Source organism: Thermobia domestica, chromosome 8, assembly GCF_964235325.1.
Source record: "Thermobia domestica chromosome 8, izTheDome1.hap1.1, whole genome shotgun sequence".
Lineage (NCBI taxonomy): Eukaryota > Metazoa > Arthropoda > Insecta > Zygentoma > Lepismatidae > Thermobia > Thermobia domestica.
The window spans coordinates 285,534,902-285,606,990 of record NC_137461.1 but is presented as its reverse complement, the minus strand read 5'-3'; the positions used below and the strand labels follow the sequence as shown (position 1 = coordinate 285,606,990).

General features: G+C 35.9%; 1 protein-coding gene across 1 annotated transcript; it reads left to right on the top strand.

Annotated features, from left to right (window-relative positions):
- The first annotated feature begins 16,449 nt into the window (after positions 1-16,449).
- On the top strand, positions 16,450-58,632 carry LOC145693668 (uncharacterized). The gene is made up of 3 exons (XM_081769903.1): positions 16,450-16,691; positions 48,023-48,251; positions 54,463-58,632. Exons 1-3 carry the CDS (start codon positions 16,551-16,553, stop codon positions 54,669-54,671), a joined length of 579 nt encoding a protein of 192 aa, XP_081626029.1. The 5' UTR covers positions 16,450-16,550; the 3' UTR covers positions 54,672-58,632.
- The last annotated feature ends 13,457 nt before the right edge of the window (positions 58,633-72,089 follow it).

Sequence of the window (72,089 nt, the reverse complement as noted above, 5' to 3'; positions counted from 1 at the left end):
TGTAAATTATTTAAGGGTGTAAATGAAGAATTCTTCTAGAAGGCTCAGAAGAATTTTTGTTAAATCAGAGCCTAGAATTGAAGTTCGGACGCTGTGTGAATCTGGGGTAAAAGTGGATCTGTAAATGTAGGTAGCCCGTAGGCAGGTCACGCCGTCCCCCTGCCTATTTTTGCCCATTGTAATTTTTTTTAGAAACTGGGGAGACCCCTTACATATTTTTTGGAAGTGGGGAGACGGCGTCCCGTCACGTTCCCCCGCATTTTTACCCCTTGTGTGAATTCAATTCAATCACAATAAACTAATGTGGTCGAAAAGTGTGTAAGAAACAGCCAGACAGATCAGTGCATCGAAAAACATCAACGTTCCTTACAGATGTAATGCAACGCGCATATCTTTGGTGTACGAGATCCTGGATTCAATTTTGGATGTGAAGTACAGGAAGGAGTCATAAGTCTTGCAGTATTCTGGTTTGTTACAATACAATGAAAGCAGCTCAACATTCACTGTATAGCCCCTCGTGTTAGACTGTCTGCAGCAACCTTCTTCCCTATTACTCGATTCCACGTCTTGTTCTTACAGGCAAAGAAAGCAGTCACTGCTGTTTCAGTCTCCCGTTGGTTGGCCAAGGTAGTGGTTTCATGAAATGCGCAATGGACCGAAACAACTAGTAATACGAAGGAACAAGATCAGGACTATATTCCAGGTGTGGAACCTGTTTGATGCCACCAAGTTCCTGCATTTTTTTTGTCGCGTTTCTCGAGCCGAGTGTAGTTTTGCGTTATCATGTTGCAAACAGAGCAACCTTTTGGTTTACCAACGCGGGATGTTTTGGGTGTAGTGCAGCATACACCCGCTCCAACTATTCGGAATAAAAATTGACATTGATGGAATGATCGTTAGGATCGAACTCGAAGTGAATTACTCCTCGTAGTTCCACCACACACACACACACATTATATTTTATGCTCGAAACGGTTCTGTTCGACGACCGGTTCTGGAAGATGGTCCTTGCTCAATCACATTTGAATTTCTATAAAATACCCATTGTTCCTCTCATGGACAACAACGCATATCACGGGGATTTTGCTGCAATTGTCGACACACATCTCTCCTCTAGGCCTGAACTGGGATCAACTTATCTGGCATAATGCGACAGCTCCTGATATTTTCCAAGCATGCAAAAGAGATGTATTACAGTGGCATGCCGAGTTGGTTTCACGATTGTCGTATGCAGTGGATGGATTTTTCTCAATTTCACGTGGTATGACCGCAGAATCTGTTTCCCTGGGACAGCCAGATCTTGGCTGATGTTCGACACGTTCACAATCTACACGAATTTTTTGGAACAAACGAGTTGCTGTGCTGTAGCCCTTTAGCATAACAAATGTTTCAGGTTGCAGCCGCAACGTTAAGAGTCTTCACTACAGCGAAATTAAACTACCGCTAATTTTAGTTTTTCTGTAATATCTTCAAAACAAATAAAAATATTCGAAAAGCAGAAACGTAGTGAACTAGACAATACGATTTTGCATGTGATACCGTTATCACAACTCATCTATCTGCTTTCGATTTACAACTGTAGATAGATTTAGCATTTTTTGCGGGTTCTGTAAATAGCGGCATACGAAAAGCAGGTAGGTGAGTTGTGGTAAAGGTATCACATGCAAAATCGTATTGTCTAGTTCACTACGTTTCTGCTTTTCGAATATTTTTATTTGTTTTGAAAATATTAGGGAAAAACTCTAAAATTAGCGGTAGTTTAATTTCGCTCTAGTGAAGACCCTTAAGTCTGAATTGGAACTCACACGGTTACAGTTTACATATCAAACGTTCTTTAGCAGTCATCGTCACTGCCACTAAAAGCTGACAAAGTGGCGATGTCCGTATTAAATAATTTGCCTGTCACACTACCTCCGGGGCCAATTTTAACTTGTTCTTATAGTCTATCACGGCATAACACACGCCTACTCTTTCGGTTGTGGAAATATTTCAAGATTTATGACTCACCTTTGTACTACAGAACTTCAATTCTCATTTTAAACTATAGATGCAGTCCTATATAGCCCTGCTGTTGACAAACAACGAAAATACAAACTGTTGAATCAATCAATCAAAATTTCTAAGTAAAAGTGTGATATCCTAAGCAGAATTTCTGGGGATTTTAAAAGGAATTTCTATGAAACATTCTGAAAAGAATTTCGGAAGGGAAGTCGTCGCTGAGCCCTAAGAAGAAATCTTGCAAAAAGGCTCTGAGAAGAATTTTTGATGAAGATTGAAGAAAAGAATGAAATTGAAGTTCGGACATTAAATGAATTCGATAAACAAACTTTGTGTTAGAAGAACCTGTATAAAGATCATACCCGCTGAATATGCACACTAAAAACATGATGATGTATTGTAGAAACAAAAAAAGTGAGACGCATATGTCGAGCCTATTTAAAGAAGATAAATTGTTGAACGTACAGTTGCACAAAATACTGTTTCACATTTGACCTTCCTTGACTCCTTCCTGCGTCAGCATTCACAGAAACATTTTAATCAAAAATCCTCGCCGTCGTCATAATGATATTCCTTTCTGCAGCTTACTGAATCATTCTCGTGTTTACATCCTCAGATGCAGATGAAACAGAAACCGGATGTTATCAAAGAGTGTCCAAACTCTCCCAATGAAAAATCACTTTCGATACAAATGTCGACGTCAGACTGTTTACTACGACGCACGCTTCGTGTACGATCTACGAGGCCTATTTCCCGCCACCTGCCAAGTGTTCTAAGAATTGTTTTTAATTTTTTTCTTTTTTTTAATGGAAGCAGAAATAGTGACTTCTTTTTTGATGCAAAGGACACAGGAATATTTTGACTGGCAGTGTTTCCAACTTATATCATGATCTTTTACAGTTTATTAATAGATTTTTGTTACTTTTTCTGAACAATAAGTGGACCTTTTTTGGATTTTTGCACTAACCTATTGTTTTTACTTTTTTTGAAACGGGAAGATTGAACTGACAACGAATAATGAATTAGAAGAAGACAATATTGTGACAATAAATAAGTAAATAAAAAATAGTAATGTTCATATTTAAGGTCTGTAGTAAACATAGAAACAACAGATGGCAGGACTTCTATTCATGCAAATGTTGTCAGAAAATTCATACACTCACAAAACTATTTTTGTGAAGGATTCTATGAAGTAGCATAGGCCTACGTTGCTCGTTACTTAGCACAAATCAAATATATCGCATAAAGCTCTTCTTATAGAAGAAGTAACAACCAATACACAGGGGTGGACTGGCAAACTCTGGCACACCTGGCTTAGCTACAGAGTGGCCTCAGACCAATCAGAGGGCGAACTGGTAAACTCTGGCCTATCTGACTTAGCTACAGGGTGGTCCCAATCAAAATTTACAGTTTCAATTGCTGGTAGCAATTGTTTCCCTCAAGTTAGTTATGAATTATTTTCTTTTATTCTTGAATGCATGTTAACAGCCAGGTTCTGCGGTTGCTTAAATTGCTTTATATTAAATTAGTATAAAGTTATCAATTGATTTTAATCCTTGGTTGGTAGGTTACCTATTCTGGTTAATCTCTCAATCTTTGTGTTTCTTACTTTCAGAGGTCTTTATTTTTACTTTTTCTGCGACAGTACATATACATTGTTCGCTGATAAAAACGCTACTAAGAAGACATCGTAGGAAGTCTAAATTTGCAGGATATGTAGAACATGGAAAGATAAATCAATTGATTAGCATTACAGTGCCATGAAGCAGCAGAGGCTCTGGGTATTGCATATGATGATAGCAAGCGGTGGCCAGCAAGGGAACCATACTTCACTGATATACGAAGATTAATATGACGTACATAGGTCAAAAGATGCCTACAGTTGTCGAATACAGTAGTCCTTCTGCCTTTTGAGTGGGAATGAATAGTAGCGTATCGCGAATGTGGTTTATCTTTCGTAACATCTTGGTGCCCGTATTGGACGGAATGCAATTACAATGCAGCCCATATTGACTTGACGGCTCCATGAAGGCATTGCACAGCGAGATGCCGGATCTAAATGACGGTGGCGTACACTGACCACGAGGACAGACGATTTTGTGTGTATAGCTCTAGTGGACAGGACAGCAACATTTTGCATACTGGCGTAAGCACTGGACGATGTTGTCCAGCGCCCTACGAACAGTTCTACGCCGTCTAGTGGAGCGGGGCAGGTTTGCATAAGTCCCATTGCTGTGGCTTCCACTGACTGTACAACATTATGGGAAACTACAATGGTGTCACAAACGTCGTGCATGAAGAGACGAATGGCAAGACATCTCATTTATAGATAAGTTCCACTTCTGTCTGCAGCATCAGGATGGCCACAGCCGTATCTGGCGCAGTACTAAGCAGGGAGATGCCTGCAACTTTTATAGCCACGTCGTCGGCAACGGGTGTTATGGTGTTCAGTGCCATTGGATTCCGCACCCATTCGTGCCTCTTACGCGTTGACAGACATTTGACCAGGCAACGGTACATTGACGAGATGTTGGATTGTGATATCTTTAGTACAAGTCTTGCCATGGACTACATTTCAGCAAGATAATAAGCACTCTTATGTTCACGTACTGTCCACACTTCCTAATCGTACTTCCTATACTATTTCTACTTCCTTGTCCCGTGCATTCCCCCGATCTCGTGCCGATTGCACCGTCCGTTTGATGGTTGCACAACGCCTCTCATATCTGCTAATTCCCAATCTATAATTGATGAGCCATGGCTTGCATATCCCAGGAGGACGTCCAAGGACCCATCATCTCGATGCCTCGTCGTGCAACTGTCCCACCTTCCCATAGTGGGCCCAGAGACTACTGACCGTCCCCAGTTCTGCTTCGCTGTCGCCTCATTCTCACACATCGCATAGAGCGGTAAGTGTATTCATTTGATACCATCCTCTGCCTGTCATCTTTGGCGCTGGTACCTTGTCTCCTTTTTGGTGTTGCATTTTTATTAGCAAGCAGTGTATTTGCTGTATTTTCTTCTTAGTTGAGACAAGTTAGGATTCAAAAGGTACTTTTAAAAAAATGATCAAAAAAAGTATTACAGATATATGTATTTTCAAAATGAGCGCGTTTACATATCATAGTATTGAACTAGTGTTATTCTGCATCCAAGAAAACAATAAGTTGGTTGTGACAAAACAAAGATAACGTGCCTTGTAGTTTTTTTTTTTTTTTTTTTTTTTTTTTGTTTCAAAAGTATCGTTATCGTATAATTCAAGTTCGATTCTAAGATGTTAGCGAGTCCTCCGCGCAACCTAAAACCTGTCTGTGGAAACCCCTAACTTCCACCTATATTATCAAGGGAAAATAATAGAATTGGATTATTTTTATAAGACAAGAAAAGGCAGAGATAAAGTAGAAAATCAGATCTTTAGGCCACATCAATAATTTCTTTGATAAAGCAAGTAAAGTTTTATTAAGAAAGAGTACAAATGTCTGTCGAGGTGCTAAGATGGGGCACAGTCTGGACTGAGTGTATACCCCGTGATTGCACCCCTGATGCAGACAAAACATAAGTATTAGAAACAGCTACGGTGTCTCTTTTGGAGGAATCTTGACCCGGTGGACACCCTTTGTAGGTGCGGCCCTGGACCGAACTATTTCGTTCAATTCATTCCTCAGGATTCAAATGTGGAAACATTCGTGACAAAGAAGAGATATTTCTTGTTCAAGAAAAATGTTCAAGTAAAATACTAATACAAATGTATCAATTATAAAAAGGGATCACCGTGTCCGATCTTTAAATTGTAAATATATAAATAAATAAAGTTCTGTGCAAAATATGGGACAAGCAAAATGCAAAGTACGGGTAAATGAACTGGCAGCATTTCCGATAATCAAAGCATCATCGTCCTTTTATTTATTTATTTATTTATTTATTTATTTATTTATTTATTTATTTATTTATTAGAAAAGAAAATATCCACCTGAAAATTTTACGCAACCTGTACTACTAGATCTTGAAAGCATCTACTTAGAATTAAGGTGGATCACAATCCGGAAATCAGTACATATTTTAGGTCATTGCCTTAACTACTGCGCAATGAAACGTTACATATTATAAATATTGTACTATAAGATAGAGTTATGTTTCAGCTACAACACAAGACGCTGATTCATTTGGTTGTATCTCTTGATATCGAAAAATGTAACAAATGAAAGAAAATATTTAATTCGTTTTACAATGAGCACACAAGATGGCACTTGCTGTTAAATCTTACTAGAAGTGCTCAGTTTTACGAAATGTTTATTTGTATGTGCAAAGTATTTTAAAGTAACGATCTTATTACGAAATAGATATATTGTTTGGCCATATTTCGTGTTATGTTTCATATTTTATTTAAATATTAATTTACATTTAAGGAAATAGATTTTGAGACGAAACTTGCGCAAAACGCCAAAATGCGTTGTTGCCAAATCTGTACGTTTACTGTAGTAGTCACAATGAGAAATTTCCTGGATTCTAGCGTTGCAGTTCGAGAAGTGAAACTTAGCTGTGAATTCCGGTAAGGGTCGAAAACTAATTTCTCTAGTAAGTATCCTAGTAGAATTCCATGATTACTTCCTTTATTATCTGGCATCAGTTAACACTCGACACTATCTGGCAACGCCGTACTATTTAAGCAGTGTTTAGCATAGCACTGGGAATACCTAGTAATCCACCCTTAATGATTAAGGTAAAATATTGAAAGATAATATTTTTTTTCTAGAAACTTTCATGATAAGATTTTCATCTTTATTATGATGGCCTGCCGGATGTGCCAGTCAGCCCCTATTTTTAAGGACAGTAATAATGAGGGCAGAAATATGAATATTACACAAAAATGATGAAAAACGATTGGAAGGTTTCGAAATGTGGATGTGAAGAAGAATAGAGAGGGCTAGTTGAGTCGAGTGCAAAACGAATCAGAGGGTGTTAGAAATGGTGAGGAGAAAAGAATGATTTTAGATATTATTAAGAAGAGGAAGAGAAAGTGGTTGGAACATTAGCTAAGAAGCAACTGTATCATGAGGGACGTGCTAGAGAGTATGGTGACAGGAAAGAGAGGGAGCAGACGAAGAAGAAGATTACATCTTCTAGCATCTCAAAATAGATCACTTCTCTACTCTTATCGCTGTAATGAAACCGGATGTGGTTAAAAGTTAATGTAACTTCCGGTTTCAAGTTATATGTTCAACTTACATGTTTTTTTTTTAATGAATGTAATGTCCCAAGAATAAGACCAAACTTGGTTTCAATTCCTTTACTGAAACCGGAAGTTCTAAAAAATACGTCAATTCTGGTCAACGAACTTAAACATTTTGTTACTGAATTCTCTGTCTGTGTGTTTGTGGTGTGTGTGTGTGTGTGTATGTGTGTGTGCGTGTGTGTGTGTGTGTGTGTGTGTGTGTGTTATTTGTGAATTTTTCAATTTTGAGCATTCCATTCGATAGAGCATCAAAAACCATCTGAGAAAGTGATGGAATTTTTCGCGTCACTCTAACTTCCCGAGATTTTGGCCCAAAAAGTTCCGATTTCCGGAGATTTGTGGAGCCATATCTCGGGAATCATAAGTCATAGAGAAATTATGTTGGTGTTGATCAATAACTGGTATTGGTATTGAAAAAAAAATAATTCTTTTGAAGTGCGTTCTGGAAATGCTCTTTGAGCATTTTCAACTGGTTTTAATATTGTATTTTCATTGAGCCAAAAAACGGTAAAGAAATTGTTCTCTACTCTAGATTCAGCTTTCCATCTTCTTCCTTGAAAACGAAACTGATAAACCTCTCAGTTCTGCTTGGAATATTGGATACATTTAGCTTGCAAGTTTTCTGAAATTTCACAATGTAAAAAATAAATAAAATAAAATAAAATAAAATAAAATAAAATAAAATAAAATGGAATGTTTCCAGTTTAACGAGCCCCAATCATGCCTTTTAATCCCAACTGCATAATTCCATTCTGTATTTCGTTACGTCTGCATCACATATTTTGAATTGGTTAATAGGAAGGGCTGCGGTGTCTCAGTGGTAGAGCGTTCTTCTTCTGGTGAATGGGGTCCCGGGTTCAAACCCCGCTCCCGTCAAGTGAACTTTGTGGTGGACAAACACCGTGTGCGTGGGTTTCCTCGAGGTTCTCCCGTTTCCTCCCACTTTCTTCATTCCACCATTTTATTCATTTCTCATCATCACCGTCTCCTTTAGCCTAGCCGGCATATAACCGTGGGACGTAAAACTCAAAAATTTCATTTCATTTCATTTGAATTGGTTAATGTTCTATAGACAAAGGGAAAAGAATTCAGTAGTATATTAGTTAGATGTATATAACCTCGCAAAGTTTGGAAATCGCGCTAAACGTGACGTAAGCTGAACAATTGAGTAAGCAACAACAAGATTTTTTGAGAAGAAACGGGAGAAATGAATTCTGGTGAAATTAATCATTAAAATGGACATGTCGTTTCTAGTATTACAGTAACTACAATTTAGACATACGCAATGTAAACAAGAATTTTAGAAAGGATCAAAAAATGCATCAAACGATTGCGATCTTGGCCAATAATTAGTTTTCGATCAGTGACCACAAAATTTTTGAATGACCTGTAAATCGAGTTTTTGTATTTTCTACGGAATGGGCAGATCATACTGACTTAAGATATAGTTTGGGTTTGGCTATACTATATGTAGTTTTCCAGGTATAAGTCGTACAAGAAAATTTTTGATAGAAATATATTGGATCTTTTGATGCATTTTTGGATCAGAGACCACAAAATTTTTGAACGGCCCCTAAATCGACTAGTCGTATTTTTTTTTTTACGGAATAAACACATCATAGTGACTTAAGTGATAGTTTGGGTTTGGCTACACTATATGCAGTTCTCCAGATGTAAGGCGTACAAGAAATTTTTTGATTGAAATATATTGGATCTTTTGATCAAAAAAAAAAAAAAAAAAAAGTGCGGGAAGGGGAAAGAAAAAAAAGGAAATGAAAAAGTAAAGCAAAGAATAATTTGCTGAGCCAGATACCCAGGGAAAAGAGAACATTATCCTTTAGATAGTAGCCCCGGGCGCCCCTATTGAATATATTATTTTAGAGTAGGTTTCTATGATTCTGTATGACTTTCCCTGGCTGATGCAATATTTTTCTGTGCATCGTAAAGATCGTGTTTTATGTTATTTTAATATACTGTAAAGATAATACACACACACATACACAAACACAAGCATTATGTGTGGCGTGTGGCTTTCCAATTTAATCGTATCACCAATCAAAATACGCTTTTCTATTGCATCGCCTTTTATCCCCCACCACTCATACCCGGAACGTCAAATTCCAGCGCCAAACAAGGTTGCCACTGTAATGATATATTTATTTTTGATTCTCTCGTGTGGAGCATTTCTTGAAGTACAAAGAATCCAACAATGTTGAGAAAACATATTCAACAATGAACAGCACTGAGAAACAATGGAAGAGTTCCTAAAAAAAAAAATAAAAAATAAAACAGGTTCACAAACGAAATGTTTCAGGAAAAAATCAGTATACATCTCTATTTTTAAAAAAATAAATATTAATTTCAATATGACATAATTTGTTTAGGTAGCACTGCTTTTTTCCATGTATGTTTACAGTGGTGTACTCAGAATTTCTTTAAGAGGGGCTTCAAGCAACCAATCTTACATCCTTTCAGAACACGCATGGTTTTAGCATAGCGTTTTGAAGAGAAAGTGTGGATTCTCCCGCTCTAGTCCATATAAACTGTCAACCCTCTGTTGTCCCCAAGGCTAGTGTGGCGCTGCGATCGTTTTCAGATTTCACCAGAGCGTAGTTTCCTCCCTGACATGAATGACTTTGCCGATGCTTTGAACACTAAGATTCCTTCCTCTGGACTTTTTAAAATTTGCTCACACCATAAAACTATACAGAACATGTATTAGTCAACAACACAAAGAACACTTTCGCATCTGAAAGAACACTTGAATATCTCCGTGTCACCATTTAAAGTACATTGGAAATGGCCGAATATTTGTGGAATAATAGTTTTCCTACATATTAACATCAACATTTAATCAGGATCCACTGGAATGACATTTCGGAATTATAAGATCATTGTCATGTGATGATTACCCTTCTACCCTTGACTTTCTTCATTTGCATATGTTACAATCTTTGTACCTCTACTATGTTCCTGTAAAAAAACGTGCTTTCACAAGTTCAAACTGCGAACTTCAAATAATATTTCTCTCACGACTTTTGTTAATCAAATGAGAAAATTGGCAAAAAATCACTGAAGAAAAAATAAATAACTAAAGAAAAAGACATTACAAAATATCATTTTCAAGTTGATTTTGGTTGAAAAAGGTACAGATGCATATGACTGGATAAGTAATTCTCCACCACTTCCAAAATGCAGTACTGCAAGCAGTGGCGGCGGTTGGACGTTAAAAGTGAGGGGGCAAGACATGATCTGAATATTTGTATATAAATGTTAGTTTTCCTGGTTGTTTCTAACATTTTGTTTGACGAAAGGTTTTATAACTAATAGGATACTATATTTTCAGTTAAAATACCGTATATCGTATATAACAGTTTATTAAGTAAATTGAGAAGAACAATGCAAGTAGATACTAGCCCTTTGTACTCTTAAACAACGAAAGTGTAAGAAGAGATTTGATTCCTTGCTCATGAACATCTTAAAATTCTGTCTGGAAAATTGTGTGATCAGATTATTTAATAAATTTGCAAAACAAATAAATAGAAAGGATAATATTAATCATAGTAATGAATAATGATGCTTGTTTTGCAAAAGTTATATTGAAACTGAGGATTAATGAAAAACTTAATATTTAATTCCACACATGATATTAAATGTATGTTATTACTCTTAGAAAATGAAAGACAGTAAATACTACAAGCATATGCTACGACATTTAAAGAAATATTTGCTTTTGCAACTTCTTGAAATATGTTCGTTGCCATTAGATGCAGATTTCACTTTCTTGGAACACATCAAAACACAACAATTCTTACAATCCACACTTCAGTTATACAAAATAAACTTAAAACCTAGAATTATGTTCAATTTACTAAATTTTATTGTATATACACTCGTACATCCTTAAACACAACACTTCACTCGTATATTACACTACAAAACAATGGAAAAGGTAGAAGTTGTTTCTTATCACGCTCTTTTTAATCGATATTCCTTACTTTAGAAAGAAGAAAAGACATTTTAGGAACTGTCAATTTTTGTGCAATTAAAGAATAACTTGTGAAATAGGCCCTACATTTTTTTCATAATGTAGTTTCGATTAGCTTCAAAGCGGCTCACTAACATATCGAGCCCTTGTAAGAAGAAATGAAAGTATGCTGAAATTGTGCTCCAATAGGTTATTTTTTGGGGTTATTTTCTGTGGCGATTAAAACGCAATTACTGTAGCTTTCTTTACTCCACGGGAAGACAACCAATACGTATTCACGCAACAGCAAATATTATATGGCAGCATTTTTTCCTATTAATCAGTAACACATACAAAATCGTTACATTTCCAAATGAAACTATATACATTAATTGGTTACTTAAAAAAAGTGCGGGGGCAACTGCCCCCCTTTGCCCCCCCTAATCGCCGCCCATGACTGCAAGAGAAGGTCTCGTTTATCATTTGCCAGGTTACATACTAAAGAGTCAAAATTCACTAAATGTACATGCTGTATAAGCAAATTACGAAGAATATCTTCAAAAGAAAATAACGGCGCTGTCTTCACTAAATTAAAAGACTGGAAATTAATTTCTAATGTACCCAACTCAAGAAGTGTTTAGCGTCTTATTACAGGCAGACAAGTAGTGACCGCTAACATTGCATCTAATAAAAGCATGTAAAGTGACATATTTTTATGATACTTTGGACAGTTTGAATGAAATCAAAGTTGAGGCCATAGTGCTGGATGTAGGAAGGAACATTCATTCCATGGAACTAATTCCCAAATTGATTTTACATTATATCAAGTGCCGTTTATCTTTTCGCTCAAAGGAAATTCGGAAGGAGTTAGCGTCGTCAAAAATCGCAAAATCATCACTCAAGTTCTCAAAAATTGCTAGTGTCTAATTACTGACCCAGGGCTCAACGAAGAAATCTTGCTATAGTTATAAGTAGGCCTATATTTCCTACTTATAATAAAATATTATCTATGTTATCAATTTATTTTTATAATGAAACTTGCATAAAGCACGGAAAGCAATGGGTCCGACATTTTCGTCCGTTTTGGACAGATTTCCGTTTTATACAAATTTGAAGAGCAATATAAAGACACACCGGGACTTTGAAAAGTTTCCGTTAATGACAGATTTCCACTTTATTGAAGCTCCGGTTTATACGTTTCATTATATTTTAAAATGTAACTTGGGTTTTGTCTCAATGCCATGTATAAAATATACAATGACTTTATTAATAGATGGAAAAATATTATAACAAATTTGAGAGTTTGGAAATTTGTGGGTGCAGAAGTTCTTTTTCAGTTATTTTTTAAATTTTATGTTTATCTACAAATTACTGCTACACATGTATTAAGTATACAATTTAATACTGAAATCAATTCAGTACACACTACGTTTCTGTAGGTGAATTAACGAACTGTTAAAAAAAGAAGAAAAAATGTATGAGATTGACATTTATTTCCGTAGCGTTTCATACGAAGTGTGATCGTAAAACTACAACAGCGCCTCTCTGTGGTGAACCACTCCAACTAACTGAGTGTTTACACTTTCTCTTCAAAGCGCTATGGTTTTAGTATGCAAAATGCCATAAAATTCGGGAGTAATTTCTTCTCAATTAGCAAGAAAGCTTTCGGCCAATTGCCGCGTGCTTACCGTTTGGCTTTCAACGCTTGCCTTTTCAACGAGTGCTTTCATACGATCTGCCTTTTGTTGTACTTGCAAGCGATACTTTAGGTGCTTCGGAGAGCGTTTTCATCGCTGGCCATTCACTGGCTATTAACTCGCCGCCAGCGTAGAACGCTTGCGTCAAGCTTGAATATAACACTGAATGCAAGGTTGCCCTCATGTAACTTCGTTACTGGAATCCAGCTTGCGGCATGCTTGCACCCTTTCCAATCAAGCCGGATGCAAGCTTGCCGATTTCCAATGCAAGTGGTTTGCAAACTGTCTCTGCTACTAGGGATGTAACAAGAAAAGAAAGTTCTAATAAACATGAGTTTGAAAACAAGAGTTACAAAATGCCGAAAATGCGAAACATCACGGTGTAGAGCGTTCTGTTAAAATTGCCAAGTTACATGGAACAGACAGTTACATATATGAAGTTCGCTCCTGTTTGTTCGAATAATAAAAAGAAGCTTCCATTCTTTGTACCATATAAAGTAGACAAGCAAATGAACATTGTGACAAGATAAGTTGCATATGTTTCAGGTATTCAATACTCGCTAGTCGTGCGTTATACTGTTGAGCAAAGAAAATTTTATTTATAAGTTGGGGTAATTCATCGCCTTTTCTTTTATCAATCAACTCCTACAAATAAGATTTATGCTTTGAAGGAAACTCATATATTTCATCAAATGCGGATTAAAAAAAAAAAATAGTTTTCCTAAAACATTTTCTTAGAAAAATGAAATGAAATCTTTAAGTTTTACGTTTCACGGTCATGCCGGCTAGGCTAATGGAGACGGTGATGGTGATATATGAATGAAATAATGGAATGACGGGAGTGGGAGGACACGGGAGAACCCTGAGGAAACCAACGTACACAGTGTTTGCACTTTTTTTTCTAGAGGTGGGATTGAATTCATCTCTTACGATCCACCCCCAAGCAATATACCCTAATAGAAAGTTTCCTAGAAAGCATATGCCATATTTCATGACAAACTTGTTGTCAAGAATAGATACAGTAGTTAAATAAACAGAGTGACCACAAAGTCCAATTATCCCTTGACAAATGCTAATGTAAGGTTTTCCATTGTTTCAGATTGTGTGAACGATGGCTACTTCAGTTACAGTATTGAATAACGTGTTATTGCAAGTTGTTGGGTGCAATTGCCTGACAACCATGCTGCCGTGTCGTGACAAAACGCTGTAACTTTGGCGGAGCAGTTTTGCGAAAATGAGCCGTAAAGTTTTCATCGGAAAATGTGATCTGTATCGTGTAGAACCAGTGTAACTAGGCAATAATGGTCAACCAATCAATTTTCACCAAATTTAATCACACAACATGCATTTACGTAACATTACATGTAACCACGTGTTTCCAAAGTCAAGATACACTATTTCTACACGATACAGATCACATTTTCTGATGAAAACTTTACGGCTCATTTTCGCACAACTGCTCCGCCAAAGTTACAGCGTTTTGTCACGACACGGCAGCATGAAGCCCAGACCTCACCACTTGTGATAATGATTTATGGGGGTTCATAAAGGGCATCGTTGCACTAAACCGTTAAGATACTACTGGCGAACTAACAAGCTGTGAAGCAAGCTTTTACTCAAGTTACATCTACAATGCTCCGCAAAATGTCGCACAGAACCTGGCGGTGTATTATCTTTTGCCATGAGAATCACGGTCGACAGACTAATTCTATGGACACTTTATATGTTTCCTATCTCAATAAAACTATCTCAATTGTCGCTCATGTCATTCAGTTCTTTCCGTGTAGTTATTTACGAACATTTAGTGGTTTATGTTGCTTATTTTCAGGGATAACGGAACTTTTTGGCCACCCTGTACATTTTTAAAATTGGGATAAATTCGCGTCCTTGTCTCTGACCGATTTCAATTCCACACAAAAGGCTCTTGAATATAAAGAGAACATATAGCTACACGTTTCGTAAAAATGTAATTTAAAGGAATTTAAAATATTTTCTTAAGATATCGTGAATGAATCCCCTTTACTTTTAACTTCAGCCCGAAGTAACAACCGTAATTCACAGAAGTCTCAAAGAAAATAATCATTTTTACGAAGTTTATCGTGGAACACATCATTTAAGATTGCGTTAATTCCCATATTCCGCATGTCTAGTGAATATCACGTTAACATTTGGTTCACGTAGTTCCGGGTTCGATTTCCGGTGTGAAAGCAATAAAATTTGAGCACGTTACGTCAGGTTCAGATTGTACCTTAAACTTCAGGTCCACGTCTCAAAAAACTTCGGTGCTGGAAAGAGACGGCTAAATTGCAACAGTCAAGAACAATCAATCATAAGCACTGGGGATAACTGAGAAGTCTCAAACGAAATACACATCATAGTAAATTACAAGCAGCACTGTCACAGTGCAAACCACGTAAAGAAATTTGGTTTGTTGGAGTGTACAGCACGTAAAGAAGTTTGGATTGTTGCAATGTACACCATGTAAAGAAGTTTGATCTGTCACAGTGTACAGTACGTAAAGAAGTTTGATTTGTTGCAGTGTATACCACGTAAAGAAATTTGGTTTGTTGGGAGTACAGCACGTAAAGAAGTTTGGTTTGTTGGGAGTACAGCACGTAAAGAAGTTTGGTTTGTTGCAGTGTACACCACGTAAAGAAATTTGGTTTGTTGGAGTGTACAGCACGTAAAGAAGTTTGGTTTGTTTCAGTGTACACCGCGAAAAAATGATTTGTTGGAGTGTACAGCACGCAAAGACGTTTAGTTTGTTGCAGTGTACAATGCGAAAAAAATTGATTTGTTGGAGTGTACGACACGTAAAGAAGTTTGGTTTGTTGCAGTGTACATCACGTAAAGAAGTTTTAACGCATAAACACTCAGTAAGAAAATCTAAAAAATATTTATAGAAAAATGAAATGAAATTCGAATTAGCGTCCCACGATTATGCCCTTTACGCTAATGGAGACGGATGGTTAAGGTAAGTAAATGCTGATGGAAGAATAGGTGGAATGGGGATGAGGGAGTAAACGGAAGTACCTCGAGAAAACCCACGGACATGATGTTATCCACCACAAATTTACTTGGCCGCGGATCGAAGTAGGGACGCTACGCATCAAAGGTAAATATTCTTTCACTGAGCCAGCGTCCCCCTCCCGAAGAGCCTTGGAAATGTTGGCAAAAAGGTATTTATTATACACGGCAAAGTACGGTAATTTTGCTCTGGTTGTACGAATACCATTGTTTCACTCCCTACAAGTGCACCGTTACGCACTTTGATTTAAAAATAATAAAATATGGGAAAAGAAATTGAACAATAGTAGTAAGCAATTCTATCGGTCCGATTAGATAAAAAGTATACTTCTTGCAACCCTGCAATTGATTGACGAGCCAAAACTCCTCCCACCCTGTTTCGTTCATTTCACTGTATCGCCCGAACTGACCTAAACTTGCGTCACACAGTTCGCGCTCCAACTTTTAAAAATAAATCTCTTTGAAGATGAACGACGTGTGTAGTGATAGTTACGGAAGTGGGGAGGGAGAGTCAAGACGTTGTTGAGGGGAGGGGGAAGGGATACGTTGGGAGGCCAAGGCTTGTAAAAAGACATGAGTTGGTAGTTTTGTGATACTTGCGGCTCAGTTCGAACCTCAGAGTGACAAGATGCTGTCGAAGAGTACGGACGTCTGCGTGATCCTTCTCCTGGCTGTTTCCATCGCGACGGTGAGTTCGGCGCCCAGGACGCCGAGGCGCACCAACTTCTGTCCAACTTTGCCGCAACAAAAGGAGTTTACTATAGACCAGGTAAGGTGGTTGTTGACTTACTATTATAATTTTCAATAATATTATTTCTTCTTTCCTAGCCAGGAAAAATTAGTACGATCATAGATAAGCCTATGCACAATCTGGGTCCTCAATAGAGTATTTCTAGTGAAAAGACAATCAAAAGACTTGTCCTCAGTGGCGGCTCTTGAGGGAATTTCATCGGTAAATAATTAAATTTTACGGCTAGAATCTAAACGAAAAAAAATGCTTGCCTAATATACTAATTTATGCATAATTTTCTGAAGTGATAGCTTGTAAAGATCATAATCATTATCATCATCATAGGTATTCTGCAATTATTGGCAGGTCACTTGCCGCAACTAAGGAGTTTCTATGTTCTACGGTCTTTCGCTAAGCTCTTTGTCTTCAAGTACGATTTTTCTGTTTTAATATCGTCCATTAATTATAATCTCCTTCGCTCCCTCCCTGTCTTTCCTGCCACCATACCTTCAAGCACGTTTTTCATGATACAGTTTCTTCTTATCCAATGTCCCATCCAGTTTCTTTTCCTTTTTTAAAATAATATCTTAAAATTGTTCTTTTCTCCTCCACCATTTCTAACACCTTCTCATTAGTTTTCCGATCGACGCAGCTAGTTCTCTCCATTCTTCTCCACACTCGCATTTCGAAATCTTCAGGTCATTTTTTAACCATTTCTTGTGTAATGTCCATGTTTCTAACCCATACAGTGCAATACTTTATACGAAGCATTTTATGAGTCTTTTTTTATCAACTCTTTATTCAAGGACCCACAAAATAGACTTTTCTTCCTCCTAAAGACTTCTTTCGGCATTCCTATTCTTGCCTTTATTTCACTTTCACACTTCATATCATCACTACCCAAGTATTAAAAACTAGTCACCTGTTGAATTTTCTCCCCTTGACATCAACCGCTTCGTCCCAATCACAATGTATTTTTCCTTCCTCACATTTATTTTCATCCCATATTCTTCACAGTCCTTCCTTAAGAGTCTTCATCCCGGCGGAATTAAAATACCGCTAATTTTACAGTAATTATGTGATATCTTCAAACAGATAAAATATAATCGAAATGTGGAACAAGAGCGCTCTAGACAATATTATTTTACATGAGATACCGTTATCACGACTCATTTATCAGCTTTCGATTTCGAGCCATTTTGAAAATCGGCATTTATTTTCGAGTTTCTAAACAGCTGAAAACGGAAAGCCACTAGGTGACTTGTGATAACGGTACCTCACGCAAAATAATATTGTCTAGGGCGCTCTTGTTCCATATTTCAATTATCTTTTATCTATTTGAAGATATCACATAATTACTGTAAAATTAGCGGTATTTTAATTTCGCCGGGATGAAGACTCTTAAGTTTTCTAACATCTTATTGATTTTCTCTTTAAATACAGTAGAGATAATTTTTTTTTTTTTTTTTTTTTTTTTTACGGATGTGGCTTGCCTAAAGAACCGACATTGGTTCTCACTAAATGTCTTTGCAGTAAATTTAGTATCGATTGTCACTCACACAAATGATCAGCATGTTTATCAGAAACCGGATGTTAAGAAAAATTTTTTAGTGTTGAAAGATAATAAAAATGAATGTCATTGCTTCAATTTCAGCAAAGTTTCTTTTGTTTAGTTTTTGCCTATTTCGCACTATATTAGTTATACTCAGTGCCGTATTTTGTTCAGTTTTTGCCTATTTCGCACTATATTAGTTATACTCAGTGCCGTATTTTGTTCAGTTTTTGCCTATTTTGCATTATATTAATTATACTTAGTGCCGTATTTTGTTCAGTTTTTGCCTATTTTGCATTATATTAGTTATACTCAGTGCCGTATTTTGTTCAGTTTTTGCCTATTTCGCACTATATTAGTTATACTCAGTGCGCTTCCGGGCTTAAGCCCCCCGAAATCTTACTTACTATACTAAAGTATATGAAATATCTTGCAGAATTTTCACATTTTCAGGCAAAGTCCTCCCGAAAGCTAGCAAAGCCCCCCCCCCTGAAACAAAATCGTAAATACACCACTGGTTATACTATTGCTTAAAATGCTGAATATAGTGCTTATTATTTGTCCACTTTCTTAAAAAAAAAAAAAAAAAAAAAAAATAGGACTTCATTGGAATAACGACATAGTTCTCTTTTCCTTAAAAAATCGGTTTGTCCCCCCTTAAAAAAAATACACATAAGCAAGATCCCAGCGTGGAATAACATTTTTTTTACTCATATTCTGTATCTGTAGGAAAAATAAAAGAGCAAGGTTATTGTGCCTATATCTGGTGTGAAGGGTCCCTGGTTCGATCCTATAGAATGTCCTATTTAGCCTGGTGGAATGAAAATGTGTGAGAAACAGGAGAACTATTTGTAAACCCAACGGACACAATGCTATCCAGCACCAACTTACGTGTGCTGCTGGGATCGAACGAGAGTTTCTCGTACCAGAGTTGAACGCTGTACAAGTAACTGAGTCACGGTGGCTCTGTTAAATAAGGGAATGAGACACGGGCGTCTCTGGCAAGGGGACGAGGGGGACGCGTCCCCCCAATATTTTGAAGTACAAAATATTCAATAGTTTATTTTAATTTAATTCATTTACTAACGACAGAATAACATAAATAATAATAATTATATTTATTTGTCATATAATATTCAGGCTGTGAAACAATTATAACAGAGTTCTTGATATACCTCAGAAGGTCTCTGAAGGTAAGCAGAAAGGAAATTGAATCGAACATAATAAACAGGTTACGCTAGATAGTAACATTTAAATTACTTTCTTTGATGTTTCCCCAAAATTTTACATGCCAGAGACGCGAGTGGAATGAGGCACTGCTAACAAACAAACAATCGATCCTGACGTTAGGTTGTTGACAAGTTTATTTTTACTTGGTTAACTCTTATTTGTTTCTTTTTTCTTTATCAAATACGGATTGCATATAAATTTCCGTCACATTACTGGAAGCTTTTTTTCTTTTCTTTTCTTTTCTTTCTTTTTTTTTTTTTTTTTTTTTTTGTAATGCTTTTAAGCTGAATTTTTGCAGACACATGAGTCACTAAGACTTAAAACAATACAGACACACACTGTTTATAAATGTCAGAAGACAACATTTAATCATCATTGACAAAATGTTGCTATTTAATGCAAACTTTATTGTGCAGTATTTCTGATTTTTTTTTTTGTTTTTGTTTGTTTGTTTGTTTTACGCCTCACGTTTATGCCGGCTACGCTAAAGGAGACGGTGATGATGAGAAATGAATGAAATGGTGGCATGAAGAAAATGAGAGGAAACGGGAGAACCCCAAAGAAACCCACGCACATGGTGTTTGTCTATCACAAAATTCACTTAGCGGGAACAGCGTTTGAACCCGGGACCCCATACACCAGAGGTGAACGCTGCACCACTGAGCCACGGCGGTCGCCCCTATTTCTGATAGTATTACAGTGCTGAAGGTGTCATTCATTTTTTAAACTGTGGGATTTCTCGGGATTCTCTCGCTTTTTCCCATTTTCTTATCCCATAAAATGAAATAAAAATGACATGAAATCTGTCAGTTTTGCGTCCAACGGTCATGCCGGTAAGCTAAAGCAGGCAATAATGATGAGAAATGAATGAAATGGTGGAATTAAGACAGTGGGAGGAAACGGGAGAACCCCAGGAAAACCCACGCACACGGTGTTTGTCCACCACAAATCTCACTTGGCGCGAGCTGGGATCGAACCAGGAATCCCACAGACCAAAGGTGAACACTCTACCACTGAGGCACCGCGGACCTCCTTATCCCATCAAGATGTCATTAATTATCTAATCTGGGTTTTTTCCCCAATTTCTTATCAGAGTTTCAACCTATGCTGTGTATATGAAGTGTCGGAAACCCTATAGAACGGCTATTCTTATCCATCTGTTTTTCTGCTTGCCGGCAGGTAGCACACATAAACGGTAATAGATTTTTGCAAACGATTCAATGTTTCAAGAATAGGTTTCCTGTCCTCCTGTAATCCTCTATTCAAACCGAAAATGGTTGAAATTAGCCAATTCCGGTTTCAACTTTTTTGAGTGACGGTAACACAAAAATAGTAGTAGACAGCAACAAATTATTTTGCAATAGGTTTAGCGTCCCAAGAGAGCATATCGTGATCACCTGCAACACTCTGCTAAAACCGGAAGTGGTTGAAATTCACTACTACTTCGGGTTCCAATACTGATTTTCATAGAGCAAAAACGGTAAATGATGTCGAGGAGCTGTTTCTTGTCATTAATTCAGAGATAAATTCCATCTTCTCCGTCGATATTCTATTCAATCCAAAGGTGGTAGAAATCAACCATTTCCGGTTTCAATGTTCGTCGCTATAGAACGGAAACAGTAATAGAAACAAACACTTTTTTAATCGTTTCAGCGTCTCAAGAGAACATAACATCACCACCTACATTACTGTACAACACTGGAAATGGTTCAAATTTACTAGTACTTCCGGTTTGAGTATTGATTTCCATAGACCAAAAATGGTGAAAGATATTAAGAAATGTTTGTTTGCAATCGATTCACCATCCCTAGAGTAGGTCCCAAATCTTTCACAATCCCCGGAAGTGTAAACGACCGTGGTTGCTCAGTGGTAGAGCATTCATCTCTGTTGCATGGGATCCTTGGTTCGATCCGAGCTCACACCAAGTGAACTTTATGGTGGACAAACATCGTGTACGTGGGTTTTCTCGAGGTCCTCCCGTTTCCTCCCCCTTTCTTCATTCCACCATTTCTTTCATTTCTCATCACCGTCTGCTTTATTCTAGCCGGCATAATCGTGGGACGTTAAACTTAAAGATTTCATTTCATTTCAAATCGGAAGTGGTATAAATCAATCGTTTCATATTTTAACCTTGATCACCAGAGAAGAAGCAGATTTCAGCAATCGATTCACATTATTAAGAAGCTCGTGGAGGAAAACCAATGTCAACCATTACACTGAACGCTTCCTTTGCTTTTACTTGATGAGTTTTTGAACTCCATCCTATACACTGAAATAGTATTTTGTTCTCATTTTTGATAATTCTGTAAAAAGGTTTTAATTTGCATAATTATTTAGTTTTGAATAAAGTAGAAATCTTGAAAAGGAATATTTTTTAAAAAAATGTGAAACATGTAGCATTTTGAAATATGCTAAAGTGTAAATGCTTATTGTAAGTTCCGTTTTATTCATAATTTCACGTTTTATTCCTGTCATGGCTTGTGCTTCCTTGCTCGCTCTTCATCGCTTCCACCAGGGGTGTACCCTCAGGTTAGGAACCATTGCTCTAGGTTTTATATACGCTGTCATACCTCAAATATGCGAAGTTCTAACCTCACCAATATTTTTTTATGTTTAGTCAAAAAATATCTGTTAACATGAAATTTGTTTGCTTTTAACCTGAAAAGAATTCTAACCCCAGCACATGGGATATGGACACCACCGTTACCGGTGAAGATGGTAACGGATTGAATCCAGTAAAGGACTCGGATGAGATAATTGCAATAAGAAGAGCTACTTATCCTTGCATTGTAGGCAACTAACATTTCGTTGCTACTGGGCAGGTTGCATAGAAGCTAGTGTGTTATAGATTTTAAACGGGATATGAATAAACACCGTTACACGTGAATACATTAACGGATTGACTCTATTAAGGAACTCGCTGGAGATAATAGCAATAAGAAAAGCTACTTATCCTTGTATTATAGGCAACCAACATTTCTTTGCTACTGTGCAGATTGCATAGAAGCTACTGTGTTATAGATTTTAAACGGGATATGAATAGCCACCGTTACAACGTGAATACATTAACGGATTGACTCTATTAAGGAACTCGCTGGAGATAATAGCAATAAGAAAAGCTACTTATCTTTGTATTATAGGCAACCAACATTTCTTTGCTACTGTGCAGATTGCATAGAAGCTAGTGTGTTATAGATTTTAAACGGGATATGAATAGCCACCGTTACAACGTGAACACATTAACGGATTGACTCTATTAAGGAACACGCTGGAGATAATAACAATAAGAAAATCTACTTATCCTTATATTATAGGCAACCAACATTTCTTTGCTACTGTACAGGTTGCATAGAAGGTAGGGTGTGTTGAACGGAATATGAATAGCCACTTTTACCAGTGAAAGTGTTAACGGATTGATTCCATTAACGACCTCAGTCAAGATAATTGCAAAAAGAAAATGTGTATATACCTTTATTATAGGCAACCAACATTTTGTTCCTACTGGGCAGGTTGCATAAAAGCTAGGGTGTGTTATAAATTTTAAACGGCATATGGTTAGTCACCGTTACTCGTGATGTTAACTTATTGACTCCATTAATGAACTCATTAGAAATAATCGCTCTAGCTGTCTATGGCAATAAATAATTAAATAAATGATTTTAACTCAAGGGTTACCATATGGAGAGCTAACGAAAGGTATGTTTATAAATATAACAATATTATAAATGCAACATGCTTGTTCCTAATAAATACACTGCCTAAATGATTCTTGGGTATATCGTAAAATGAGCTGATTGACAAACGAGCTATAGTTATCTTTTGTGACACATATAACGGATACTATTTGTCATAATCCTTTATCGTACAGTGTAGTAAATAAACTTTTCAGTAATTAGAAAATATATAAATATTTACTTGTACTCTTAAACGTCACAGACAAAACTGAATGGCTTTTATGGACGTTTTCTCTGTCTTTATCATCTTGTGGGTCACTTGCGGTTTCAGGAAACTGTGTCAGGTCAAAAGGTTAAGATATACGTACATTTTGAGATCTTAGTCGCTCAAATTGTGTTTTAAGGCAGTTGAATGAATACCGTCCACACCATGTTTTCTTTCTTTTTTATATCCAGTAAATTTTATAATTATATTATTAAGACATAACCTTAATAGATAGTTCTTTTCAGTCCGAATTTTGATTATGAGTATTAAACATTAGAGCCTATAAATTTTGAAATATGTGAGTTTCAACGCAAGAATAGATTTTCTGTTCTGAGATATACGGAGAAAATTCGATTAGACGTGACACATGGCACGAACGTTGGAACTATTTGTGCCACACGTGATACAATGTCCTTTATTTAGGCCTACTGTTAAAAGCAACGTGAGTTGTGGGCTATTCGGAATAACGGATTGAACTTACGATTCAGAAATGAAAACTATCAGAACACATACACTTTGCGTTAACACTAATTGATCTTTAACTGAAGAGAGTAGTGCGTAACAGCATTATCCCTACTTCTTTAATTCTAAAAGCTGCTACATCCAGTAGGTTGAAGATTAGGTACCTTACCACAGATCAAAAATGTAATTTTTTAACATCATCATTATAGGTATTCTGCCATTATTGGTAGGTCACTTGCCGCAGCTGACATGGTCCATGCTTCCATGCTCCACGGTCTTCCGCTAACCTCTTCGTCTTCATGTATGATTTTTTTGTTTTGATATTGTCCATTTATTATAGTCTTCTTTGCCCCCTCCCTTTCTTTCCTGCCACCATATCCTCTACCATTTCCCACATGATACACTTTCTTCCTAGCCAATGTCCCAGCCAGTTTCTCTTCCTCTTTTTAATAATATCTAAAATTGTTCTTTCTTCACTCACCATTTCTAAGACCCTCTCTCCGCTCGACCTGTCTAGTTCTCACCATTCTTCTCCACACTCACATTTCAAAAGCTTCCAGTCCTTTCTCATCATTTTTGTGTAATGTCCATGTTTCTGACCCATACAGTACAATACTCCACATGAAGCATTTCTTACGAGTCTTTTTCTCAACTGTATTCAAGGTCCAACAAAATAGACTTTTCTTGCTCCTAAAGACTTGCTCACCATTCATATCATTGCTTTTATTTCATGTTCACACTTGATATCATTACTAATAATACTATCCAGGTATCGAAAACTAGTCACTTGTTTTATTTTCTCCCCTCCTATTTCTATATTTGACACAGGACACTTCATTCTAATCACTATGGCTTTTGTCTTTCTTACATTTACTTTCACTCCATATTCTTCAGACCCCTTCCTCAAGTTTTCTAACATCTTACTGATTTCTTTTTCAAACTTCGCAACGAGCGCCATATCATCTCCAAAGCGTACCAAATGCCGACCTCATTAAATATGTAGGGTCTTTTATCACTTCCAGATATGTATTCAATAATGTTAGCGAGAGATAACATCCCTGTGGAACTCTCCTTCCAATTGCACACGACTGAATAAGAATATTCTATTTCATGTGTCTCCTGAGAGTTCCTAATAGAGATGTTGAGAAACAGTCTTGAATCTGGTTTATGTCAAAGCTAAAATTTCATCTGTTACTCGTGGGTGGTATTACAATACAGTTAGAGGAAGTATAACTCTTCCTACTTTTTTACTAAAAAGTAGGAAAAGTAGGACAACTTGAATCTCTGAAAATGTGTATATCATTAACATCATTGTTGTTCACGAGGCGATACAGAATTTTCATTACAAGATACGATGCGATATAGAATATTCATGACAAGATACAAGGCGATACAGAATTTTTATGACAAGATACAAGGCTATACAGAATATTCATGACAAGATACAAGGCGGTACAGAATTTTCATTACAAGATACGAGGCGATAAAGAATTTTCATTACAAGATACGAGGCGATAAAGAATTTTCATTACAAGATACGAGGCGATAAAGAATTTTCATTACAAGATACAAGGCGATACAGAATTGTTATGACAAGATACAAGGCTATACAGAATTTTAATTACAAGATACGAGGCGATATAGAATATTCATGACAAGATACGAGGCGATACAGAATTTTCATGACAAGATACGAGGCGATACAGAATTTTCATGACAAGATGCGAGACGATGCAGAGGTCTTACAATAGAAACAAGCTTTTCGAGACAAGATAGCAATTTTACGACTTCTTGAACAACACAGACTCAAATCTCGTCTCGAGGACAACATTAGTTAGCATTTTCACATTTGATGAGATATCCGGATTCGATTTCCAGTAGGAGTTCCTATACGTAGTTTCATCCTATTTTGATATTTTCTGAACCGAATACTTCAAGCAAGAATCGAACCTGTAACCAAGCACACCGAAAGCATAAGTGTTTGCCAATTTTCTCTGTGGCTTTCATTATTGTTGTCCAGGAGACGACATATATATATATATCTCGTCTCAGAAACTGGACGAAAAGAATATTTTCAAATTCGAAACGAATCGAGTCTCATGGACAACACTAGTTCACTCAAGCCGTAGATATCAAACACTGTTTTAGTGTGACTTGGTTTATAGTATAAAAATTATAGATTGATAAAGGGATTGTACGAACATAATGAAAAACATTTATCAACGTTAAAAGAAGCACAAGTCACTATATAATATATTCCAACTATTATAAATATGGTGTAAATGTTGTTGTATTGCAAAATACGTGGGCCTGTGACATGGAAGGATTCTGATTACTTCTAGATGACATTAAGAGTCTTTATCCCGGCGAAATTAAAATACCGCTAATTTTACAGTAATTATGTGATATCTTCAAATAGATAAAAAGATAATCGAAATGTGGAACAAGAGCGCCCTAGACAATATTATTTTACATGAGAAACACGACTCACTTATCTGCTTTCGATTTCGAGCCATTTTGAGCTCGAGCATTTATTTTCGCGTTTCTAAACAGCTGAAAACGGAAAGCCACTAGGTGACTTGTGATAACGGTACCTCACGCAAAATAATATTGTCTAGTGCGCTCTTGTTCCATATTTCAATTATCTTTTATCTATTTGAAGATATCACATAATTACTGTAAAATTGGCGGTACCGTATTTTAATTTTGCCGGGATGAAGACTCTTAAGAAAAAAAACACCAGGAAAAATTTTGCACGTAATTTTACAAAATGAGACTAGAAATAATTCTTTAAAATTAGACTTCTACAAAATTCACGAAAAGAGATACAAAAAAAACTTATTTATCGTCTCGTCTAGTCTCGTGAGGAACGATAACTTTCATATTTTTACATTATTTTTCTTGAGTTCACTTGGCTTACTGGTTCCTCTTGAATTACCCATATCATGGAGTAGGAATGTACCCGTGGGGGTCTCATGGGTCCTGAACCCCCCAAAACTTCCTAACTCAACACGCATTTCCACACTTTCCAAGGATTGATGTAGCATGGAAATTTAATCTTACACTTCATCTGTGTTCTTTCTCTTATAAAAACAATCTAGTTCTATCATTTTATTTCCTTAAAATGTAGTTGGAAGTATTTTACAATTAGCCTACTTATCGTCTTTCCGAGTGCAGAATATTAGCCGTACCATATTGCATAAACGAAGTGGTTTGTAATATTGGTATCCCCTCTCCAAAGCTTACAGTTAGACCGCTTTCAACAAAAAATTTCTTGCTCCGTGCCTGCGAAAGAGATATGAACGCTGAGATATCGGAGCAGATAAGAATAAACATGTTCAAAGTAAGACTTGAACCGATGATCACCTCGCAGTTGTCATCCAAGTGCCTCAGACCAGGGCGGATCCAGGATCGACTTCTGGGGGGGAAGCTGTGGGTTGTCATACTGCTACTTAGAGCTACTTTTAAGAGCTTCAAGCTCTGGAATGGGTTTTATTTATATAAAAAATAAAGTTTCCTCTTCTGGAGGGGGGCGATCGCCACTGGTCCCCTGGATCCGCCACTGGTCAGACGTCGTGATTACATGTTTTGGGCACAAGGGAGCACTGTGATGTTTTATCGTGCAAAACAATAATTCGTAATTTGAAGTATCATTTGACGAAACTTTTTTTTTCTATCCAGAAAGGACACATTGAGCGAATACTACAGTAGAACAAATTATCACCTAGTAACATTTAATATCAGGCTCCTAATATATATATATCAGGCCTAATATATATATATATATATATATATATATATATATATATATATATATATATATATATATATATATATAGATAGATAGATAGATAGATAGATAGATAGATAGATAGATAGATAGATAGATATAGATATAGATGTATAGATATATAGATATAGGCCTATATTTAAAAATGTTAATTCTATTCATGTAACAAATCATTTCATGGCGCCATGTTGTGTAAACTACAATTCGCTGTCGGAACTTTAAACACGTATTTTAACTCTTTACTCGGCAAAGTCGCTTCTATTTTTATTTCGAAACCATTTACATATAACCTTGTGTCCTTTCATACAACGATTTCTTCACTTCGGATCAAAAGAGCACGGACCACCAAGTTCATGCTCTACGAAGATATATATAAAAAAAAGAAAATAATGTTTTAAAAAAGATAAGCTCGGAGAGACAATCAATCTAAAATAGATTAATCTGAATCAATGTTAGATCGTTCTCACAAAAATTTCAGGTAATATTCGATTTTATCGTCAACAAATGGAACTTACTAAAAATTAAAAAAAAAAAAAATCTGCAGTATGAATAGTATATAAATATCTATTGTGTGCTGCTAAAAGGCAAAACTATATGAACTCACATAGTTCAATCAATAGCCCAAGGATTACTAGAAGTTAGGATCCTGCTTTTAAAATAGCAGCATCTAAATTATAAAGTCGTATATTTTCATATTACTGAAAGTTATCTCTATATTGTCATTATACTCTGTTCCTGCCCACGTGTTCAACCACATACAACAGGGCCTTTGAGTTTATCGTTTGTATGGAAGTGTTTTCCGGAAAGAAGGAACATTCGACTGTAGTTCCCACCATACTCCATCTACTTTCAGTTTGAGCGAGCCAAGTGGCAAGACAGTGCGGACATAAACATGAACTATATCGAGTTATGAACACTGAACATGTAGGACAAAATCGAGAATTCCGCCAAGTGAGGGGTGGTGTGATAATTTCCAACTTGTTGCGGAAGTTGAAAGATTGTCCGGGAAGCACTGTACTTCAGTTGGTGAACTTAAAGACTCTTTGAATGCATTGGCGGGAACAGAGTACAAAGATGGTATAGAAAAAAAGTGGTATCACGCTGTGTTATCTGTATAGTGAATTTCTGTACCATAAATCTTTTGCACACATCATTTGTCGTTTGTGTTTCTCAGTTTCTGTTCCGTAAAACTTTCGCATATATCATTCGTCATTTTTGTTTCCAGTTCCTGTACCATACATCTTTTGCACACATCATTTGCCGTTTGTTTTACAATGTCTGTACCATAAATGGTTCGCACACTCCATTTACCATTTGTGTTTTACAGTTTCTGTATCATAAATCTTTTACATACATTTGCACTTTGAGTTTCACAGTTTCTATAACACAAGTCTTGTACACATCATTTGTAGAGCCTGTCTATTCCACCTGTACCCTCGGAAAATATGTGAACTATACTTCGGCCCCACCCCCGCCTACCCTCTGGCGGATGAAACCCTCCCTTTCCGTAGCGAAAAGAAGTGAATGACCTCAGCTGTGTTGCCAATTTGTCATTTAATCGTTTGGTCTTGACGAATGAAGATCGTAGGCTACTTATAGTGGCTAACAAGACAGAGGACAGCGAAGTCCATGGAATAATTCATTGTGGCAACGCTTCCGCATCCAACAATTGAAAGATCTCGGCCGCAGCAACTTATTCTTCCTCTATCGACAGCAGCGCCAGCAAGGGCACAGTTGAGACAGAAAGACTGTAGTTTGTGTTTCACTTCAAAATGATCCTTTTGTTTCTGGATGGCCCTCGTACATGTAATTAGACATATAAGAAAATTAATGCATCTTCCGTATCATTAATTGGGGTTTTCAATCTTCGGAGAAGACTTGTCCCCTCCTAAAGTATCCCCTGGATTCATAACTGATTCATAATGTCCTCAACAGACCAATCCAGAGATAACCATATTCTGAATATAGATCTGAGTCAGTCAAACCTTGATTCAAGTGCAGATTGAAATCTGATCCCGTAGTCTTAATTTATTACTTATCTTAATAGAGCTATTTTTTAAATTTTCTTTGTACAATTAAGTCGTTATCTAAGCATTGTCGTAATCAATCCTTGACTAAACTATTGATTGCACAAATAAATTAATTGCCAATTTAATCGTGAAAAATTGATAAATGTAAAAATAATAGTGTAGTATATGGCGTGATGCTTCTTAAATAATATCAAGACCTTTAATCTTTGCCATTCCTATCTACTCCAGTGCTGTTTAACTACTTTTTCTGGTATTTCAATGGCGGCTCGTGCTTGTGCAAATTAAGGGCAGTGAACAAAATGATAAATTAAGTGCATTAACTAGTCGGACTATTACTTTTTTTTAGCGCTTTAGAAAAGTATGTTACTAAAATAAGGAAATACTGTAATCCTTTAAGTCAATGGTTCTCAAACTTTCCGATAACGCGAACCTTTTGTTCATTTGGATAGTGATCTGCGGACCCCCTTGAAATGCTATCTGAAATTTCACGTGGTATTAATATATATATATATATATATATATATATATATATATATATATATATATATATATATATATATATATATATATATATATATATATATATTAGTCAGAATTACCACTGACAAGAAAAAGATCAAGAAAAATAATGCAATAATTAATTTATTCTAAAAATACATGATTGTTTCCTAGTGAACGAAATCTCAATTGAAAATACAGTAACTTTCAAGACTGATAATCATAAAAAAAAGAAGGAAATCCACATCTTAAATGATGTTCTCAAATGTGGGGTCACTAATGTGAGGAGTGAAATTCTTTTTTTTTTTTTTTTCATAATTGCATTGAAATCTGGAATAAGTTTTATCACCATCAATCTTAGGTCCGATTCCACATTAAGGGTCTTCACTACAGCGAAATTAAACTACCGCTAACTTTAGAGTTTTTCTCTAATACCTTCAAAACAAATAAAAATATTAGAAAAACAGAAACGTAGTGAACTAGACAATACGATTTTGCATGTGATACCTTTACCACAATTCACCTATCTGCTTTTGGTATGCCGCTATTTACAGAACCCGCAAAAAATGCTAAATCTATGTACAGTTGCAAATCGAAAGCAGATAGATGAGTTGTGATAACGGAATCACATGCAAAATCGTATTGTCTAGTTCACTACGTTTCTGCTTTTCTAATATTTTTATTTGTTTTGAAGGTATTAGAGAAAAACTCTAAAATTAGCGATAGTTTAATTTCTCTGTAGTGAAGACTCTTAAGACGATTTCACTTTAAGGTTTTAATAATGTGAAGAGCAAAAAAGGTGTACGCACGTAAGTAAGTGCTAGGGAAAGGCATCAAATGTTCCAATACCTTTTCAGATAACTTTTCATACTCACAGGGCAGAAATTTAGTAAAGTAGGAAAACACTTAAATTTAAAAACGTAGGTATAATTTTAATTGCTTTCTTTTTAGTAACTGAAAAAAATGCTTCTTGCATAACAGCTATGAGTTCCATTTTATTACAACACATTTCAATTTTTAGCCTGGCTAGGTTCCGCGGACCCAACTTTGAGAACTATTGCTTCTTGTCATTTGAAATAGATATCATAGTCGGCAGTCGGGCTAAGTTAAGGTTAGCAGAAAAATCAAAAATAAAAGTAATGCATGTAATTAGTAAACACAGTATTTCTTATAGGTTATTTCTCTTGATGAACTTGGCCGTAGCTACCGAACTGGGCACGTTTCAAACTGAGATTTATAGAAAATTCAGGGGGTCAACCACCCTCTTTGCTGCGCCCATGCCCATCCATATTATTCTGAATTATGTCATACAAAATCCCTGCTTTTAAAGGTCAGAAGTAACACTTCTGTTTAATCTTATTTACTTTTGTAAAATCGTATTTTTGTATCTAACGTAAAGGAGTGCTTTCTGTACTATGAAGCAGCTAAACAAAGTTGAACCTCTATCAGTAGCTACATGTCCAAGCATGTGATGATAACTTCTGTCTCGTGTGCATAAACCTGATCCATTATCGAATGTTAAACCATAATTATAAAGAAGACAAAATAAGTCACTGGCACAAGAAATTGAATTTGTTGATGATACAATATACTGTATTTATTTAAAAAGTATAACGTCAACTGCAGAAGCTGAAACTGGCAACACTGTTGACCAAAGATTGTAAAATGATTACTTTATTTTTCGGCTAAAAATCTGGCAGACAAACAGATTTCTACCTAAAGTCCTCCGAAATAGGATTAAAAATGTAAAGGTTATCGATAAATGTCGGTGAAGAGCACATGATTACAGCATGTGAGAAGTTCTGATTGGTAGAAAACACAGTAGAGAGTAGATTTGTAAAGGGCGTGCAATAGCATAGTTCATTTTGGTCACTGACATTATACAATCAGATAAAATCACAATCAACTTGTTGTTCAGCGTGTACGTGAGAGGCGAAACTTGCTAAACAAAACTGGGAAAAGACCAATGATTAAGCACATACTGTATTTTAAAACTAATTAGTGAGGCGTTCTAATCTGTTATGGACACAACAACATTCTTTGATGAAAATACTCCTACTAATATAGATTAGTAACGTATTTAGGATTTTGTTTCGGGGGGCTATGAACAACACGGAGAAGCAGGAGGCAATTGCCCACCTGAATTTGAGAATTAAATATATATTTTAATTTATGCATAAATTGAAGTTTTAATGGCAATAATTGCAGACTGGTGAATCACAAAAATTTAGCAGTGAATCTAGCCTTTTATTCTATTCATCGAAGAGAAAGGAAACATCCTCTTGGCTCACCTAATTTCCCGTTCTTCTCTCCTCTTAATCTTCTTTGATTCAAACATTTATCTTTCTTTATAACTAAACGATGTAAATATCCCTTTGCTATAATAACTAAAGTCCCGTTATGTTGATATCCGTGCGAGTTGGTGTTCGCTTATCAGGTCCTCTTACTGACGACGACCGACTTGAATCACAACTAACAACGGTCGAAAGTATGAAGGAAAAACGAAAGAAGAGGAAACAGAAGAGTAGAATGGACGAAAGAAAGAAAAAAGAACCTGACAAATAAGTATTAGTTCTTAACAAAGAGCATTAAGAAAATGGAAAGTCAATGAAATTCTAAGAAATGTTAAAAAGAATTATTGTTGTATGTGGAATGCGAAAAACTAACAAATTTATTTCGGGGAGAGGGGGCCCTGAGCCCGATAGCCCCTCTCCTAAATACGCCACTGAATACAGGATTATGTTTTCTTATATTTGTTTACAAATAATTGATTGAAAAGTTTGGAAAATGAAGTTTTGAAAAGAAACAATGGCGCAAAAAAGAGACGAAGACACTGGAATCTTAAAAACTACACAACGTTGAATTCCTTAATGGAGACAGGTTACCAAGTATTAAAAAATAAAATAAAATAAAAATGCAGAAGTAATATACACGGCGTGCATAGGGTTCTGCAGGCCTCTCATGCCGTTTCTTGAGACTTTAGTGAAAATCTGTTTTCCTTTTCGTAAATAAACCAGAGTAAATGGATGTTATACGAATAATGACACGACAGCCATTTTGTGGATAGGGGTCTTTTTATTTATTATTTTTTTATGGAACGTAAAACTTAAAGATTTCATCTCATTTTCCTCCTTTCAAATGTTTTAATGCCTTTCTTCCTTCTCGTATTAATTTATCGAGAAGTGAAGCAAGTAGTTGAAAATGTAATCGAAAACCATACCATTTTGCAGAAATGCATTGATCTATATACGCATACGCAACTTTAAATAATATATTTATAGGCGATTAAATTATTTTTTTCTGCATTGTCATACATAGCTAGATTTGTGTAGATTGAATAGAACCCAATACACATACAAGGTATACATTAAAAGAATTCTTTCTGTAATTTTAGTTAATTTTTACTTTTAGTAGGTTCTCTTTCATAAGTGAATTTATTTCTTAACCCAGTGTGTAGTTTTATAACCTGGGCGAGAAAAGGCAAGCAAGTATGATAGTCAACGTGGTGTGAATGAGCGAGATGTATTTGATGTTAATATGCCATGTATCTTTTGCTAGGCACATGTGTCGGATTAGGAATATCTATATACATAAAAGAGAACGTACAAATCCTTTGTCCGCTCATCACGCTAATACGGCTGAACCAATTTCTTTCATTTTTGGGGGGTTATTAGGATTTGGACCCTAGATGGTTTTTATCATATCACTTTAATTTTCAATTACCAGTGTCTTGAGATAATTGACCATTCAGGTGTCCACAAATCCTTTGTTAGTTCATCATAGGTAAAAATAAACGTATTTATATGCAACCCACATGACCGTGTCACTCGGCGGGTTAACATAAATGACAGGCGTTATAATGGTTTTTATCATATCACTTGAAAGCGAAAAAGTAAAAATTATCTAAGTAACAAAGTTTATTGCGTTCGGGGGTGACCGCAGCGAAGCGGGGCGGGTTAACATAAATGACAGGCGATATAATGTTAACATTTACTGCAATCTTCTATGGTTTTTATCATATCACTTGAAAGCGAAAAAGTAAAAATTATCTAAGTAACAAAGTTTATTGCGTTCCGGGGTGACCGCAGCGAAGCGGGGTGAACGCTGCTAGTCTGTCATAGCAATGCTTCTTTTGTGAAAGACTGCATAGTAATATAGTGCAGGTTTACAATAGGTCGTCAAATTTAAAAAAAAAAAAATCTTTCACTTCGCTTGCTTTGCTTGATTTCCTAAGACATTCTCCGCGCTTACCTTTTTGGCGGATGCCCAAATAATTGTGTACAGTTTGATAATATGCTTGCAAACTAATTGTCCATTTTAAAAAAATGACTATTCATGCGACAAAACGTATCAACCTTTGGTACGTAGCCACAACAAGCAAAAATTGTATCTTTACCGGGTCAGGGCAAGGTAAAGCAAGTGAGCCCGTGTAAGAATGAGTCGTTAGAGAGCAGGCACAAAGTGACAGCTTACTATTATGCAACACTTTTTAAAATTTATTTACTTTTATAAAAAGAATATAACAACATTAGAACTACTTATTTCCAAGTCCTTTCATATAATGGTGACATTTCAATACCAGACACTTAGAATGTCAACAACTTTGTTTCCACATCGCTAGCATACAAGGAAGACCTTAACAAAACTGTTATTATTTTATTTAATAACATTTTGTAGATGATAGGTGATTTACTTTCTAAGTTTCTAGGATTCTTCGCTGTTTTTATAATTAATTTAAAAAAAGGTATTAACGGTCTTATGCAGAATCGTCTTGACGTATGATTAGTGTCATACTAAAGGCCTGACTACTGCAGGAAACATATGTTAGTCGAACTCTTTAGTATGGCACTAATCACACATCAGAACGTTTTTGAATAAGGGCCTTAGTGTCTAAGGTAGGCAAGGGAGGCAAATGAAATATTGCCAAAACGTTAATTCAAAAAATCGCTAAATGAGAAATGAAATGACTTCAATTTCAGGCGAAAAGTCACTAAAATTTATTCGTAAAATTCCTTGTGTATATGCACGGTTTTAAATTTGCAGATGCAAGTTATTTGATGGAAGGTATCATGTTTCCAGTAATATCCTCTTATTCTTCTTTTTCTTCTATTGCTACTATAACACACAATCTGTAGTCACATCTTTGTCCAGAGGACGCCACCAATCCTTGAATTCGTTAATCATTTCCCCTTATTTTCTGTACTTTTGTTCATATTCTGAATCTAAAATACAGAAGAGGAAGTTCTTCACAACGCAAAAGCCCCTAGATTTTTAAGTCACCAAATCGTCATTTAAAAATCACCGAAAAATTAGCCAATCAGAAAAAATATTTTTTGTCACTGTCTTGGAAGTAAAATCCCCTAGATTTAGCGACTTGGCAACACTGGTGAATAATTCCGCCAAATCATGGTTGCGGCTAAAAGCGCTGTTTTATCTTGTTTGTAACAAAGGTCGCACCAAGTCAATCTAGTTAAGTATAAATTATAAAATCTATAGGAATAGCCATAGTGAGCACGTAAAAAGAAAATGGTATCATATATTGAATTGTGTTCTATAACGTTTTTACTTTAAAAGAAAAAGAAAATGTTTCTTACCACAATTAGGCCTAATGATTGTTGTTTACTCTAAATAAGGATATCCCTGCCATCCTGGTCAGTTTGGGTGTTTTGGAGGAATAAAAATGCTACTTAATATATGAACTTTGCGCTGTGTAAAGATTTCATGTGACTTGTCTGATTGTGTTTAATTATTTTTTTAACAGTTGGTGACAACCAGAAAAGTTTCACATTTATTTTGCTCGGAAGAAATAATTGAGGTTTTTACAAATACGTGGCTTTGTCCATATATATTAAGATTCGTAAGAAGCCTTCGACTGATGGGTAGGGGCCCTACGACTGAAAATTAATAAAAAAATAAAATAAATAAACTATTGTTTGACATAAAGATCAAAATCAAATGTTTATGACGTATGTACATGTTGATTAGTCACAGAGAATTTCAATAACGTCAGAACTCCATTATCAAAGAACCTTCGATGCTGTACGTTCATTCTTGGCTTTTGCGTCTTCAAGATGTCTTCCACGAACTGTTTGGCTTCTTGGCAAATGATTGGGTTACCTTCAAAGGAATGTGTCAAACCTATTTCTAGATCGTTTTACGCAAGACGAAAAATCAACACGTGACTAGGGATGGCCAAAAATTTTCGGATCCGGATATCCCGGATCCAGTGAGATCCGGATCCGGATCTTGCCGGATCCGGACCTAGATCCGGATCTCGGATCCGAATCTCAAATCCGGATCTCGGATCCGAACCTCAGATCTGGATCTCGGATCCGAACCTCAGATCCGGATCTCGGATCTGGGTCCGGATCTCGGATCCGGATCCGAAATTCGGATCTCGGATCTGGGTCCGGATCTCGGATCTGGGTCCGGATCTCGGATCTGGATCCGAAACTCGGATCTCGGATCTGGGTCCGGATCTCGGATCTGGATCCGAAACTCGGATCTCGGATCTGGGTCCGGATCTCGGATCTGGATCCGAAACTCGGATCTCGGATCTGGGTCCGGATCTCGGATCTCGGATCTGGGTCCGGATCTCGGATCTCGGATCTGGATCCGGATCCGAAATTCGAATCTCAGATCTTGATTCGTACCCAAACCTGCATCTGAAATTGTGATGATAAAATTGAATATCTAAAATTCGTCAAAACTTTTTTCAGATTCACTAATATAGTAGGTTGCTGTGCTTTTAAATGTTTCCATAACACGTTTGTACTACCTTTGTTCTTTATTTTATTTTGACCTTGCAATATTTACATCGAAGTCTCTTTAGTAAAATATTTCCAAGTTTGCCTTCTTCCCATTTCAGAGTATACTGAATTGTCTGAAAACTGATCTAAATGGTAACAAATTCTTCTGTTTAGCTCCTCTTCGAAACTTAATGTTAACTTCACATTGAAAATATTTATTTTATTCTTAGAAAATAAACTTTCTTATTTTCTCATACACAAATGAAACATCTTTTAGATAGACCCTTCTAATCGCAGGAATACTGGACAAAACAAACTCTTTATTAATAGTAGTTTCTGACTCACTAGAGTCCATCAACAAATGTAATAATGAATATCTTTCACTTCGAAGGTACAGCAAAAAATATAGACTGGTTGGCGTGGAACAACAGTAGATTTGTAAACATACACACGAGAATTTCAGAAGAGCGATATGGTTGTGTAGTATTATTAGTACTAATAAAAGTGTTCGTTGTATGACTATTACCTAACTTATGGCTTGCCCTTCTGAGGTCAGGAGTTTGTTGAAGGAGTAAATATAAAAGAGATTTCTGTTATTTTTTCTTCACCCTCCAGGTTTCTTTAATCATACATTGCAGGACGTAACCAAAACATATCCATGCATCGTATCATTGAATCGTTTTGTGTTTTGTATATTAAAGTGTTCAAAAATATTTAACATATTCGCTTTCTTCATGTGATCTCAGGTTTAATTCTCGGTGGAACATACATGAGAAAACTGAAAGCAGAAACAATATGAAAATAGTATTTAAAAGTCAGGAAATTGATATTAAAACTTTAGCTATCTATTGGGACTGTAAGGCCGTAGTTAAATTAACCCACACGTTTCGTGAAGATATATTACGTCGTTATTGTTTATTTATTATAAGCTACCAGATACATCCTCAGAGGCCACTTTACACTGTAGTAATCAACAGATGAAAACATTGGAAAAGGAATGGAAGGAAGGTGTCCAGAGCCTTAGATCAAGGTACTAACCTAGCATTTGCCCAGTATAACTGAGGAACAACCCTGGAAAATCCTCAGTCAGATGGCTGGTTTCCGAATTCGAACCCGGTATTATCCAATTGCGAAGCAAGAATCCTAACAAGTAGCCTGAGCTCGCTCCGTATTATTATTATTATTATTATTATTTAATTAACGTGATGTTCTAAAATTAGTGCAAATTAAACCCCACTTTCTTTATTGCTGATGTTATAGTTAATAAGCCTACATGAGACATCAGTCCCCCATCAAGAAAGAATACTAGAACTGGAATTCAGGAAGCGGGGGTGAAGAGATTAATGAGGATGAGGAAACTATGTACGATGCAAAAACTGAGTAATTATGACTTCATCACAAATATATTCACTTACGTCAATTAATATTTCTCTGATACAGGGCACTCTTACTTTCTATAGTAGCAGGAAAGTGGCCCGCTCTTGTAAAGGAACACACTAAGCATGTGCATAAAGGCGCAATGTCCGTGCAAAGAAACATAGGTAAAACTTTAAAAAAAAAAAAAAAGAATAGGGTAAGCGAGGAGAAATGATAAACCGCCCTTCAACTTAAAAAAAAAAAGAAAACTAAAAATAACTAAACTTAGAGCTATGAAAGACGCGAGGCGAATTTTATTGAAAAGATTGTTTTTCCTTAGTGATTAGTTGTGCTAACTATGAACAAGAATTAAAAAGAAAACAAGTAGCTAGCTCTGAGTCTCCCAAACTAGTTGAAAAGAAAATATTGAATAAAATTTAATAATAAAGAAGACATTTATGATAATTAAAAGAAACTAAATTCTTGGCACGACAGTCCTTTGGTTCCTACCAGCGGACTTACGTTCAAAGTGGGAAGGTGTAGTCAACGCATCGACACCCAAAGTCCCTAATGCCGGCTTTCTAGTCTGGAGTCCGCTACTTCTTACTTAAGATAACTCCTCAATTGTCCTCACGATGCTGGGTCAACATCGAAATTGTTGAGTGCCTCTCCGGAAATTGAACCCATGACCACGGGCACCGAAGGCACGCGCTAACCAGTTTTTTTATATATAAAAAGGTAACAGCTTTTTATCAGATTATTTAACCTGTTGAACGCTTTGCACGGATTACACTGTAACCATTACGACACTACACAGACATAGAAGTAAACGAAGACAGTTAAAAACACCTATGCCCGAAGTGGGATTTGAATCCAAGACATTCACAGTAAACGATCCACAGCCTAATGCCGCAGACCACTCGACTATGGCTGTCGGGTTTTATCGGCTAATCTGTAGTACATTTAAAGTAACTGATTATTTTAAAAGTTGCTCCTAAACACTGACAATCTAAGTCGTATGTATCAAATATTTCCTGCGATAATACCATACACTCTCCGACTTTTATAGACGAAAAGCCATAGTTACCCACATTATCTAATACAGAAATAAGTTCTCATTCTCTAGTAGCTGCTGATGGTGATAGTCAAGGTTCACCGAAGCATGATCCCAAACCCAAACTGAGATATTGATGTCACTGGAACGCCTGAAAAGTCATTGTGGGTAAGTGAATTGCTCACTTGTCAGGATGAAGGGCGATGGTGATGTGAAATGCGGGGCTGTCAGAGGTACTACTTATGATAATTGGATTTATAATATTCTATGTTTCCGTAAACCCTCTTCAAGAAGATAACTGTTAATCTTAGCTTTGAAAATGTTACATAAAGAGTTTTATTGCTATCATTAGGTTGCATATAAATCTCTTTATTCTGGAATTATCGGATTTACTTTAACGCTTAACTTTCATATTTTTTCTGATTTACGAATATTTAAATCACGATTATCCCCTTAAGGTCAATTAGTGATATTTTAACTCATTTCGAACCAACTATATATATAGTTAGTCTTGTTATATGGGAATAATTGAGACCAGAAGCAGTCTACAGGCTAAGTTCAAATGAATCTTGTCCGACCTCCTGATAAACCACGTCTTTCAGCAAGGTGAATTGCGGCAATCCGATACTCACATGAGGAAATCTTCCGGTTCAAGTGAAAGCTTCCATAAGAATCAGCACCCTAATCAGTGGAATGTATCTTGCTAATTTTTCCCCAATGTGAAAGTACCTAACTTTATTGTTAAAAATAAAAAGGCCTTTATTTTAAACAAGTCGCCATTAGAGTTTTCATATTTGAACACAACACTCATGAAAAATCATGTTAAAGCGCGACTTACCCCTGAAAAAGAATATTTATCTGTTTTTAGTTTCTCGTGTTCCCCAAACTACATGCGGAATTAGTGCATGTGCCTTCCGCTCGCATTACCTGGGTACAAACAGCTACGATCTTAGTACTAGCATATGTTTCGGTTTCCAGATCTCAAATATTTATATTTCAGCCTGATTCTATGTCTGAATCCGAAATTTCAAATCTAGATAAGGGGCACCAAAATTCATAGTTTATTCTCGGTGCTCATATTGTGATTTACTAAATAATTATTAAATCTAATTGTAAAATATACATTTGATATTTTGAGCAGACTGAGCAAGATAAATATACGTAAAAACTAGTCAATACTTGTCTTAACTGTTTATATTTTCTTAACTGTCAATGAAATAGGTGTATTGAGGAATTTTAAATATTAGAGTTTTGTACTCCGGTTTCAAATATATATATATATATATATATATATATATATATATATATATATATATATATATATATATATATATATATATATATAGTTTAAAGTAAGCCAAGCATTTGATCTTTAGAGTAGAACGAAGGAAACAAATAGACTTGCCAATATTCGTCTTAATTTTCTATTCTCTTCTTCACTGTGAGGACTTCGTGAAATTACTTTCGGCGAATTTTAGATATTCAAGTTTATCATAATTTGAGTGGGAAGTGGGTTTGGATAAGAATAAAAATCTGAGATCCGGATTTCGGATCCAGATCCGAATTTCGAACCCAGATCCGAGATCCGAATCCAGATCCGAAATCCGAGATTCGAGATCCGGATCCAGATCCGAGATCCGGATCCAGATCCGAAATCCGAGATCCGGATCCAGATCCGAAATCCGAGATCCGGATCCAGATCCGAAATCCGAGATCCGGATCCAGATCCGAGATCCGGATCCAGATCCGAGATTCGAGATCCGGATCCAGATCCGAGATCCGGATCCAGATCCGAAATGTGAGATCCGGATCCGGATCCGAGATCCGGATCCAAAGGATCCGGACCCAATCAGATCCGGATCTTCGGATCCGGCCAGATCCGGATCCGGCCATCCCTACACGTGACCAGAAGTACGTTATCTTCGCATGAGAGTACGAGTGTTATAAAGTGTGAAGTGAAATTGTTTACACTGTTACGTTTTCAAACGATATTTTAGTTGTCATCACTATCAGATTAAAAGCAGAGTTCTCTGCCGCTAATATTTTGAGGCAACTCAGTTTTCTTTATAAGTTACAGATAGTGTATTCCTTTGTTTCTTTTTTTAATATAGTTTGTTTGTTCTCTATTGAACAGGGAACAAATAAGTACAAACATACATACGGGTTTCAAAAGAGACCTCTACTGTCATATCTTTAAAGCAGTGATTCCCAATCCTTTTTCACTAACGACACACTTTGGTGACCACCCACTTGTTTGAATCTAATTAATAACAATTTAAATGATAATAATGTACGCCTGTAAGTTTCTATAAAGTAATTAAGGCAGATTTTCATGCGAGCGTCCGTTGCATTCATTGTTTGCGTTGTGGCAGAATAGCCAATTGAGAAAGTTGTTTAAGTACGATTCTAGGTGTAACACAACTTTCTGTTGGCTACGAGGGTCACTACGAAAGTTTTGAGATGTGTAATAACTTACATACTTAAAGTCAATTTAACACTCACATTTTCTCAAAGTATTCACCATTACACTGTGCACACTTTTGCATCTTCGAAAACCACTTTTGGAAGCAGTGTTACCAGTCTTTTTCTTCAACTGTTGAAAGTTCATTCTCGTAACCCACTACAGCTTCTTCAGGGCTGCTAAATCTCTTCCCACGCATGCGATCTTTGATCCTGGAGAACAGAAAAAATCACACGGGGCCAGGTCAGGGCTATACGAAGGATGTCATAAGTTTGACCTCCGTAGATTCTAAAAACTGAATTGTGATGTTGGCCGTGTGTGCGGGCGCGTTGTCATGATGAAGCAGGATCCCACGCAATCCAGTTCTTGGACGCCGTTCCCGAAGCTTCTGGAACACTTTTGTTAGGCAAACAGTGGTGTACCACTGAGCAGTAACAGCCCTTTGTTCTTCAAGTGGAACAGATGCAACATGGCCAGATTTGGAGAAGAAAGTTGCGACCATCTTCCTCCCCAAACTTTCCGGTCGCTTCACTTTCGTGGGTGGATTTCCGTCTGGAAAGATCCGAACTATAGACTGGCGTTTATTTTCAGGGTCAAATGGATAGATCCAAGTCTCATCACCAGTAACAATGTCAGAGACGCGTCGAGAATTGCCTCCATCAAATCTTGCAAGCATTTCTTCACACCATTCCACACACATGCGCTTCTGCTGTTCAGTCAAAGTGTGAGGCACCCAACGAGATGAAACGTTCCTGAGCCGAAGATGATCATGAAGAATTTTTGTTACTGCTGGTGATCCAATGTTCACTGTAGATTCAATGTCCTTGAAAGTTGTTCGAGGATTTTCTCGAATCATTTGTTTCACAGCGGCAATGTTTTCATCTGACACAGCTGTTGCCGGACGTCCAGCTCTCTCTTCATCTTTAAGCGATGTCCGGCCTCTTCTGAATTCACCAAACCAGAGAAAAATTGTAGCACAGGAAGGAGCAAGGTCTCCAAATGCACCCTGCAAACGGTCAAGGCTTTGTGTTTCATTCAAACCACTTTTGAAATCGTAAAGTATGATTGTCCGAAAATGTTCCCTTTCGAGCTCCATTCTAGACAGCGGAATATTGCTCACATCAACAAACAAGTGAAGGCGATGCGGCCACGCCGATAAGCGAGGTGAGTTGAAACTTGCTTCGCTTATTCGCTCTGGATACCACTACCGAACGCAATTGTTGGAATTCAAATACTGTGCCACAACAATGCATATCTCAAAACTTTCGTACTGAGATACACATAGGAATCGCAAGCAACGAACGCAATGTACGCTTGCATGAAAATTCGATCTTACTCTGTGAGCGTTGTTGATGCTGCTAGAGTCGTTGAGTAGTACTCTCTAATCAAAATTAGAATAACTAATTAAATTTCATTATCTTTAAATTTTTAAATTTCCCAACGCAATCTATGGACCTGTGCAAAACACCAGTGTGTCGCGACATACCGATTGGGAACCACTGTGCTCTAAAAACCTTACCTTTTTTCATATGCGAGTGAGAAACATCACATATAGACGTACTAAAACCAATGTTATGAAGAATTCGCACTTCATTTAGCATGAAACACAGAATAGACCACAATTCAGCGCACAGCAATACAACGCAAAAAATTGAAGAAATCTTCGTAACTGCTTTGTCATTTATCGCAAATTTTGCGTTGCGTTGGAGTAACCCGTTACAGAATGTGCCATTCAGTGGTTACAATGATAACCTAACAGCTTTTACTGTGGGTTATCTACAGAGCATATTTTTAAATCACGCTCGACCCTAGCCATAGGAGCTAAATACACGGTTCTGATTGGTTGAAATTTTCCGTTTCTCACCACGAAGCATACATATAGCAGAAATCAAACGGCTACTGCTATCGATCCTCGTGGTCGAGCGTGCTATTGTGCTTGCAAAATGTCTTGAGCCGTGGCAAAAATGCGAACTAAAGCTCACACCCACTCGCTGAGCCAATAAGGGTTCAGCAGCTGCAAGCGAGAGAGCCTTAGCGAAAGAGAGTGGAATTGCTTCAGCCGATAGCAGCGCCTGAAACGGAAGACTAGGTGTCAAGTCAATGTGGTATATTTATAGCACAAGAGGTTTTTAGTGTAAGTTCTAACCCAGCCCAACTAAAGTTTTTAAATTTTTTTTTTAATTTTCATAACATTTTTTCATTAAAATAAGATGAAAATAATAGTCAAAAAAGTGATTACTTACGTTACGCGTGCAATTTTGCTATTCGAATCCATAATATAAGTAGTAGTAGTAGTAGGAGGAGGAGTAATGGGTTGGAAACCCCGCAGGGCTCGTTTTGTCCCACCTTGACCCCTATGATATAAATTTAATCTCAGCTGCGTCTTCAATTTTAACAAAGTGACAATTTTCTTCTATTACTATTAGGGATGGCCACAAAGTTCCGGTTCCGTAAGGAACCGGTTCTCGGAGATCCGGTTTTCAGAACCGGTTCTGGAACCGGTTCCGGACCTGGATCCGAAAACCCGGTTCCAGAACCGGATCTTAGGAACCGGTTCCAGACCCGGATCTTAAGAACCGGTTCCAGATCTGGATCTGAAAACCCGGTTCCAGAACCGGATCTTAGGGACCGGTTCCAGACCTGGATCCGCCAGCCTCCAAAGACCCGTAAAGGAGGCACAAAGTTCACCTTCAAAAATAATGCAAAGAGGACCATGCGCTTGTGCCTTTCCCGCCCAGACCCGCTTGTGCCCCCAGAAAAAAAAATTTTGGTCCACCAGTGGGTGTTTAGCCAAATGAGTTGGCCAGTTTGCCTGTTTAGCCAATGAGTTTGCCAGTTACCCAGTTTATTTAGCCAAATGAGACAAGCTGCCGCCGCCTGGGGGCCTGCCTGTCGCTTCCACCATTTCATCTAGCATACTGTTCACAGCTTGCCAGCAGCTCGCGTTTAGGTAGGGGTGGTAACAAAGTTTCGGTTCCAGCGAAACCGGTTCCGCGAGGAACCGGTTCTGTTTTCAGAACCGGTTCCAGACCTGGATCCGAAGAACCGGTTCCAGACCTGGATCCGAAGAACCGGTTCCAGACCTGGATCCGAAGAACCGGTTCCAGACCTGGATCCGAAGAACCGGTTCCAGACCTGGATCCGAAGAACCGGTTCTAGATCTGGATCCGAAGAACCGGTTCCAGACCTGGATCCGAAAAACCGGTTCCGGAACCGGATCTTCTAGAACCGGATCCGTTCAGACCCGAAAACCGGTTCCGCCAAGAACCGGTTCTGGCCATCCCTAATTACTATAGTACATAATATATACACCAAAAGGTTTGGACAATAGAAAATTGCAAACAATCAGAAACTTATATTTAGTTTCAATGGCTAGGGTCCAGCGTGAAAAATATACATCTACAGATATAGAACACTGTGTACAGAAACAGTAATTCAATCATCCTCTTGCTGTTTCCACAGACCGAGAGGCAAACTTACGTATATCAGTATAAGAAACAGGATTTTCCTGTTATTGGTTTTCGTTGCTTTAAGTGTTGCTCACGAGACGAGATTTGGGGTTGTGTCGTCTTGTAAACAATAATAATTCCGCTCCGTGCTGAAACTACAGGCAGAGTGAATTTCTCACTTGCCTCTTTTTTACGTTAACACTTCCCTTGTAGAAAATGAAAATAAAAAAACTCCCGATTATCCATGAAACTCGGTGGCGTGGTAACCGCGGATAACCCGCAAAATGGTGGGAAAAGGATACAAATCAACACGAAAATTACTTTTAACCATTTTATTTACAGTACAGAGAACACAATAAACAGTAGAAGAAACGACTATCGTATTCCTTAGATTTCTTCTGTTACTGAAACTAGAGGCAATTATTTTTATCACTGATCCCATTTGATTCGGAACTTATATTTCAGGTCTAACTAAGCTGGACCAAGCACTTTTTTTTTTAAAAAACAAACACTTCGTAATTTCGAATAGTTATTTAAAATAAAGACTAAAATTTGCATAGGAAGTGTTATTTTTGCAGTCTTTCAAGGGGACGTATAAAATAGCCAAAAATTATCTACATCTGAGAATGTTAGGTAAAATATGATATTAATTTGAGAAGGAGTGGGCCCCAAAATGTGAACATAGGAGTTCAAAAAAAGAAGCGGTTTTATTATTTTCTAATAATACATCTAAGAAAACGTAAGCTATCAGCTTATATGTTATTCAATACATATTGCACATTTACATTTAAGTTTTCACATTATTTTGAATAGCAAACCCTGTTATTTATGCGCTGATTATCCGGTTAGCGGATGCGCTGATTAGCATGTTATTCGTGCATAATATTTGCTTATTGATAAATTTAATGTTACTGTATTTACAGTACAGTACAGTTTGTATATCTTGATTTGGAAACAAACGTACTGATCACGAGTAATACGACGATGATAACGATTGAAAGCTCGATCATACACTAAAGTACTTGTCGTTGGTATTTCTTTTATACTATAAAGCAACGCCGTAACTTAGATTTTTTTCTGGGGGGGAAGCATTAATACGCGTATTTGAGCCCCCTAGAAAAAATTGTTTTTTCTAATTCTTGGGCCCTCCTCTTTCCATCTTTCTCTTACTCTTTATGGGCCCTTCCGCATGGCAAGGTCTGCGGGGTCCGTTCCATATATGGCAAATTAATTAAGGGAACAATTTTGACAAATCTCAAAGCCATACGAATAAATATTATTTCTAGCGTCCCTAATAGTAAACATTTTCTTTTTACTGAAATGGGCCCTAGACTCATTTTTGTTTTATTTACCTTTTGTGTGCTCTTTTGTTTATGTAATGAAGTGAACTTGTTTGATGCTTCATTTATAATTTCATGTTCGTATCGTATATGGAGTAAGAAAATATTTTCTTAAACTCCCCCCCCCCCTCGAATGGCGAGGAGCTTCCCTGAGGAGGCAGTTGGCCTCCCTACCCCCCACAAGTTACGGCCCTCCTGTAAAGCAACTTCTGTTACAAGTAGTGATGTGAGGTGGAAAATTTTCCGGAAAATTTTCCGTTCTAAAAAAAATATTAGTAATCAAGTAACAGTTCCTCAGCAATCATAAAGTTGATTGAATTCATGTATAGAAATGTTAAAAAGTGAAAGTTCGTTTAAAGAATCTGAAAATTTTCATGGCTCAGACAATTTTCAGTACTATGTAGGAACAAATGAAACAATTTTTCATGAATCGAAATATTTTCTGTCTTATGGAAAAATTGAACTTTTTATGAGTCGGAAAATTTTCATCATTTTCAAGCAACAAGTAAAACAACTTTTTGTGAATCGGAAAGTTTTATTGCTCTGGAGAAACAAGTGAAAGGCATTTTCATAGATCGGAAAATTTTCATCATGATGGAAATTTCCATCAAGTGTAATTTTTTTTTCAGATTCTTTAAACGACCTTTTATTTTTTAACATTTGTATACATGAATTCAATCAATTTTATGAATACTGAGGAATTGTTATTTGATCACTGATATTTGTTAAGAACGGAAAATTTTCCGGAAAAATATAGAAGAAAATTTACCACCTCACGTCACGGCTAAACAATGATGTAGGAATAAATGGAGTATGTTTTAATGCATCGGAAAATTTTCCATTTCAAAATTTTCCGGAAAATTTTCATCACTGTACAGGACAGAAAATTTTTCGATTCATGAAAAATTGTTTCACTTGTTCGTACATAGTACTAAAAATTGTCTGAGCCATGAAAATTTTCAGATTCCTTAAACGACCTTTCTCTTTTTAACATTTCTATTCATGAATTCAATCAATTTTATGAATGCTGAGGAATTATTTGATCACTGATATTTGTTAAGAACGGAAAATTTTTCGGAAAAATATGGAAGAAAATTTACCACCTCACATCACGGCTAAACAGTGATGTAGGAATAAGTGGAGTATGTTTTTATGAATCGGAAAATTTTCATCACTGGTTACAAGCATATTGATATTCTTACGCAAAACCATTATTGTAGCAAATCAATAAACATCTCCGATTATTAGTGCCTTTAGTTTATTTATTCTGTCTTATTCAGTGATTATCGGGGTGACCGAGTGTGAACAATCCAGAATTTACTCATATAGCATTTTTTTAATATCACAGAAATATTCAACTGATTTTCATACTATTGCTACAGTAGCATTTTATTATGAAACTATTTTCTTTGACATAGTAAAACCGTATTTCTCATGAGAATTGTGTTATCTCGTTACAGATTGTTGGAGAATGGCATATTGTTGAACATATATCTGACTTACGAGGACTTAGTCTGGAGGAAATCCGCGATTCTGTTTGTCTAGAACTTCAGTTATCACATCCAAATGAGAATACAATAGAAGAAACATGGACTCCAGCCAATGAGCCTGACTACCATATAAAATTCAATCTGTCGGTGAATTCCAGTGAACCAGGAAGGTGGACTGTCATAAGGGATTCTCCGCAGAGTAAGTATTTTTGAGTACATTTATCCGAAGCTAAATATGATTTAAATATTGCACCACCTTAAATCCACAATGCAGCGGAAGTACAGCGCGTATGCCCCGATAGGCGATGTCAGGGTTAAATAGAGAAAGCAATTCAGTAGACTACATGATGCTCCCTTTATAGTGGTTTATGTAACAGTCATAAGCGCTCCCACACGATTCAGTACATAGGCGTGGTCCTACCACCGTGAGAAATGTGCTATAGGAAGACTTGTAACATTCAACCTGAGCCATACTGTAACTGCACCAAAAAAGACAGACAGTCCCAGCGTTGACACTGCAGGAACGTCGTTATGACTTAGGAGTTGCTTTCTGCAAATAGGTCGTGTGGCGGAATAATAGCGATTGCCCATAATTAACGATAATCGCGCAGTATTATTTACTACCTTTGGATTTCGATTCACAAAAATCTTTGGACATGATAATTTTAATGAAACAGACCTGCATAGAACTTCGTCAACATCATTCGCGGTTGGTAACTTGGCGAAGGAGTATTAGGAAGAACTGTGGATGTATGGTGGTATATCCTCTTCATGGGATCATAAGAACAGTCTCACATCGGACGGAAACGTGTGTGGTTAAAACCTGGGAACCTCGCACGCCTCCGACATCTGTCCCAAAAATCCAGCAGGAGTAAACCATTACACTCTGCTTATCATTGTCTTAAATACTCTGACGGCAAGTGTATCTGGATTATATCAGTTGGGAATAGGGTACACCAACGACAGATTCTCCATACAGCACAAGTCGCAAACGCACCATGCGACCCTAGTCGAGAATTATCTTCAGAAGATCTAGATCTGTCGAAGAGAGTGGCTTGCATTGTTCTCGGACATGAATCCCGTTAAACACACGAAACTAGCTGAAGTATGCAATGCAACACTCTTGACATCCTTTATAGAACAGAGGACCTCCGCCGAATCGTAGTTTAAAGCCGGTCGTACATTGAACAGAGTACAGGACAGCTGATTCGAATTTCAGTACTGTGAGCTGTTAGCTATTAATTTTTATCTAATAAGATATGTAACTAACTACCGGTATCGTGTTCCACAAACTGTGTGACTCTTACAACCACGTCCTGAATACTTCTATGCACTAAAACTCAATATCATATTTAACCTCTTTAATCTCAATCTTTTCCATATCTTTCCCAATCTTATACTTCTCTTATATCAACAATCTTCAATCAACTCACATTCTACCCTAAATCATAATCGTAAATCACGTTACTCCATATCTTCATAATCTATCCATTATCTTCCAATTCCAGTTCCCTCCCTTACGGGAGATTTACATAAAGGAAGTCCCGGCCTTAGAGCCCTGTGGACTGTTTCACTAATTTAGTTTTAAATGAAAATTGTTTGAAACAAAATTGTGTAGTAAGATGGCTCGTGCCAAAATGGCCGAATTAGCCTGTTTTAAATATGTTTTTCTCACTGTAATGTAATAAGGAAGGATAAGCGGCGCATGTACATATTAAAAATGAATCACAGTATATTAAAATTGTAACAAATAACAAAATTGTCAAAAATATTGAAATGTAAATAGTAAAAATTGAATAAAAACTGAGAGCAAAGCTCCCCAATACTTTATGTTTACAGCGTCATCTCTTATTCCCTATCCATTATCTTAAATCATAATCATCTATAAACAATATCATATCTTATTTTCACATTCTACTACTCATTTCACTTAATAACAGTACGTGCCACATTTTCAAGCACTTTGTGCCCATTCCAACACTTCTCCTCCCTTTGTTAAAAAATTAGAATAACACTACTGTGCGTGACTCAATACTAAGAGCCTGTCTCGTTTTTGTTTCTACGAAATGTGCCAAATTGTCATAAAATAGCTCCGAATTTCATAAGCCATACAACTTTTGATCTTTTTTTCTTTAAAAAATGTACAGAAAAAATGTCCTTTTAGTAAAATTTAAATATTTTTTTTTTTTGCAATGAAGATTATATATTTATATACATGTGACAAAATTAAGCAGAATATTTTAAGTATTTACAACATGTTATTAAAATATGGTATTCAATTTTGTCACAAAGTTTATATACATCCGGCAACACGTGATTTACGGATGATTGAATTAGAGTGTGTATACAGTACTATTGAAAATTTAGTCATGGAAACATCCAACATAAATTATACAAGTACGAGGGCCGTTCGGAAAGTAAAGAACGATTGCGTATCTCACCCGAAACCGACTTCCCACCATTGTGATCGACTGCGCGGCAGTTAGCTCCTTCCTCCACCTCAGTTTGAGCCGAGTCTGAATGCTGTGCGGTCACGCTACTTGTTTTTGCAGCGATTCAAAATGCCAGAGCCAATCGAAAATCCCGCCAAATATTAAGTACGGAGTTCATGGCAAGAGGAGCAACAATAAACTCAGAAGCCTATTATGAAACTCTCCAACGACTTCGACGCGTCATCCAAAACAAGAGACGTGGAATGCTGTCGACAAGTTTTGTTGATCTCTGACAATGCCCAGCTTCATGCATCAGCACGAACACAGCAGGAACTTCGTCTAAAGTGGGACATCTTTGGACATCATGCTTACCGTCCTGACTTGGCACCAAGTGGTTTTCACTTATTCCCGAAACTTAAGGAATTTTTGGGAGAAAAACAGTTACCAAGCGATGATAAACTCAAGCAAGTAGTGACAGTCTGGCTCAAATCTTTGGCGGCAGATGAGTATGACATCAGCATTGAAAAACTGGTCCCACGCTATAACAAATGTTTTGACAACTATAGCGATTACGTAGAAAAGTAGAGTAAGGTCCTGTTGCTTTGTAAACAAAGTTTTGTGCTGATATCTGTTATTTTCATTTAACCATGCAAAAACGTTCTTTACTTTCTGAATGACCCTCGTATATTATTAGTCACTCGAAACCCCTCTCGAATAAAATTTTATCGTACACCACTGCTTACACTCCTGTGGGGTTTGACAAACACCGATTGTTTCTTTTGCGAATTTTGTTCTGCTTTTCATTTCTAATTTACTGAAAATGTCACGTTTTCTTCCTCATTGTCACTGTTATGTATTTTCTCAAGACAAGATTGAGCAGTTTTTCTCTTCCAATTGAACTTCATTTACATCGCTTTCAATTTCTTCATTTGTTTCCTCTTCTGGCTTCAAAAACTGTGAGCAATCTCTTTGATATTTAGCCCGTGTTGATATTTTCAGAGAAACCCTAATTTCACATACACACTCTAACAGTTATTTATACAGTGTCATATATTTTATTTTTTTAAAAAACTGCAATTTCATTTACGTTCGAAAATGGATTAGCCGCAAAAGGTAAACCCCTTCCCTAGGGCCAGAGTGTCATCTGTTCTTCTCATAATTCTATGTACAAATACCATTCACGCCGTTCACAAATACTAACGTTTATACTCTGAGGGTATCAGACCCCACGTAACTCATATAACAAAAAAGTCACGATACTTGTTTCGTTCCTGTTAATACAATGATATAAACTACGAGGGTAGATAAGGAACTAGCTTAAGCAGGAGTAAAAGTGGATCTGAAAAGGATCTGGAAACGCATGACGTCATGCCGTCCCTTGTGTCTATCTTTGCCCATTGTAATTGTTTAAGGAATTGGAGTTAAGGAAGGGTAACCATAAATATTTTTGGAAGGGGGGGGCACGACGTCCACCCGCGTTTCCCCTCACTTTTAAAGATTTTCAAACCTCCGTATATCAAATCATTAAAACTTGGATCAATTAAATAAGAGTAGTTTGGAGGTATTTCTTTCTCATATAAAATTTGCATATCTGTATCATACTTCAGTTCAACATAGGGCTACCACTCGGATGTGTACCGACAAAACAAACTAAAACGCACAGTTATAATAATTGTAATTCCCATCTCTTTTCTCTTTCTATTTCTACTAAAACTAAAAAAAAAAAAAAAAAAAAAAAAAGCACATTACTTTTTTATTGTCAGAAATACTCGTAAACAGTTCGCATTTAGATTCCTGCAGAATAAAGCTTTTGTATCTCTTCTCTTTAGTTGAAAGATTTCAAAATTTTAAATATTAAAATAAGTAAAAAGAAAGCAAATCCTGAAGTCGCTGGCTTCCCTCTCTTTTTTCCATCATTTCCAATATTTCTACAGTGTTCGGATGGTGGCGTGACATCTCTGGCTTTCCTCCAATTGTAAACAGAAAGTCATATGAGGATGTTGATTTTGGATACAACATTGCCACATAAATTACATTTCGCTTTTTGAGTGGTTTCTGCTTTTCTCGTCTCCTTTTCTTTCCACCTGTTTTTTTTTCCCATTATTCCATCATCATTCGCTTGCCTTGATCATCCGTCTCATTTAACACATTGTGTTGATTTTCGGTTTGGTGGAAACTTTAAATTCTGATGTCTAGAAAAACCTAAAATTTTCTTGTAGGCTACAAACTTGTAATCTACCACAATGCCAAGTTCGATCCAGTTCAATAATTTCGGAAGAAAGTGCACTGATCGACAATGGAACATCGACCAGTGAACTCTATTTCACATTGTATAGCTTATTTCTAAATGGTTATATGAGATCGATAAGTCACGTACTGATAGATGCGCAGAGTGAAAGGGTGGTACACAGACAGTTCAATTGGAAGCTTAAATTATTTTTGTCAGTCAAAAATCTGTATTTCAACTAAACTTGTTAATTGCGTCGACATTTTTTTTTAATTAATCCTTATTACTGTAAATGCTTTCGAACTATATATTACGGAACCTTTCGAATTCGCAACCAAATTTCTGTAACTGTTCTCCAATTTCATTTCCGTGAAAAATAATATAAAATGTTTGCCAAAGTTTGTGAACAAAGAAAGCAGATCGTCCATGTATAATAAAAATAGCCATTTGCATGCCCATTCATATGGATATAAATAATTTTATCATGAAGTAAATAAGTTAGCTTTAAGTTGTGTCTTCCCATCTGCGCCTAGGTACCGGTATTATGTGCATAGGAACTTCTGAAAATTTCCAACGCTTCAATAACTTCCAATAGGCTATTACCAATTAATTCACGAAATGATTTACATGCTTAGTACAGACGAATATCCGTTTAAATTAAATACTACAACTCCCGATTTCTTTTTTCGCGTATCTTGTACCTTGTTTCATGTGCTCTAAATTTTTCGTTCGATCCTTTTTATATCTGAAAACAAATTAAATTTTCACGGACGAGTAGTATTCGTCACTCATGATTGTTGATATTGTGCAACGACTGCAATCGTCAATTTATTAATATTGTATTTCTTAGTTACATCCCCCAAAAGGTTTTCCTCGAGTACGAAGGACAGTCCTTTCAACAGGCAATGACATTAGTCGCTACGTTTTCTTCTTGATATGCTTTCTACAAAACTGGATACTTGCAAATAGCACTTGGAAATATAATCTATTGATAGTATTTACATTTACAGAGGAACATATGACGGTTGGGGTCTCATGTTCCTGATAACTATGTCAGAAAAGCTTATTTTACTTTTTTTTTTTAGAGTATAATTTTGTATATTATTTTGAAGCAACAATTGCCATGTAAATAGCATTATTCTAATACAGGAAAAGACCATCAGAATTGCTTCAAACGCAGACAAATTAGCTCATTGCAAACATTTGTTTATCAATCTTAAAATTATGACAATAACCAATCTATACATTTACACAGTACTCCTCTATATAAAAAGTAATAACCAAAATTTACAACTCAAACAAGATAATCCATTCGTACAATACTAGACGCAATAAACTCATAAATGTCCCACATCAACGACTGTCCAAATCGTTAAATAGTTATGAGACACTCGGAATTAAACTGTATAACAAGTTGCCTACAACACTAACAAGTGAACATATATATAGATTTAAAAGTAAGTTATACAACTGCTTAGTTGCAACGCCCTTTTATTCTTTGTAGGAGTATTTTAATTGTTCAATAGAAATGTAACGTATTTCATAATCTCGTGTTGAGCTAGTATTTAAAATGCATATTAATTAATTCGTTATTGTAATTCATTTTGTAATGCCATTTCATCATTAATTTAGTTATAGATGATTATTCATTTATACTGATGTACCAATATATCATTTTGACTATTGCTACGTATAGCTTAACAAAATAAAATTCTTTATTATTATTATTAATTATTATCATACATTTGCAGGTGCCGGAGAGAAGACAGTAGCTTTAGTGAAGCCAGATTCATATATGGTGGTGACTCACTGTGATGAAAGGAATGGTTTAGTATGGACAGATGTACTGAGTCGTGACTCAACTCTCTCCCCTGATACCCTAAAAACCATAAATGAAGCATTGAGTGCCATTGGACTCGACGTTACGCACCTAGCAGTACGGGAGAAAATTGGGTGTTAGTAGTTACTTTCCTGCTTGTGAGACATTTATTTCCTCACATGCAGGAAGAAGTGCATAAAAACAATTCAGAGTTGCACTAAAAAGCTACCCAGAATGCTTTGCTCGTGCTGCAACAGAAGTAAACTCTGCGCATTGTGATGATGTGTTAAGAGACTAAAAAGACATTTATTAATTTATTTTTATTGTTGCATGCTATTAAATTATTTTTAAAAACATTCGCTATTTCTTGTTTATGTTCTTAACATTTGAGGTATATTTCTCGGAAGATTTGAAATTATCAGTGGGTGAAGAAATATTAGGTTAAGTGAAAACAGAAAAATCTAAGTTTTTAATCTCAGTACTATAAATTTACTAAATCAAGACTTACCCCAGTATAACTATTGATTCTATAGTATTAGGACTATATTGTGCACAGTCTAGTCAATATTTTCATAAAATATTTTATGCATATGTAAAGATGACTAGAGCACTATATTGTTATGTACTTTGAGTCAAGAAAAGTCTTATTTCATTTGTACATAGTGCATGATTTACTACACGTAATTAAAATTTTTAGTAGTAATGATACAGAAATAGACACTAAGGTTTCATCCAAGCTGACTACTTCTATGTGTAAAGTCATGGCCAAAAAGTTATCCAGCACTGGGATGTTGTTGAATTTTGAAGTATATTTGAGCACTTTTCAAAAGCAATGAGAAAATGTTTTAACGTAGTCTTTATATTACTTACAAAATGTTATAATTAGGGACCTAGATTTTTACTATTCGTGGTGATAACATCAATTGTTTACGTGGTTATCATGAACGTTCCAAGTTCAATTTTGACGAAACGCGACTCCACTACAAACTATACTTACAACGAAAAAAATCCAGAAAATTTTATCGTATTTTATAATTTTAAACCACAATTTGTTAATTCTTCTGAAGATGGTAATATTTTGGTGATAAGTAGTAAACTCATAAGAACTTCAATCTTCCCTTCTTTCGGGACATACTATGAAAGGTTATGTATGGAGGTAAAAACTTGTCTTTGGCACTCAGGAAGGTGATTTAGTCAACGACCATGTTCTAGCGCCTTTATTTCCTCCAGATAACCAATTTAAGCAGACTGGATGAGCCATATTAATTCGAGAGAAATTTCCCGGGCCTCCTTCTGAAGATCGAATCTAGGCCATCCAGTAGGAAGCTAAACAATTTACCGACGACACTACTGCAGCTCTTCAAGTGCTGCACCTACCATTTTCCAGCTTCAAACCATGTTTACATCAAATGAAGAAAATGCCATTTCCGTTATGTACATTTCTAAAGCCATCCATCTCGTTTTAAAGGTTTACTTTCTCGCATCTGTACATGGGAAATTTAATTACTTCGGCTGTAATATATATATATATATATATATATATATATATATATATATATATATATATATATATATATATATATATACACTTAATTTAATTTACAAGATACCACAGGACTTTTCAGAGAGAATAGGTAGCCATTTGTTTTAAAACCTCGGTACAATATAGCTGCTAATTGTGTTGTGAAGGCAGTCACCATAAACAAAAAAAAGTAAGCGACTTCATATTCTACTTTTTCTTGTCTTAAAAAAAGTAATTTTGGAATACCGATTTCTACATGAAAAATCTAGGTCCCTCTATAGTCTGTAATGCTCAATGTTGTCTGAAAGTTCCTCATGGTTTACGTTGTAACATTATTTAAGTTATAAAATTCTATGACGTCACAACTTAAAAAAAATACTTAAAACGAGGAATTTCACTATAATAAATTTATGACAACTGAAAAAATTATTTGTTTTATAAAAATATGAAAATGAACACCTACTTAAATTGCTGCACTAAAGTGAAGTTGGAGGACAATGTGATTTTTTAAAATCAAGAATTTAAATTATTTGCACAATACAAAAAATCACCCATACAAATTTTACTTTGCCGATACCTTTTGCATTGACAAATTTGAGAAAGGCATGAAGTTATGCCTTTCTGCCATACAAATATTTTTTAAGAATAATTCTATAAATAGCATGTAAGCTTTAATGAACTAATTATAAAAAATTGTGTAGTGTATTTTTAATGTACAGATTTCTTCTTACTTGTTAATTTGAAAGATATAGCTTTAGCAATCAGTATTATTTACATATCAACTGCTTGTACATTTGGAGGAATCTCACTATTAATCTGCCTTTTAAGTCTTTAGAAATAAACCAAAATATAGGCTATTTTATACTAAAAGTGAACATGATTTTGGCTTATTTTAGCGGCTTAGTACTTCCAACGATTTTGAAGTGAACATATCACTAAATAATTTAATGTTTCGTTAAGAAAAACATCCAGTGGCCATCATTCACTGAGACTTGAAATTTTACAGAATGTCCTAAACACATATTTTTTTATGTAATTGCTAGTGCTTAAAAAACAAGAATATTGATTCAGTGAGTTGTACTTAAGTTTTAAGCTGGAAGGAAAAGTGTCGATCACTAATTACACTATTTTGTATATATTTATTTTCTGTTATTTTGGAGAGTAATATAACAGATTAATCGGGATCCCTCCTTAATTATAAAAAAATATAAATAATTTAGTTATAATAAGTTGATTAAGTGTTAAGTTACAACTGCGGAGACAAGCGTGCTGTGTATTTAATTTATAGGGTCTACGCATATTATGTTACATCGTGAAAATGATTCTGGAAACGGTAAAATCAGGTTAAATATATGCTGTTGACTTTTACAGATAAGAATTTTGTTAACGTGTTAACTTTCCATGAATAATTGGGTGTTTCATGCAGCTGCATTTTGGAAGAGACTAGCTTTGCAAGTGATGATGAGTGTCACACTTTTCTTGTAGAAGAGTTTCCAGTAAATTTATTAATATCACGCTCTATAAATTGCATCAAACTCTGTGATTATAATTGTTTCTTTCAAATTTTAATTTCGTATTTTGCACAGGGCATCCATCTTAATTTGCAAAAATAGTTTTGGCAACTTAACTGTACAATTTCCGAAGTTGATCAAAAAGCACAAGTCTGCCCTCTTCCTCTAATTCTTGAAGAGTATAGAACAGTTGTGTTATTTTTGAACTTATCCAATTATATAGAGTAGGCCTACATTGGGTCCATATTAAAGAAAGATTTTTAAAGTTCAACCACTTTCTCGTATTCTACGAATTTGAAAACAATTTTAAGGTCACAAAAACGTGATTTTAGCTTAACGCAGTTAATGAAGTATAAAACATTAATGCAGAATCAGCATAGAACAGTGTACATATGGCAAATTTGCTAAGCAGAAATTTGAGAATATGCTGGACTTCGTGTAGGAGTTGCTAACATTGTTTATACGAATGACAAGTACATAACATCCCGACTTTCGCCACATTTAATGTAATATAATAGTAACTTCTCGCAGTTGATTTCTTTTTGTATTTGTATTTCATAATATTCCAATAGCAAGCTTCTTTTATTTAAACGTTCCAAATATTTTCGTATCACAACTATTATAGGAGAATGTAAATTTAAGTGAAGTGAGGCGATGTAACTTTTGTCTGATACACATTAGAATATATACATTTAACATCAATGGGTAGTTATGATATACGAATTAAGTAACAAAACAAATGTATGAACAATATATTTATAAATAATGTGATTAATACTAAATTGGCATGAAAGAACACTTAACGTTATTCTGTTTAGAATTGTCTTCAAATACTTTTATTTTTGTAGTATGTTTTTAACCTGAGTTTTCTTTCAGCTATAATGAAAACTGTTGAACAGAATGGAAGAAAAACCTTGAATTCGAAATGTACTGAAGACTAATGTGTTGTTCTAATTATCAAAAATCACTTTGTTTTAAAATTTACTTGCTCCAAAAATCTGTGATACGCTTTGAAGTATGTATACCTATACTGTACTTAGCTTTTATTAATAAAATATCTTCCTAGAAACTATTTTAATAATTTAACCCAAAAATTTCCACTGTTTTGAAGAAATCGGCATCATTTCACCATAAAATTCGAGTTCAACTCTGACTTACTGTGCCACGTTACTCCGTCCGCTCTTTGAATAGACATACACCTATAATTCCTGAAGCTGGGGAGCTCGATTTCCGGCTGTCCTATAGTTCTACACTTCCCACTGAATTTTTATTTATTTCTTACCTACAGGAATGCAACGGAAGAAAAATCGACCGATCTTCCGAGTTTTTAAAAATAAAGTATGACAAAAAAAAAAAAAAAAAAAAAAGAGCAAGATTTCAACAGACTTGCAAGTTTCATGACTACATAACGAAAAAGTTATTTTTGAACATATCTGTCCGGTCATTCGTTCGTCCCATATAAACGTGTTCACTTTGCTAGGGCCCACACCGTTCAACGTATACGAACCAAATTTTAAACTTAAGTTTCGTATAACCTTCCAAAACAAGAGTTTTTGCTAAATAGTGAAAATTTATTAAAACAAAAATGCTATTTTTCGAAAACAACTCCCACGATTTTGTTTAGATTCCATCCACATCACCTATTTCTTTAACAGCACTATGCTGTAGCATAATTAATTTTTTTGGGGAAAAATTACATGGGGTAGTTATTCCGGACGATTCTTTTTCGAAAACGACTCAGGCAGTTTTGTTCATATTTCATAAGTACACATACTTTTCCGAAAGCGCCTTTTCTTTTTTGTGTGTGTGTTCATTAACAACTGCAGCATAACATGACGTAGTTCACAAATTGGAGCGAGAAACCTTAGTGCGGTGGCCCGTACCTTTTACTCATACACTTTTCTCTCTAACGCTAAGCTCACGAAGAGTTAGTGCCGACCAAACTGCTTTCAGTTGGGAGATGAGTGGCTAATACATTCGCTATTTAACTTCGTCACAGATCAGTTATCTTCTCTGACTCGTATTAGCTAGATTATCACGTCCTGCAAGAATCGAACTCGGGCCAAGTGAGCATCAATATTGCTGTCAAAAATATTATGACAATGGTAATTATACAAAGATAAATTTTGTACGAACACACTAGAAAGAGGTATGCAGAGAAAATTGAAGTTCATGTCGCATTACCAGGGGCAGTTTTTCGCAATTTGAGATATAAAATTTCTCATTTTGTCGCTAAGTAAATTATTTTACACACACTAATATAAATTATATAAAATTCTATTGTAAGACCAATATAAGTAATAATCTATAAATCAATAATGCTACTTAGGACAATGAAGTTATTCTTTATGCAGTCACTAACAACAAATTACTTCTTTCTTCTTTTACAAGTCCAAAAACTTAAAATACACTAGTACAGTATCTTTACGATTGCCATTACAAAACACCATACATTGTATTAGGTATACACCGAAAACATATGTACTCCCATGCGCAAAAAAAAAAAATTGCGCGTATACTGTAACTCAAGATTTTTCGCATTTATTCCATTTTCCTTACGTTTATGGGTAAAATTCAGTTATTAGTATGTGGAGATAATAGAAAGCAATTCATCTAAGGAGATATTTCCAAAAAATATAATAAAATAATAAAAATATAAGCAAAAAACAAAATTATGCTCGGTTTTGTGTATACTGGCAACGATGATTTCTAGGGATTTTTTCAGTAGCAGATCACAATTGCGGAGGGAATTCAGTAGGGGAATCGAGAAGTTGGATCAAGGAATGGATAGTGGACTAATATGTTGCATTTATTGGTTAAAACCTAGTGTGTAGATTGCCTGCCAAATATAAATTAGCTTTTGTAACTAAGATGTCGTACGAAAATATAGAATTAAACAGAAAAACTCTTATCTTAAGGTTCGAAGCGATACGCACCATGGTTATGAAGATTATTTCTTTTAAAAAAGAGCGAACACAACGTAGCCTCCGTGGTTAGGTGGATAGAGTGGCGGAGTCGTAGTTATTTTATTATTTTGACACCACTTCGAATCCCATCCCATCCCATTCCATTTTTTTTTTTTTACAAAACATTATAGGAAGTGTATAATTTTGATGTTAATAAGAACCGAAACAATATAATAAGGAAATAATTTATTGGTAGTATCCTTTAATCGACGTATTTATTCAGTATTAGAATACGTGTACTATTGGAAACAGTTATTGTTTTCAGTTTATAGTCTTGCATGTTACTTCCCGTTCTTGAACAGCAGACAACTCACTTCGGGTTTGTGTGTCAGGAAGAACATACGCGACCTTGAAAGACTGTCCAGTCTTACCCCTTGTTACATCGACCTGATGTTAAATGATCGTTTATGTGTGTGTGTGTGTGTGCTTGTGCTTGTTTTTTGCTTTTTAGAGTATTGACTCTCTCTCTCTCTCTCTTTTTTTTTTTCATATCCACAAGTGCAAGAATGCTTTCGTTGAACGTAACGAAATTATACAGATCTATGTATACGGAACACGAATATTTCCAAATATAGAATGAATATGAACGATAATCATACCATATTTCTATATTATATAGTAGCGTGAAAAACTGATATTAAAATGATATAACAAACAGGCATAAGCTTTTTTTTCTAGCATGGCAACACATTAAACGTAACTCATTAAATTTTGGGAATTACAAATTATCACCTTACGTGTCGTTGTATTCCTATTCCTTTTCACGTTCAAGCGACGAAAGAAGAAATTGTAGTAATAGTGATAAAAATTGAATTCGAGATTTCAATGAATTCAAGTTTCACGCCCCCACATATCAAAAAAGTGATTTTGATGTCTGTCCATCTGTTCGTTTGTCGGTTCGTCATGCTTTTACATGCATTTAAATAGAGGCCATACTGTTCGACGTATCTGGACCTAAGTCTAGACATGAAGTTTTTATAACACTTTATCGTTTCGAATTCTATATTCTCCGACATAAAAATACGAGTAGTTTACTGAAGGATGAAAATTTAAAATAATTAAATTGTTTCAAAAATAGCTGTAAAGATTTTGCTTATTTTTTTTTACAAATATAGTTTGAATCATTGCTCTGAAAAAATACGTAAGGTGTAATTTACTGTATGGGATGCGTTTTTTCGAACAATTTTCTCAATCACATTTTATAAATAAATGTATCATTAATAACCTAACAATATGACACAACTCGTTCGTCCTGTAAACATTCAGAAGGGTAGTTTAGCCTACTCTTCGACGATTTCCCCATTACCGCCTGACCCAATTTTGTTCATATTTCATAAATAAATGTCACATAAATAACCTAACGATACGGCATAATTCCATCATCCTAAAAAGCTAGAAGTGATATAATACTTTTCGGAGTAAGATTTACCCTACGATTTTGTGGAGAACGACTCAGGCAATTTTGTTCGTATTTCATAAATAGCATAACTTGTTTGTCCTGAAAAGATACACAAGGGATATTCTTGGGGATGACTTTTTTGACGATTTCTCAGAAAGTACTCGGACGCTTTTGCTCATAGTTCACATACAATTATTTCCTTAATAATTCTAATATATGGCATAAGTTATTTCTAACAGAAATATGACCAATGGGTACTTTACTTTTGGACATAAGTTGGTTCGAACAAAGTTTTCCAGAAACACATTATTTTATTCGCATTTCCCAAATAAATGTTTCAGTAATAGCTGCAGCCTAACACGAGTCAGTTTAAGAAATTCGAGCGAGAAAATTCAGTGCGTTTCATCCGTACCCATTCTTAAATATATTTTTAAATGTTACACCTAATCGCAATTTTCCTAACAAAATCGAAACTTCTATTTAAATGTGCCTTGTTGTTGCCAAATGGTTCCAGTCCATTGGTTCTGGATTTGATTCCCGGTGAGAGCTAGTGTATTTTTATCCAACGTTAAGGTATAGGTAATAAGTAGGTGCAAAGAGAAAAGTGTTGAAACAAGCCTAACCAACCTAATAAATAATACAAAGAAATAATACAATATTACGAAATTATAGAAGAAACGTTGTTAATGTTAGATATTTGCGTGTGAGATTGTCCAACCGATGACTGTCAACTCCAAAGGTAAGAAAGTGAAACATCCAATACCAGGTTAATCAGTGGTCTCTAGGTAAACCTATCCTACTAGGAAGTGATTGAGATACCAAAAAATGTTGTAATCGCTGGGAGACATGTTAGGAGAATACATTAAGTGAGAGACTTTAATTCATGAATAGTCTGCACCTTCGTTGGTGTATTGAAGTGCGTAGGTGGTGTGTGTTTAGCACATCGGGTTCCTTTGTTGTTAGTCCCAGCTTTCTAGACCGGATGCAGTTATTGCCGGTAGAAAATACATATATATATATATATATATATATATATATATATATATATATATATATATATATATATATATATATATATATATATATATATATATATATATATATTCAATTACTATTAAAGTAAATAATTACACACATTCCCTCAATGTGATACTTGCTTGTTTAATTGTATACAGAGAGCTGATCCGTGGAAAAATCGTTCATAATAATAAATAAAATAAACTCGACAAATATTCTTGTAAATAATAGGTAAAAGTTTGCGTCACACTGTTCATTTTGCTGGGCACGCCAGTGTGCCACGTTATCCGGTTGTGGCACACTGGAATATAGGGTATGGCTTTCTAATTTTTCCCAACTATTTTAACTGCTTCAATTGAAATGAATTTATAATAATAAGAGAGTGAATTTAGTCTTCTTACCCTTCGATTTAGAAATAAGGTCCGCTAGAATTGTATATATAAAAAATAATAATACTCAGAATTTTATAGAGTGGTTTGTTTTATTCGAAATGACATACTTCCTGCAACTGTTTGGGTTGGAATTATTTGAAATCAAATCTTTAAGTTTTACGACCCACGGTTATACCGGCTAGGCTAAAGGACACGGTGATGATGAGAAATGAATGCAATGGTGGAATGAAAAAAGTGGGAGAAAACGGAAGAACTCCGAGAAAACCCATGCACATGGTGTTTCTCCACCACAACATGCACTTGGTGCGAGCTGGGGTCGAACCAAGGATCCCATGCACCAAAGGTGAACGCTTTATCACTGAGCCACCGCGGCCCCTCTGAAATTATTTATAGGAGAGAGTGACTACTTTTATGAAAACTTGATATCGAACACATTTGTTTAAAAATACCAGCTTTTTGTGAAATATTGCTTAATATTCAGGAAAACCTAAGTCAATAATAATAATAATAATAATAATAATAATAATAATAATAATAATAATAATAATAATAATAATAATAATAATAATAATAATAATAACTACTATTATTATTATTATTATTATTATTATTATTATTATTATTATTATTATTATTATTATTATTATCTTAAATTAAAAACTCTCTGGACCTAGTGCATTGGCACAATTCCACGAATCAAAAAGAATGTGTTTACTTATCATATAAGTGTAGAAGGACTTAATCCCTGTTGCTTTCAATATAAAAAGAAAGTGTCCAACTGTCAAATGATATGCTACATAAAATGCCCTATGCAACATAATGTAGTATAGAGTCATCATTCCAGGTTGTCTAAAGAACACTTTCGTTTTAGCAAGAAAGGAAGAAAATAGAAAATACTGAGTTTTAACCTAGTAGAAAGTTTGCAGATTTAAGGGAAAATGCACAGAGTTGTTGGATATAAAATGTAGTTCGGATTAATGGAGTAAGACACCGTAAATATTTTATTGTTTGAAATATACTGGGAGTGACCAAGCCATTACATATGGAAATATCGAAAGAGATACGTTAATGGTGTTAGTTGCAAATGAAAAAATTAAGGAAAGCTCTAAAACTCTGATATCACAGATCCAAATTGACTGACTGTTAAGTAAAACTGCTAAATCTGAGTAAAGCAAAAAAAAAAAAAAAAAAAAAAGTATTAATGACCTGTGTTAGTTTCAGACATATCATTCTCATATCAAAACTACGATAGAAGTAAATTATGAATAAAGGTGAATTCACAGTTCTGGAATACCAACAAATGATTTTGCTAGATGTAACTTTTCAGAAAACTTTTTTATAAGGCTTTAGATTTATTATTATTATTATTATTATTTTGTTTGTTTATTAGCTTCCCCATGCTGTAAACGTCGCCAACTTCTAGTGGCTCACTTGCCGGTAAATGGCGATTGTCGATATAGCGACGCGTCGAAGGATTGCCGCTAGCGTGCCACTAGTGGCAGGGATTCGTCGAGTCGAAGCAGATATCTAGAATCGGGGGTATTGAAGTTACCACAACGTAAGAACGAGGACTTCATTTTGGTCCGCGCTCGTTTGATTTGTCACGGAGAATCGTAAAGGGACCAACATGAACTATCGCCAGTCATGTGCATGCGGTTATTATTATATATTATTTTTCCCTGACGAATTGTTATTATAAGGACAATATTTGAGCTCCGGGGGTCAAGAGTAACTCCTGCCTTTACATCATGAAGCGAAAAATCTTGAGGTGGGTGCGTATAATTGTATGAATTTAGTTGGCAACTGTCGCCGATCACTAGCAAGTGAATATGGGAGAACTATGAAAAAAATAAATAGACGCTTGCCATTTTGTTATAAAATTACATGACGAGTGCATTTGATTTGATTCCGAACAGTTGTCTTCAAATATACACGGTTAAAGAACCATTCTGATTAGAAATATTAAAAAGACTTTAACGATTTATCACTCTACAAGCTGTGTCTTCATAATCGCCTCCGTGACGAATTCCGAAGAACACGCAATTAGCAACCCTAAGGTTGATGGTTCACGCCCAGCTCAGGGCACTTTCGTTTTATTTTTTTAAAAATGTTTTTAGACTCATCTTGATGCAAAGAAATTACGCATATAGGCGATTTAAAGTATTTTAGGGGAATAATTTTGTGGTTCGTTGGCGTTCCGTCGCTTCTCTGCCGGTGGTGGTATAATTTTCAAAACGAAAGTGGGACCAATTTTTGGCTGCGGGACCGCCAATTTTTGGGGACATGTCACTAGTTGCCTATCGGTGGTCCACCGACGCTTACGGCATGGGATTGTTTCCTCACGAGTGAGGCAGATTGTAATCGACCAAGAGTGTTTTGGAAAAATGGGAAACATCTTCCGACTTCGACTTCTGAATAATACGTTTAGGATCAAGTCGAATCAAGGCTGCGCCACGGGAAGGTAGAACAAGTGAGGCAATCGTTCCAAGCACTACGCTCGGCAGCTTCCGTCTCATTCACGACTTAGACTCTTCAGGAAAAGTAACAAGTTTATTACTTGTAATTTATTCTTTGAGTCAAAGTATTTTGCAATAAACCATCGTTTTGTAAGATATTTTTACGATTGTATACTATTAATTTCGAAAATTGTACTCATAATATAATTTCCCATCATGGATTTGAAAAAATTAAAGTTGGAACAAAGACAGATCTCCGATCCACATGTCTCTTCATGTTTGATATGGAAGTCTCATCTTCATTATTGACCCTTAATTTATTTTAGTCCTAGGCAACGCGAATCGACGGGATGGCTCTAAGTGAAAACATTCATTTAGATGGATAAGTAATCAGGAAATTCCTGCTGTTATTTCACGAAACACAACAGAACTTGAGGAAAAAAAAAATTTTGCTTACCAGGGGGGAGGGAGTAAATCATCTGCTTACGTTTGCTTAACTAGGAAGAAGGCAAGGGCGCCGATCCTGGAGGGCCGGGCCCGCTCAAAGCTCATGTAGGCCTCCTTTGTATTTATGAATATACAATATTTGGCATTATTTGAGTGTAATTTGTCTTAAAATTCTCATATATATATCTTCTGTATTTGAATGTCCCCCTCCCCAAATTTAAAAAAAAATTGGCGTCCTTGGAAGATCTAGTGAAATGAATAAAAATGTGATAACGTAATACTTGAACAACTCTATCTAATGGAGGAAAGTAAATTAGTATTCAACACTTCTTTCAGTTTTAAGCATTTCAAAGATTCTCGTAATTTAGTAGCGTCCCGGATTTGCATTTTTGAAGTACGGGAACTTTATCTATACCTTAACGTGGGAATCGGTTTCGGACCATGCACTTAAGCCGCTTTGCCATAAGAGGCACTAGGAGTTTTTCTTTCGATTTCCTCAGGAATATTGCGAATGGTATAGCTTTTAAAACTATGTTTAAAAAAGAATACACACCGACATAATAAGATGATAATCTGATACCTAGGAAATATATTGAATTGTTTTTAATTTGTTCTCACGCTTCCAAATCAGTACTTATGCTTTTTTTATTCCAGCCTTTTAATATAAGCATTTCAGACTATTGTCTGTTCTAGGACGATACAATTCTAGTTCATGTATATGCTAGCTTTGGAAATACAGTAGAGTTTCGCTTATCCGACATAAACAGGCAGGCAGAACGCTGGATAATATGGATGTGTTAAGAAAAGACCTATTAAAATTAAAACTTATGATATAATTTTACATATTACGCATCTAATAATAATGTTTTATAACAAACTGCACTGCACTGAATCAGGGACGTATCCAGCGTGAGAGCCTGAGAGCTGTCTCTCTCCGAAACTCAAGCACTTTTTAATAAACTTGCCTTTACCCTTTTGAGGTTCTTTTATATCAGTTTACTAGTAGTCAGTGTCCAAACTTTGGGCAATGTGCTGTTGTCTTGTTATAATTCTAAGAACATACCATAATGCCATTATACCAGGTGCAGTGGCGTATTTAGGGGGGTGGCTTCCGGGCTTAAGCCAGGACCGTAGCCAGCCTCCAAATTTAGGGGGGGGGGCTGAATGTAAATTAGGGTGGGCACACACAGAGACAGACACAGACATTATACAATATATATATATAATGTCTGTCTCTGTGTGTGATGATGAATAATTTCTTATGCTCTTAAAACTAAAACTACAGCGTGAAGGAATTATTATTAAAATTTTCCCCTATAGCGTTAGTACAACTGTACCTGAAAGCTAGAATACTATATGTCTCCTTTTTATTTTATTTGTTATGGCAACCAGCGGCGTAGCGTAAGGGAACGCCGGTATGCCCGGCATCCCCTGTTAATAAGAAAAAGTACGTATTTCATTATATATAAATTGTTTGCTTGTAATTATCACAATTATTTCCACTGCAATCTTCTGGCGCGCTCTCTCGACTTACTTTGACAAAAGGAACCTACACATGCGCGTCGCTCAAATGCACATTTTTTGTCTTTCCTCCTGTCGTATGCTAATTTCCTCGGGCTTCCAGGCCTACTGAAAGCATCGGGGTTTTCGTCTGCTTTCTGTTGAATGCGCATGCGCAATACTTCCCTTCTCACTCCTCCTCATCCCTTGCAACCCTACATTTGCTTTAGATATACGCTGGCATATTCAAGTATTTCCAACTGTATATATTTTGAACTAAGCTATAGTTTCTGAACAAAACGCACGAGCCCTAATATAAAGGAAATAGAACAAAACGGAAATGGTTAGTTCAACGCATTTTTGAAGCATGCCGGTTATGTAAATAATAGTATTAAAATAGTTATGCCTTAATCGTAACTAAATGCATCGTAATTGTAATCTTCATCGTAAAGGAGCTCACAGACACAGGCATAAATTTAAAGCATTCTGTAGAATTACGGTCACCGATCTGGTAGGACAAGAGAGCCACCACTCCCCGTCACTCGCAAAGATTGTGCCAGGGCCTTCAGTCACTGGCACAAATCTCGGGGACATAAGGGGAACATGTTCCCTACAATCTTGTCCCCCCCCCCAATAATCCGATTTGAGATTGTGATGATGATGATTTCTATCCGACTGCCACAAAGGAAACTGATGTCATTTGACTTGTTTCATTTTAAAAAAAGAATCGTATTCTTTAATATTTCATTGTCATTAATTATTAGTAGTCTATTTTCAACTATTTGTTTAATTCCTGTAACAATTCCTATAATGCTATTGTGGTAATCATAATTTTGCTCAGATAAGAGTATTGTTGCGCCAAATATAGGCCTGATTGATTTTCTTTCATAGTTTTGGGGAAGTCATTATTTGTATTGTTATAAAACAAGTGTCCTAAAATTTTAATGTGAATCATTGTGGATGCGTAAGTAGAAAACATGTCAATTATTATTATGCATATATTCAAATTTCAGAATGTGCTCACGGCACTGAGTTGTAATAATGATATGTACCACTATTTCATCTACATCATTTGGTATATAATATACGAGTACAACAGGTTTACCTCAGAAATTTGATTCATTTACTGTAATATGAGTCTCTTCTTCCCTCCCCCCCACAATAAGCCTTAAAATGTGTCCTCCTGCCGATGTTATAGACAACTCTGCTCCCCTAATCCTCCACAGCATTTTTTTCAACTTCATAAATATTTTGAACATCGTCAAAAAAGGAAAGGATTATGGAACAGTCTTACCCATCCCACCAACGTTGAAGACAGATTTGCGCCCTTGACTTCAGTATCTGGATACAGAAACAGGCCCCCAGAGTTGGTTTAAGTGCTTTGTCTTTACATCTTCAAATGATATATACACTCAGGCCATTTTCACGAACGGGCGTCTGAGTTCCGGACCCAAGATGACAAATTTCTAGGGGCGTTATTATTATTATTATTATTATTATTATTATTATTATTATTTATTTTTTATTTTTTTATTTTTTATTATTTTTTTTTTGAAAGAACGAGATTGACGTGTGGTATGTGGAGAAAAAAGCCGCCCACGAGAAAGAAATGAACGGAACGATACTGGAAACAATGTTCATGCAAAAGTGGGGCCTAGTTTTCTCGTCACACCGGTAGTGGCAAGAAGGAGCTGAGACAATTGGTTATTAAATTCTAACGTAATCCACGCATTCGCTTCTCTATGCCCCACTAGACCTCCAATTAGGGGGGCTTCCTCCTAAATTTTGTATAACCCTATATTTCCATTCGGAATAGCTATGTATTGCTGCTTGCAGTAGTACTATATCGCACAAATGACTAACTTTGGCATCCCCTTTCGGAATATCACGCTACGCTACTGATGGCAACAAAATATTTCTTCCGTTTTCTCATCTTCAAGGAAATAAAAAAAAATATTTGTTAAAAAATAGTTGGCCGAACGAACCAATCATTAAAATTTCCAAAGAATTAGTACAAGAAATACGTTTTTTAATTTTTGATGACTGAAAAAATATTTGTGAAACTTGAAAACTTCTAGAGAGTAATGAGATTTAATACTATATTCAAAGAGATTCTACAGAGAAGGGTCTCAGAATCTTAAATCAATATTTTGAAATACATGTGTCCTAAACAAATATATGCATATTGGAAAAATGAAATTAACATTTTACCTGTATTATTATTTACATCTCCTTAGATATGAAACTTTATATTTCTTTAAATATCACGCGCTTTATTTTACACTTGTACTTCTAAACATTTTTTGATCTTCTTTTTATGGTGATGTTCAAAAGAAATAATGATATGTTTATGGGTTTTTGCTATCTAAATTTATAAATTTCATAAGATTAAGAAACACAAACACAACACGCATATATACACTCCTCATGTTGGCACACTATAGTAGAAACAAGTTGAACATTTGAACAATCACTAACAACACAATCACAGTATAAGTCTCCTTGTTTTGGATGCTGCCAATCTTAAAACAATTGTGTCCAGAACGAGGTTTCTGGTGATGTCCTTGTAACTCAGCAAAACAAGATCGGCACGGTGCAGTTAATGTACAACTCCTTTTGAAAAAATGTCCTAACAAAGAAGGAATTCCTCTGACCTAAAGTAGTCCTATATAACGGTTGACAGTCTTCAGGGCAGAAATTTAGTAAAGAAAATATTCAAATTTACAAACGTATAATTTCTAATTGCTTTCTTTTTACTAACTGAAAAAATACTTTTTGCATAACAGCTGAGAGTTCCATTTTATCACAACACATTTCAATTTTTGGATGTCGTGGACCCCGTGGACAGGTCATGCGGACCCCCGGGGTCCGCGGGCTCCAGTTTGGGAACCACTGCTCTAGACTCCTTGGAACATACTATCAACAATCATTTAGAATGATTGCTACTGAAGTCATGTTTAAGTAAAAATAATCTGTTATGATCTGGTACTCGAGCATTCAAATAAGAAATGACTCCAAAGAAGTTCCCTGTTCTAGCGCAGTTACCTTCTTTCTCGAAACGAAATTGATAAGAAAAGTAACAGTTCATTAAATTTTCTTTGTATAGTACAATTCATATCAAAGTATACATGAAATTCTTCTTTACATTGTACAAATAAGAATTCGAGATCAGTTGCTTTCGTAGGTACTAAAATGTTTAAGTTAAGAACTAATTATTTAAACAGCTATTTACTTATTTCTATTGAAGATATCTCTTCTTTAAAATGAAACTACATTAACAAATTGTTACTTTTGTGGGCTACCTCGTAGCCTCATGGGTACAGCGCTCGTCTTCGGCGCGTTTGGTTTCGGGTTCAAACCGTACTGGGAATCCTCGGATTCAAACCGATAGTGATTTGGATGTTACTTTAAGCTATATGTCCCGTTTCTTTATAGCCTCCCTGCTGAAGAGAGACGCTTAACTCCCCAACGCACCCTGTTTTAAGTCAAAGGTGAAATTTCAAATTTATAAAGCATTATGCATATTATCATCCAATAAGGTTCAATTTTTAATTGAAAATTCTGTTTTTTCTATAAGTGCAACTACTACCTCCGTTTAGTCCGCTGCATTTTTTGTTTACATACCAGAAGATTGCAAGGTATTCATTTACAAAATAGTAACTTTGCATGATTAGGCGTACGTCTAATGATCTGCTTCAACATTTGATTCTGGCACCAAAAATTGGCAACAATTATTAAATTATTTTAATATAAGTATCTAATTATTCACCCCCGATAAAGATTAAGTGAATCGAACTTATCTTTAGTTTAAAGATATATTATTCTAAGTTATTTAACAAATAGTCAAGTTGCTGCTACACTACAATTCTCATTCTTCAAGTGAACTTCGGTGCATCTTCAGAAACCAACTTTCAATTACAACCATGTTCAACTCACAACACAACAAGAGTAAATACAATTCAGAAAAGGAAACTTTTCTTACTCCGTTATCACGTGACATAAAACGTAGTCAAAATCCCCCACCCCTCTCTCTCTCCATGTCCAATATACACAAAACAAAACCACACACCTGTGTGATTATTAGAGCGAAGCAGTTGCGACCCCCTGTTGAGGGATGCTGTCTTTTCAATCTCTCGCATATTAACCGAAAGCCAATGACTCACAGCAAAAGGATGTTTTCAGTTGCAAATTCCAAAAAGAACAGGAAGAAGTAAACTCTTCGTCAGCAGATTAAAGTAAAAGTATGTTTCTGAACACAAATGCATGTTTGCCGATAGAATAACCATAAATTATTTTTCTCCTGCAGCAAGGGTCGTTTGCACATGAAGCATTAAAACAGTCTCACGCTC

What these genes read in the sequence shown, in the direction of transcription:
- LOC145693668 (XM_081769903.1), top strand. Translation starts at nt 16,551, where the DNA reads ATGCTGTCGAAGAGTACGGACGTCTGCGTGATCCTTCTCCTGGCTGTT. An exon ending in AGGAGTTTACTATAGACCAG is followed by an intron (nt 16,692 to 48,022) that starts GTAAGGTGGTTG and finishes ATCTCGTTACAG; the next exon opens with ATTGTTGGAGAATGGCATAT. An exon ending in CATAAGGGATTCTCCGCAGA is followed by an intron (nt 48,252 to 54,462) that starts GTAAGTATTTTT and finishes ATACATTTGCAG; the next exon opens with GTGCCGGAGAGAAGACAGTA.